Source organism: Nelusetta ayraudi, unplaced genomic scaffold (assembly GCF_046127955.1).
Source record: "Nelusetta ayraudi isolate G7.1 ecotype Tasmania unplaced genomic scaffold, CSIRO-AGI_Nayr_v1 ptg000026l, whole genome shotgun sequence".
Classification (NCBI taxonomy): Eukaryota; Metazoa; Chordata; class Actinopteri; order Tetraodontiformes; family Monacanthidae; genus Nelusetta; species Nelusetta ayraudi.
The window spans coordinates 9545315-9615568 of record NW_027466076.1 but is presented as its reverse complement, the minus strand read 5'-3'; the positions used below and the strand labels follow the sequence as shown (position 1 = coordinate 9615568).

The following is a 70254-nucleotide window of genomic DNA, read 5'->3' as shown; positions in this document are numbered from 1 at the left end:
CAGTATGAGCAATGTCAAGAGGTTAACAGGTGTAAACAGGTGAAGTGGAAGGATGGTTATTAAACTGTAACTGCTCTGAGTCTCTGTTAGTGGTGTGAGTTCATCAGAGCAGCAGCCCCGGGGGAAGAATCTGAGCCGGTGTCTTGCTGGTTCTGGCGTACGCGGTGCTCTGTAACGCCGACCACAGCACCGCACGCCAAAACCAGCAGACAAAACCGCAAAACGATCTAAAAAAAAGATTTGACTGGAACGCTTCATTTTTATCCACGTGCCGTGTTGCCACCATCCAGGGAACCGCATCCTGACGCTGGGGGAGGTGCCGAAGGACCAGGTGTACGGGGTGAAGCTGAAGGGCGTCAGCGTGTGCTTCGCCATGCTGAAGGCCGTGCTGAGCGGCAACTACGTCAACTTCGGCGTCTTCCGGCTGTACGGCGACGACGCCCTGGACAACGCCCTGCAGACCTTCATCAAGCTCCTGCTGTCCATCCCCCACAGTGACCTTCTAGTACGTACGGCCACGCACATTGGACGCACGGGGGTTCCTCACGCACGTGTGGCAAAGGATTGGAGTTAGATTTTTCGGATCATAAAGAGTACGGATGATGGGTGGGGGAAAAAATTGATTCATCGCGACTATGACATCGCCAATTAAGAATCTATTCTCAAATTGAAAAAAAAAAAATAATTTTAATGAGGCCGGAACTCATGTGCGACTGCATTGCAGCGTCGCACTGGACCGTTTAAGGTGACGCACACTAGACACATGAGCACGCAGATCCAAACCAACTCATGAGACGAGACACCGACACACGCGGTGTTAAAAGATGATTGAAAACCGAATTTGACCGGTTCCTCCGGGATTTAAAGCCAGCAGGTGGCAGCATTTTGGGTTTAATGAGGTTGAGGGTAAGAAACAACTCGACAAAAGTCACACTGTTTGTAAGTTGTGTCACGCTACAAACAAATACTGTGGGAACACGATGAACATGAGGAACCATATCGCCCTCTGGCACCCAGAGTTGGAAGAAAAGACAGAAAATCCTCCAGTTGCTCCAAAACAGACAAGCATCCCCAACACCACAACAAAGCTGCCAATACAGTCGCAAAGGGCGAGGCCAATTACAAAGTCCATTGGGACTTTGTCGTTCCGCGGTATGCTGCATGCTTTGGGGATATATATGTTCTCAATTAATCACGATTAATCGAGATTAATCGTAGCCCTCGGAATCGGAAGGTACCTAGCGATTCCCACCCCTATGTAAAATAGTGTAAAGGAAAATATTTTTTACAGACCTCCATCACCAGGGTAAAGCTCAGGCAAAAAAATAACTGAAAGTCGCTAGTTCAACTAGGAAAGGAGGAAGTAACAGAAAATCGGCAACAACGTTATTAGCAAAAGGTCAAAAGTTATGAACAAGAGACACTGTAAATACTAGAAAAACACCGCAACGAAACAAATGTGAACAAATCACCGGGAAATCTCACCTGGAGCAAAGTAAACGTAAAGATGGAAACAGTGGATTTTGGAATTTACGATCAGCCGAGGTTTTGATCGGATCGGAGAAACTTGCGTGTGTAAACCTCGGCTACTGAGAGCGTGAGGCTCCCCTGTCAGGCGACCGGCTCATTTAATCATCACCGCTGGGCTGCAAAATTCCAGCGCCCTCGATTTGTTCTCATCCGTCCCGTCCTCTCCGTGCAGGACTATCCCAAACTCAGCCAGTCGTTCTACTCGCTCCTGGAGGTGCTAACGCAGGACCACATGAACTTCATCGCCAGCCTGGAGCCGCACGTCGTCATGTACATCCTGTCTTCAATATCGGAAGGCTTGACTGCACTCGGTAAAGGCGAAAGGGAAAAAAAAACCTCGCAAGTTGTGGAAAGGCGGCTTCGCCCCTTTTAGCCGTCTAAAAAAAAAATATTTTTTTTTGCGTGTGCGCTCGCCCTTCCAGACACGATGGTGTGCACGGGCTGCTGCTCCAGTTTGGACCACATCGTCACCTACCTGTTCAAGCAGCTGTCGCGGTCCACGAAGAAGCGGCCCACGCCCATGGCGACGGACGACCGCTTCCTGCACATCATGCAGCAACACCCCGAGATGATCCAGCAGGTCAGAGGTCACACCAGTTTGGGTCGAGTTTAGCCTGCGACTGAGCCAAAGGCCCAAAGCGCTTGTTAATGCAGAGGTCTTGGACGGTGGTCGGGCCTTTGTCGGCGTCCACAGCGGCCGATGTCTCTGCTCGGCGGCAGCCGTCAGGTCAGAGTGATTCAGCTTAAAAAGAAGTTTTGGGGTTCCTCGAGATGGAAATCCCAAGACACACAAACGGCTCTGTCGAAGCTTAAAATGGTAAATTGTTCAGAAAGGCAGAGTCGAGCCCATCAGACGGAGGCGCGAACAGACTTGTTTCCCAATGAATGGGAAAACCAGAGAGCTGACCAAAGTTCTTCAGAAGTTGTAGACGTTTCTTTACCTTACCATGCATCAGTCTCTGCAGTCAGTCTAATATTGCACTTGGTGTGACGCTACACCCCCAGTCAGACTAGTCTGTGGCCATTGAAAAGAACCTTAAAGTCGTCTCGTCAACACATACCCAAGTTCTCCCGCGCTGGTTCTGTAGATGCTGTCCACGGTGCTGAACATCATCATCTTCGAAGACTGTAGGAACCAGTGGTCCATGTCGAGACCACTGTTGGGCCTCATCCTCCTCAATGAGAAGGTAAGCCCGTTTGTGCCTTGCCGTTCGTCTGTGTATGTGTTACTAGTTTTCTTTATTCATTCATTTCTTTTCAATGCGCTGCAGTATTTTGCTGACCTGAGGAACAGCATCGTGAACAGCCAGCCGCCAGAGAAGCAGCAGGCCATGCACTTATGTTTCGAGAACTTGATGGAGGGAATCGAGAGGAACCTGCTAACAAAGAACCGAGACAGGTAGGGTTTTAAAATTACGGAAGCGCATTACTGCCATCCTAGAGAAAAAAAAAAAAAACAGGGCTCAGTGTGTTTCTTGTTTTTCCGTGATCATTTTCACGTCGTAACGCTTAAAGAGCTTGACGTAGCTTAATGAGCGAAAACAATGATCAACTATCACCAAATTTCATGTGGGCAATACAGGAATTAAAAATTCCAGCTGGGCACAACTACAGATGTCCGCGTGAAATACGGTGATGATTGATCACTGTTTTCGGTCATCAAGCTACGTCGAACTCTTTAAGCGTTTTTGAATGTCCCCTCAGTATCACGTCATAATGTGAAAATGATCACGTAAAAATTAGGTTTTTACGTGATGACTTAAAAATGATCACGAAATAACGTGACAGTTTCAGGTTTTTTACGTGATAATTTTCATGTTCTAACATAAAATGATCACGAAATAACGTGATGGTTTCACATTTTTACGTGAAAATTGTCACGTAAAAACGTGATCGTTTCGCGTTGAGCCCAAACGTTCATTTCAAAAAGATATGACGCAGTTTTCCCAGCCTTGATTGGAGACTCACTCAGTTCAACCCCCCCCCTCTCCCGCAGGTTCACCCAGAACCTGTCGGTGTTCCGGCGGGAAGTCAACGACAGCATGAAGAACTCCACGTACGGCGTCAACAGCAACGACATGATGAGCTGACATTCCACACGCGGCAGTCTCGCCCCGCCGCGGACGGAGCTCCTCCCCCCTCCCCCTCCCCCTCCTCCTCCCCGCTCGGCGCCCCCTCCCCCGCGTCCCCCCACCGGGCCCGGATGCCCTGGGATCACTTCCACCTCCTCCCCCTCCCACCTCCTCCCACCTCCCGACACGGCGCATACGGGATCCCTGACGACGCTCAGCGATTTAGGCCCCTCCCTCGCACCCTTTTGATATAAACATATATAAATATACACAGATCTATTTTAAAGCGGCGGCGGCCTCGCTCGTCCGGAGCGGTCGGTCGGGAACGGGGGTTTGGGGGGGGTCACACGTCTCGGCGCTCCGAATCCTTCGTCCACAGGGAAGGGAAGAGCGCTCCGGTTCGGAAGAAGCAGTCGAGGCGGGGGGGGCGGAGGGGAGGGAGGGGGAGGGTGGGAAAGTGGAACCCGAACGCCGTACTAATCCGCTTCTTGCCTGCATTGTATAGAAAATGAAAATGAAAACGAGACGAAAAAAAAACCCACAAAAACAACCGACAAAAAAAAACAAACAAAAAAAAAACCACAGCGAAAAAAAATCAAAAGTGTACATTTCTTTTTCGTAACATTTTGAACAATGTTTATAACTGATTGAATTTAAAAAAATAAAATAAAAAAAAACCACAGAGGAAGAGTTGAAAAAAAAAACGACAGAAAAAAATACACGCAAAAAAAAAAAAAAGTACGGTGTGATTGAGCTTTTTACAGTGTAGTGAGTTAGTGCAACTGTCCGTCTGCGTGGTGTGGCGGGGTGGGGGCGGGGTTGAGTGCTGCAGGGGACAGGGGGGTCGGGGGGGAGGCGGAGCACGGGGAGGAGTGGTGCGCACACACTAAAGGATCGGGGTGGGTTGGGGGGGGGGGCGAGTCAGAGCATCCACGTTGTACATTTTACTCCAAGTCTCTGGTTGAAGTGATGTAAATAAACCTCGGCAGGACTTAAAGGGGCATTTCTGCTGTTTTTTTCTTCTGTTGTTGTTATTTTTTTTTTATTATTCTAATGTTTGTTTGTTTTTTTAATGTGTCTGCTCTGACACTGGGTCACGACGATCACCGTGACTTTGTTCCTACACTCTCTTCTCAAGCCGAAAGTCATCAAAACCCGCTCCCCTGCTTTGGCTGACTCTGACTGTGTGGCCAGCCAACGCGCTGCTACTGCCGATTCAAGTCGGGGGGGGGGGGAGCGAATTTGACCAACACGCGTTCTTCAACATGAAGTACACCACGAGTCTGAACCGTCAAAGTCTGGACTTGAAAATTTTTACAACACTTTGTTGAAATAAAATTCAAAAAAAACTCAATCCCTTAACCTTGTTGCCTAAATTACTTCAAGTATCTAACCGATTGACTGAGGATATGTGCAAGTCCTTGCTATGATTATTTTTAAACTAGTAATTATTTTACCGATAATTTCATCGCTACTAACTTTTCAAGATCTCATTGATTTTTTTGATTTTTTTTTTTTTTTTTTTTTTTTTTTGGCTGCCAGCTTGTTTGGTTTCCAAAAAAAAAAAATGTACACCAGTGGCATGAGACGGATCCAGATCGGAAAGACTCGCCAAAACACCGGTAAAAGACTCCCGACTGCCGGGGCAAAAAGCGGCTCGGCGGAGGGGAGGCAAACTGTTTCAGTCTCTCCGACCCAGCGCTAGAGCTGACACAACCATGGGTTGAACAGACTATTTCAAAGAAATGGCAGAATTTCCCCTTTACGCCATCCTGCGGGTCACGCGCGCATTCACACGGGATACTCGTGGACACGTAAACGAGACGCTCACGGCTACATTTTCCACTGTTTTGGTTTACACTCTCGGGATCCCACGGACCAGGTCTTCGGACCGCCCACCCCTCCCCCTTCCCCCCCCTCCACCCCTTTTATCGGATCCTGCAGCTGAGTCTTTTAGGTGCGGGTGTGTTTTGCGTGTAAGTGGATGGGTGTGCGTTTGCGCGTGTGTGTGTGTGTGTGTGTGTGTGTGTGTGTGTGTGTGTGTGTGTGTGTGTGTGTGTGTGTGTGTGTGTGTGTGTGTGTGTGTGTGTGTGTGTGTGTTTGCGCATTGAGCGGTTGGTTTGCCTGGTGCGTGTGTGGCGTCTCATGGTGCTGCAAAAACCCTGCGATGGAGCTCAAACAGCCCAGATCTGTGCCACCTGGATGTGATTGTGACTGAGTTGGAGTGTTGGGGCGGGCGGGCGGGGGGGGGCGAGTGAGAGAGAAACGAGATCTCATTATCTGGACATCTACTCATCGGCGCTTTGTGAAGGAACCCAAGTGTAGTTACGAGATATTGAAGAACATTGCTTCGACCCTCAGCAGGAGTCCGAACAGTGTAAAAACAAAACTATATATGAGAGAAGGCGGTGGAGGATGAGGAGGGTCGGGGGGGGCGGAGTCTATTAGCAACTTGTGTTACTCTCTACGATGTTGCTGCTAACTGTTTGTGACAACTAGCTCATTTCTAACCATGTCAGCACTCACGGGTGTTAACTGAGTTTCTCATGTTTTTTTTGTTTGTTTGTTATTTTGTTTTTTGTTTTTTGTTTTTTTTTGGTTTGTGTCCCTGATGTGAATGTGTTGGGTCCATAGAGTGAATAGCTGTTTGAGTTGTTTGGATGTTTGTTACATATAGTGTACGCTTTGTGACTGCAAATAAACCTCATTGATTTTTACAGTGGCCATTTTCTGTCTTTCATTTTGTGACGGGCGTTTGCCGCTTTCTCAGAAATGGTTGAAGCATCGCCGTCGAGGTGCCACGTTTTTTGTTTTTTTTTATATCATAAATAAAATATTAATGTATTATAGTTTAATATTTGTTTGAAGTCTTGTCTGTAAATTTCACAAAATGTGAAAAATCCGACCTCAGCCTATATGTGTGTGTGTGTATATGTCAATATGTATGTGTGGATGGGAAAGGTCCAACCAAAGTACTGTTGAGATGTCCTTGCTCCTCTTGGACTCCTGGAGCAGACGACTGAGGATGGAGGGGTTCCAGGCATCCAGAGAATGTATGTATACGTATTATATATGTATGCGTGCGCTACCGTTCAAAAGTTTGCATTGAAACTCTGCATTGAACTCCATTATTGACCAGTTTTATGAAATGCTATGCGACCATTACGAGTGCACGGAATCAATCAGTCAAGATTTGCTTGGAAAGTATGGGAACATTTTAGTGTTTAAGTTTTCTTTTCTTTTTTTAATTAAAAGTGGTTGAGAGAATTCCAAGATGCAAAAGTCTGTGTGAACACCCAAAACGTAGGCTGTTAAAAAAATTTAAAAAAAAAAAGCCTAAAATATAAACCAGAACACTTTGTGTACTCTTTTACGATTTAGTGCACACAAATAAGTGTGATTGTAATACAAAGCTTTGTTTTAGAAATGTTAACTTTTTTTTTTATAGCATTCAACTTTTGCAATGATGGCCGCATATTGCACCTGATATTCATTCTCTAAAATCACATTCAATTCAGAGTCTGAATTGAATGTGATTTTAGAGAACGGACAGGGGTCCCCAAACTACGGCCCGCGGGCCACATCCGGCCCGCTGCGTGTCTCTGTCCGGCCCGCGTGAAGGCGGTCATAATCCACCCACCCACCCCCCCGCCACGTAACTTTGCCGACACGTTAGCGTCGCGCGATAGCGCGCTCCCGCTCAACAAAGACGTTAGCGCTATTTCCAACCAGCACCACAAACTTTTCAACAGCAATGTTTATTCAGTCTTAAGAAGAAGAAGAAGATTCCGTCTCCGTTTTCTCATTTTCACTTGTGTGTAACTACTTGACGCTTTTGCGATATACCTCTATATCGATAAGTCTGGGGGAAAAAAAAAAAAAAATCTTTTAGCGATATTTGAGGGGGTTTTCGAAGTTTAAGTGTTTTTCCATTACCAGTTTTTTATTGCGATATGTTTAAAACCACTTTTAAAAAAAAAAAAACACCTTTTAGCGATATTTGAGAGGGTTTTCGAATTTTAGTTGTTTCCATTACCTTTTTATTATTATTATTATTATTATTATTATTATTATTATTATTATTATTATTGCGATATTTAGGTTTTGCCCAATTCTAGGAGTAATGGAAAGGGGGCTGTATATACGAAGTGGGAAAGATGGTGCGATGAATCAGACATACCACCAGGGGGAGGCACAGCGCAATTATACTTGTACCTGCGCTTTGCTTTGTCCTGACGGCCTTCAGCTGGTCTGGTATGGGAGTCCCAGACTCGATTCTTGGTCAGGGCAACTGAAATTTGCCCAGGATGTATCTCTGACATTGACTTGCTGTCTAAGTCGGCATTGCAAGTAATTGTAATTATTCAAGTAGTTGCAAACAATTGAAAATAAAGTGGGTTACAAAAACTAAGTAATTAATTAATTAGAAACCATTTGGAAAGCAGTGGTACTATAGTATGTTGTTTTTATCCGATTTTCAGACATGTTGACGTTTAGCTTGGAACAGCTCTGTCTTGTGACAAACTGCGATAGGATTGTGGTTTGAGTGGATTTTGGCCTGATTTAAGTATTTTTCTGTACTTGGAAAAAACGGCACACTATTTTTGTATGTCGTTTTTTTTTTTCACGATTTTCTGACATGTTGAGATTGCGCTTGGAGCAGCTCCGTCTCGTTCCAAGCTTTGCTGAATGTGAGGCTGATTTAACTACATACCACAGCATGTCGTTATTTACTGTGTTGGCTGTCTCAGAACAGCCATCCCTGCAAGTTTGGCCAGAATAGAGTCATTGCCTCCCTCAAAAAAAACAAACCAAAAAAAACACTCTTAATACAGTATGACATTTTTCTGGAGATTCTGCACCGCATCACCTTGCTACAGAATAGTCATTCCTGCTCTGGATAAAAGCCGAATCATTGCACTGGTCACCGAAGCCTGGTGACATTCTGCCTGTTGTTTACACATTGTGTCCTGTGCTGGCGCGGTGGAGGCCTTATTCACGGCCTTGCAAGAGGACGCCGAGCTTTGGAGAATGAGCTCCTCTGTAAATGTGCATCTCCCAGCGGAGATATGAACACAGACGGACTGTATTTATTTTTGGCAGACCGGGGTCATGTCCATAGATTGTTGGCTTGGTGGTCGGCGGATGAACAGCATGCCAAAATAAAGGGCGGAGGTTTCAGCAGTTTTTGAAGGAGCCTCTGTGAGCGCGCAGGCGCGCGGAGACAAAACAGCAAGTAAGCGTTTTTTTTTATTATTATTTTTTTTATTTTTTTTGCACCTCAGACACACATGGTTTTGGCTCTTCTATTAAGAAAAACACTTTCTCTAATAGCTCGTTTGCTTTTTGGTGGGGTTCGGCCGACGCGCACACAGCACATTCACCAATACGGCGCTGGTTTTAGAAGTCGTGAAGGACACCCTGAGAACTGGCCCCCAGCCCACATGCCTGCAGATTCCTGAGTGTGTGTGTGTGTGTGTGTGTGTGTGTGTGTGTGTGTGTGTGTGTGTGTGTGTGTGTGTGTGTTTACGTGCGAGCGTGCGCGCGCTATAAGAGTGTGCGAGCGGCGTGCGCGCTAGACTTCTGGAAGTGCACTCGTCGTCCGCTGCGTGTGTGCGCAGCACTTCCACCTCACCCCTCCCCCGCCCCCGCCCCGGCGGACACGTGACGTCAATGATATTGAGGATTTTTTTTTTTTTTTTTTTTTTAATTGGAGCAGAAGTCGGAGAAGGGCGCCGCACTTTAACGTCCAGCGCGAGATGCAATCAGGGGTTTTTCCTTCGGGATTCATAACAAACGTTCCATTTCTTTCCGCACGCTGAAACATTGTAAAGTTGAGTTTTCTTCATCTCTTTCTTTTACTTCTCTCCAGCTCACGTCGAGCGTCTCCCCGCTTGCTTCCCCCGGGTGGATCATGTCGTCATCATCGGTCTCTCTCATGCCAGCAGCTCAGTAATCCAAGACATGAAAACATCAACTTTGCTGTCAACGGCTCAAACAGAACGCGTGCTCTCGTGGCAGCCGGAGCCTCGGCTCTCTTCTCCGCCCTTCTCCGTCTCGATTGTCTCCTCTTATTTTATTTTTTTTTGTTGTTGCGCCCTTTGTCTCTGCCTGCGCGCACACTCTCCCCGCCGCGCGTCTCCATCCAGTTCAAACCAGTTTCTGTTTATCAGACACAGAGACGCAGCCCGAACGGCAGAAGCCAAAACATTTAAGTGTCTGACCTCCTCATCATTTGTCTGGGCAGCGGGTTCGCCACGTACACACACACACGGGGCGCAGAGGCACACGCGCACACACACAGAGACACACACACATGCGTGTTTGTGTGGCGTAACTGCGAGTCAAGGTAGAGCTCAGCAAATAAACAAAGGATTCTTGCTCACGCCGACGTCACATTATCCACGCCGAAAAAAGCGAGGAGGCCCCGACCCCGCAGCCAGCCACCGAGAGCCCAAGCGCAAGAATGTTGATTAGTCTCAAACTCCGCCTGCTGGGGAGATAATGACGATGAATAACGTGCATGAGTTGCGGTGGTGGATTGGAAGCTTTTGGATCTTCTACATCAGTTTAGGTGGCACAAATAGGCGGAAACTATGGGATTAATGTTGTGGAACAGTTTTTTTTTTTTTTTTTAATTTGTAAGCCTTTTCACCCAAGACGTCGGTTAGAGTGTCGCGACGTAAGGGTTTGTGAGTTCCAACTGCGCTTTTGTACAGCCGCACTGCTCGACGAGGGCGCGAGGAGACAATCGAACTTCCAATTTTACACAAACGCAGCAGCGCGAGCACACACACACACACACACACACACACACACACACACACACACACACACACACACACACACACACACGGGTGTATTCGTGCGGGCGTTGTTGGATGTGCAAACAAAGATGCCACCATGAGAAGAGCCGCCAGCAGGGTCACCGCTGTGACTTTTGGTCTCGCCCCATTTGCACTGTGGGACAATGCAGCACAAAACACATACCGACATAAAGAGTTTGTCCTTTACTTCTGACGCTCGCCGTCATGATGTTTAGTTTCATCCAAGGTGGCAAAAGTAGTCACATTCTGCACATACACTCTGGTAAAAGCTGAAATGTACTTAAGTAAAAAAAAAAAATTAAAATGTTTGTTTGTTTGTTTGTTTTGGCCATTAATAAAAATATTAATTTGTTTATAATTTTGCAAAAAATAAAAAGTCTGGATCATGACAGCTTTGGCACTATTTATGCTATAGTTTTTTTATTTTTATTATTTATTTTTTTTTCAACTGCAGCACTATCAACTTGTAATCAGTAATACTTGGACAGTCAGCAATTATTGGATGTTTACACTTTTAACAACAGTAACGTAATTATCTACATTTTAGTTTTTCTCTGTACTGAAAACGTACTGAACAGTGGGCACAACAGCAGACTTTAAATAGCTCAACTTGAAGCAACAGCTATAATAAATTATCGGTGAATTACTTTGAACAGCATTTGTGTCTTTTGAACACAAAAAGTAGCAAGCGTGGGTTTTTTTTTCCAACGTAAGTAGAAAGCACAAATATTTGTGTACAAATGTAGGGAGTAAAGGCTAAAAACCGACAACAGTACTTTACTCGAGTAAAGTACAGATACCTGAAAACGGTAACAAAGTATTTATACTTCCCTACCTCCCACCTGTGGGTTTCATAATGGCAAAGCCATCCGCAGGGGGCAAAGCCATCCGCAGGGGTGGAATCGGTCTCGTTTGAGCGTGGACGCGGCGGGACCGCAGGTTCACTCGCGCAGGTGTAGCGAAAGACGATCCGCCTGGCGCCGCAGGGCCCAGCGGAGCTTCTATACCGTGTGGTGACGAGCCGGTGACGAGCAGGTGAAGCCTCGCTGCAGAGGCCCAGCAGGTGTGGATCGATGTGTGAGACTGAGCCGGCCGCGAGCGGGGCGGGAGCTGCGATGGAGTTTCAGCAGAGAGCTGATATTTTCTGCAAGGGGGCTGCAAACAGAGGGCTAAATGGGAGTTTTACTGGAGATGCCTGTCTTGTCTCCAACGACCGAGCCCAAAGTCACTTTAATCTTCTTTCTTATCCATTCTGGTGCACCCACATGCCTGAAAGCATTGAGTTGGTGCCATCTGATTGGCTGATAAGCCCTTTATTCGCCTTTGATGCTTGAAGTAAAATAACTTAGGAATGAACCTGAACGTGTTCATTCCTCATCGAAGAATGAACACGTTCACGTTCAGACTGGTTTACACCCCGCTGTATCTGCCCACGCCTGTGTTCTAACTGAAGAACAGTAGCGGAAGATCAGTCCGACGCTGCTCAACGTAAAGTGACTCGACAAGATCGAGTCGCTTTACGTTCATGCAGGTACAAGGTGCAGGTACAAGGTGCAGGTACAAGGGACGAAACTTCAGTCGCGTTTCTCTCAGTTACTGAAGACGCCGACGGATGAAAACGCACACGCACAATGTCACAATTTTATAAAATAAAACTTTTATTTTATCAAAAGTTGATCATGACAGCAGTAAGATTATGACAATAATATATATATATTTATATATATATAATATATAATGCAAAGAAATGGAATAAAACAGCAACAGAGTATAGGAAAACTAGTGCAAAAAAATCACATACAAAAATATATTGCACTTTGGAGTATCAGGTGGAAGAAGTCATATGTTTGAACAACATTCTCATTGTTTTTTTGTTTTTTTTTTACATTATCATCTGTAAACATTTAAGTCTTTGCCATTCTTGGAGCATATGTCTTAACATCCACATGTAGGAAAAAGCAAGAGAAGCTCTAGTTCAGAAGCCAACAGGCGACTTGTGGTATTTGTTTTTTGTTTTTTTCTTGGTTGGTTGGACTTTTTGTGCTTTCTTTTTTTTTTTTCTTTTTTTTTGTTGCGGTTTTTGTTTCTTTCGAGAACCCTGTCCGGTGGGTTTTTACACCTGGTCTTTTAAACCAACACATTCATACACACATACACACATACACACATACACACACACACACTCACAGACTCACACACATGCATTCAGACACGATTAGAGCTTTGATTTAAGTGCTCGAGGTGTGTTAGAATCGTCAGACGCCGTCTGCGTTTTTTTTTTTTTTTTTTTTTTGTCTTTTCTTTCTTTTTCAAATCTCCGCCTCGTCTCGTTTGGCTGCCCTCGCGGGACGAGGCGGCGTCCACCTGAAGCCTGGCGTCGCGACGGCAAAACCCGAGGGCGAGAAATCCGCGCGCGGGGGTGTGGTGGTGGTGGTGGTGGTGGGGGGGGGGATCTGCCTCCAAAATGTGCCATCGGGATTGAAAGATCTTGCTTGTACGTGTGTGCGTGGAAGTGAGCGCACCACCGACCCCTGCAGAGTAAGAAAGGAACCCCCCCCCCCCGCCCCCGCTGCGAGGACAACAGTAACGGCGGTATGTGCAAAATGGAGTGTGAGGCGGGCGTCTCTCCTCGCGGGGGAGGGGGGGCGCTCTATGCCTCCAGGAGGGGGGTGGGGTGGTCTTACAGTGGCGTAGATCGACGAAAAGAAAAAAAAAAAACATGGTCCACCCACCAACGCCCCCCCCCCCCCTTTCCCATCCCCCACCCTGCCCCTCCCCTCCCCTCCCCTCCTCTCTCCCCTCCCCCCCCCCCTCAGCTGCCTCCCTCCCCCCCTCCGCTGTCAGATCGGAGGAGGGTCTGGCCATGTTTTTATAGCGATACACAATCTGGTGAGAAGCTGGTCGGTCGATGCGGGAGGGACCCCCCCCACTCCCCCTCTCCTCCCCCCGCTCCCAAGGAGCCGAGGGTCCGCTCCTTGTCTTTGCGTGCAGAGAAGCCTTCCGGGGTTTTTCAGCGGGACGGACACGTGTCGGGTCTCCTGATGTCGGCCGCCCGGGACATCTGCACCGAGTCGGGGTAGGGGTCCACCTGTTGGAGGGAGGAGGAGGGTGAGCGGAGGGTGAGCGGAGGGCGTCTGGGTGGCGCCGGAATTGTCGGAATGATTAGAGACCGTAGGAGTCTTGTGGGTGTGGTTTGGCAAAATTTGACCTTTTTTTTTCATTTTTTTTTTTTTACTATTTTATTTATTTTTATAACTTTTTTTGGTCTGTATCTGCATTAAAGTTTACAAAAAAAAATGGTAACTTTATTCTCATTAAAGGTCCAGTGTGTAAACCTTTTAAGGAAGCCATGTGTAGGAGCTTATTGTAATTTTTGTAACATTTGATTTAGTTTTGTTTGGCTTGATTAATATACCTTTAGTAGTTTGAGGTCATGTGAAAACCTCATTATTTTATTTTTAAGGTATTTCATAGCTGGGGCACACAAGGTGATCTGTCCATATATGGGTCTACCAAGCATGAGGGGCTGCACTGGGAAGGGTTTGCAGTTTGTTAAGATTTTACCAAGCCAAATTTTACACACTAAAACCTTTGAAGAAAACCAACGGGCAGCAACCCACCATCCTGCCCATCCATACTCAACAAAATACCCTTTTCTTTTTAAAATGACGAAATTCCTTAACGACCAACGTCACTGTTCGGCGAAAGCACAAAGCCGACACTGCGTGAAGACTGAATGTAGAGACTCTTTAACGAAATAGAGCAAAACTGATGTTGCTACAACAGGAAGCACGGCACATAATCGCGACTATCTCATAAATGTACTCGACTTTTAAAGGGGAGACAAAACAAAAAGACTGCCCCCTGCTGGTGGACCACAGTTATTAAAAAAAGAAATACTGGAAAAAATGCTGGAGTTGAAAAAATAGAATCACATGATTCACAGCTGAGGTAATTAAGGGAGGGTGAACATCACCCCTGTTGGTTGTGCCGACTTGAGATTGCTGTTTTTTTGTTGTTTTTTCTTTTTTTTCGGTCTTTGATCAGTTCACAAGAGTTTGACTGATTTGAAAGCGTCTTTGTTGGGAGTTTGTTTTGGGAAAAATACCCCTGGGCGCTGTTGTGTCCACAAAACCCTCCAAACAGCACCTTTTGAACCTCATTATCATGTTTGTTTGACCCATAAAGAGGACTAGAATTAATGGTAAAGTCACAATGTCATCATTCTATCCATCTGTTGAAAGAGCCAAACATAATTCTCCCAAGCCGCTCCTGCTCTTTGCTATTTATTTATGCGCCAGCGTCTCTACGCCGCCCTATCGGCCGGGGCTTATCTTGCTCACATAGTTCCTGTGAGGTCGTCAGAGGGCGCGCGCGCGTGTGTGCGTGCGTGAGTGCGTGCGTGCGTGCGGCTGGGGCGTGGGGAGTCAACTGTACCTCAGAGTAGAGTGGCGGTGGCAGATATCTGAACTCTGTGATGTATGTTTGGAGAGATCCCAGGTTGTCGTCGTCAGCGCACGAACTATCGCAGCCCTGCAGGCAGTCGCGCCTCTGGGACTCCGATATGGCCAGGTCGCTGTAGCTCGGCGGCGCTGCGGCGTGCAAAGGAGAGGGGAGCCGCGTCAGTCGCGTTTGGGACGACAGACGCAAACGCGACCGACCGGGAACTGAAATGAACGCCGCGGGATTAAGTTTACTGTACACACCTTCGGGTCTCTCCTGGAGGCCCAGCCAGCTCAGCGAGCTGCAGTTGCTGCTGATGCTGGAGGTGCGGGTGGCGCAGGCGTGCAGAGGGATGGTCCCGATCACCAGGGGCAGGGAGAGAGACAGGTTCAGGCCGCCGGGGACGTCCACGTACACCTGCGGGTACAAAAAAAAAAAAAACCCGTATGAGGAGGAGCGGTTCGTTCGAGGACGAAGGAATCCGTCTTTGCCGGCTGACCCCCGCGTGCCTCCGCGCAGTCAGAGTGACGCCTTTCTGTCACAGAGGTTGGCAAAGAGGTCGGAGGAGAATGTCACAGGAAGCTTTTCTTCACCGAGGCGTTCCCTCTATTCTCACGCGGCTTGAGAAAGCTCGGGCCCGACGAGCGCTTTTGAACATCCTGTTAAGAAGACGGAGGAAGCGAGATGGAACGAACGGCCCCCCCTTCCTTCCTCCTGACAACACCCGTGGCTACTCCATCTAAACCATCGCTGACGTTATTGACACTGGAGGTTTAACATTAAGAGTTACCCGACGGCCTGAAGAGAAATAAAGGCCACGTGACCGAGCTCCGAACAAAACACAAACACCTGCTTTGTCTACGTCCTCTCAGGAAAATGATGAGAAACTCAAAGACTTTGTCCTGCCGTGCTTCTATTTATCCATCCACGACATGCTAAAATTTCTAAATTAAAACTTCAAAACTTTAGAGGCCCACTGTGTATCATATAGAGGGATATATTGGCGTTGAATTCACCTGTTTGGTACGTTGTGGGTCATACCAAAGACTGTAAAAATGGTACCCAGTGCCTCCCTGCTGGGGTCAAATGCAGAGGACAAATTTCCCATCCTTCGCGATGTGACAATCGCTGGGACTTTATATTGCAACACCACCAGTGTTGTTGGGATTACTCCATAAAAGTAGTCCACCTACTAATTACTGATTACTCCTTTAAAAAGTAATCTAATTAATTCTTTTAACTACTTTTTTCAGAAGTAATCAATTACTAATTCCTTTGGTTTAAAAAAGGATAAAGCAACGGTTGAGAACGTCTCGTTTCCTGCACACAACGCACAACGAACCACGATATTCTTTCATTTAGACGACATGAACTCAAAACAATGTTTGTCGTCGCATATCAATGATCGCCAATCTGCGACATCGTTGTTTTTGGTTGTTTTTCTAAATTTCAGACATGTAGATAATGTTTAGCTTGCAAAATATACCAGAAAAGTAATGGTATCGTTACTTAATGAAGTAAATATGACATAATTACCGTCATACTATCCCACCATAAATCCCATTACATTACTCCGTTACTAAAAAAAAAGTAGTTCAATTACGGTAGTGGATTACTTAGTAATGGATTACTCGTCAACACTGAACACCACACACCTGCAGCAAATCTATAGCAGTGCGTGTGATATAATTAGATACATATCAGTATCTCAATAAGTCTGTGGGGTTTATGACTGATTAACATTGAGGTCAGCGGCGGCATGTAATGTTGCCGAATCCAAGAGCTGTTGGATAAAGCGTCGGATTTTGCACGCCACACAAACGTCCGCCTTTGATTGTTTGTGTGCGTCAAGGCCGACGTGACTCACCACGACCGCGTACTCCACTTTGATGATGGGACAGTCAAGGATGGACGGGGACACCGGGGGGATCTTGAGCATTTTGCCCTCCCAGCTCTGGCTCCTCCCCTGAGCCAGCGGGTCCCCCCTGAGATTGGACACCAGCTGCTGGATCTGCTTGCCCTTCCCCTTGGCGAAGAAGGTTTGGTTTTGGTAAAGGGCGGCTTTGGGCACCACCACCCGGGAGGAGCAGTTCTCCACCTCGGCGAAGATTTGTATGGACTCGCCTTGGAGAAAAGGGAAACGAGATCAGCCCATTCGACTGAGAGAGAAGGGGGATAAGTCAAAAGGGAAAAAAAGATGGAGAATAAGAGAGTAGAGGCACACGGGGAGGGTCGGCCTTACCTGGTGTGTAGCCCTTTCGTTCGATTTTGGCACTGAGGGAGATGGGGCCCGAGGCGCAGAACCAGCAGCACAGCGTTTTCTCCTTCGTGCCAGCCTGGGGAGCCTGTGAGGAGACAGTGGGACAATTCAGAAATAAAAGACGTGTGCGGAAGAGGACTGGGAACAGATTGACTGGCTCCCCGCAAAGGCAAGCGTTGCTTCGACTACAATGGAGGCAAAACTTTAAAATATAAATATAGGCCCCTTCCCAAGAAGAGTGAATCCACAGCTTGGCATGAGCGACGGTTAACTTGAAAACAAGCTCGGCCCTGGTTTGTCGAACCGGAGCCAAAAGAGCATCGCGTGCAAGTGTGCCTACCAGCAGCAGCGGCGTGTTGATGTCGATGTGCTCAAACACAATGAACTCTTTCTTCGCTCTGACGGGGAGCAGCCATGGACGGTGGAGTTCAGCTTTCACCCAGTACCTCACGCTGCCGTGCTTCCCTTCGAAGGAAGTGGCCAGAGCCCTGACAAGACGAGACAGAGAGGGCATGGAAGTGAGAGGAAGCGGGGGCGGGCCGGGCCTGGGCTTGCAAGAATTGTAAATACTCGTATGTATGACACACAGGAGGAGAAGGAGGAGGAGGAGGAGGAGGAGGAGGAGGAGGAGGAGAAGAAGAAGAAGAAGAAGAAGAAGAAGAAGCTCAGGCTCCATGAGTTATTTCACGTGGCATAATTAGATTGCTATTAGGCTCGAAACGAGTGACATGGGGAACACATAATTGGTGTGCTCCCCCCATTAGTTTGGGATACTTTACAAATGCCACGCTGACCTATCAACTGGTTTCCTCCTTAACCACAAAGAAATGATTGTTTACGTCCTCAAGGCAGTTGATACACTTCGTATATATAGATTTTATGGCTTCTTTCTTTGCTAATGTATGCTTAAAAGTGCACTAAAAGACATGCGCACTGTCTGTTTTTATTGAGCGTGTCATTATCAAATAAATATTTAGCGCACGGTTCCAAGGATGATACGCATCGTTCCCCCATTAATATGCTTCCTGCACTTTAAGGGTTTCTCTCCACTGATAGTTAAGAAATTTGGCCGCTTATCAGTAGAGCACAGCTGCTTTATTCTGCCGGGATCGTGGCTCTCACAGCATAGTTTCAGTACATTGAGTTTTTACTGGTGCTTTTGCTATGGACAAAAAAGCCATGTTGCTAACAAGGCTAGCAAAACAGAGACGTTACGCAGGGAAACTTTTTTAGCCTGAAGGGAAAACGGTGCATTTCTCAGGGGACAATGAGGTCAGGTGATCTAGAGAATTTGGAGGGGAAAAAAAACCACAGCAACGTCTGGAGAAATTAAACATAATTACAGACAGCCGAGTCAATGTACTCACATTTGAGGCAGGTTGAAACTGAAGGCAAACTCGTGTAATCCGGTGTGCAGAACTGTCACACTCTCGTCCGGACATTCCTCCTCTGTAAAAGACAGGAGAAGAAGAAATAAAGAGACGTTTCAGAATACACCTGCGGTCTGTTGACCCAGCACGTCACGTATTCTTAATGCACAAAAGACTTTTTCACTTCACCTCGGAGGGTTTAGTTCCAACTGTTAGAGGCATGTAAGAAGAGAATAAAGAGTACAGTAAGCACAGAAAGAACGTGAACAGGAAGGGGAGAGGTGTTGACAATGTCTGGGTTCGTTTACTCAAACTGGAAACTGTGCAACAGTGAACCTATGAGCACTATGTGTAGGATTTAATGTCAGAGCGAGTCAGAAGTGCATATTTATTGCCAATCCCCATTTGTGGCCGCCCCACTGGATCTTAAATTTTTTTCCGTTTTTTTTTTTTTTTTTTTTTAAGCTGTGCTGTCAGAGTGATAATACACAACGCTGAGCAGATCCACACTTGGGCCACTGTAGATATATTACGACACAATGAGGCCGTCTCCTTCCAAAGTCACCCACTCTTGATGTAAATATAAACACTTATTATCGGCAATTGAAAACACAACTGCTATGTACTTTTGGTTGACCTTATCTGACTTAAGTGCTTTGTACTTCGTTCCTTGCCAATGGATCCCTTCATGTGTTCCACACAGGACCTTTTGAAGGATTTGATTAAAACAAGAGTACAACGCGAGTGAATGGGATGTCTGAGACTGGACTTTATGGGAGGGGGATTAGACGAAGCAAGTCACCTTATTTCCGCCATGCTCTATTTCGAGCAGCCTCAGACGGTTCCGCTTCTCGCGGACTCTGAAGTTGCGTTCTCTCTAACTTGGCCGTGTTTGTTTCACATTTAATGGGGAATTTCCTCCGCCCAGCATTAATTTGTACGACCTTATTTCCCAGCCAAACAGGAAATGTGATGTTTGACTTGACCTATATTGCGAGGAGGGCTCAATACTGAAGGCATGTGCGCTATTATACGGCGTCAAAGTTTGGCGAAGGAGCCGCCGAGAGACACACGCCCCGCGGAGAAAAGAAAACGGCCTCTTATCACTTCCTCATTTCTTCTGTTATTGTTTGCATTTCAGATTCGACCCTGCTCAACTTCTGTTTCCTGCCACCTCAGCACTCGCTTCGCCCCAGCCAGCCAGCACAGCCCGCAGCGTCTCCGTCTCCTCTCTCTCTTTTTCCGCTCAGCGCGTGTGTGTTTGTGGTAGGGCCGAGCTGTCATAAACAGCTTGCGAGCCTAACGTGTGTGTGTGTGTGTGTGTGTGTGTGTGTGCGCGCGCGAGCGCGCGCGCCCGCCCACCGGCCCGCCTCCGCCGGTTAAGTCACCGGCGACGCAGAGCAGAAGCAGGAGTAGACCGGTATGAACCAGACTGAGCAGCTTCCTCCTCCGGCTGGAAACTCCAACGCACGCACTACAACTCGGCCGCCCATTGGCTGGCCGCATGACGCGGCGCTCGCACGCCGGCCCCCTGATTGGCTGGCCCGCGACAAGCCCCTGCCCACATTTGTACTGCCATGTGGTTAGACGGGTGGAGACGGATACGGCCGGGACGGGAGGGGACGGTGCTGGGGCTCCACTGTCACACTAACCGTGAACTTTTAGGTCGGGCTTGAGGAGGCGCACACGTGAAGCCGTGAATGGAATTTGAAATTGTGATTAAAAAAAACAAAACAAAAAAAAACGACCAAAAATGTAAACCCCAGACAAGTCCGGACATGCTGTTTATAACAAGAACATACAGCATTTAGCAACGAAAAACACGACAGCCTATCAACGCCGTTTTAGGACCTCAAGCAGTTGATGGCATGATGAATAGTAGATGAGTGGAAGGAGCTGCTCAGAGGCCTTAAGAGTCGTGTAGTATTCGTAAAAAGGCCTGGCTCGTCCTGTAGTCTTCACATGATTAAAGTCCCACAATTTAAGCACAGACATGTATGTTAAGACATTGCTTTCGTCTTTCTTTTTTTTTTCTTCAAAAGGCTAACAGCGGGTAAGGTTTGAAACAACCGTAGGCGAACCAGGCCATTTTTAAAAATCAATCTAAGAGAAAGGCTGTTGACATTTTAAGTAAACAAAGCAAGTCACAGTGAACTTTTCGCAAAGCCGTTTACCCAAATCAAAAGTCGATATTGGCCGGCACGTTGGCAAGTCCCTCACGTCCCCGACCTCTGAGACAACCTTTATTTAAATTCGCTATTTGCCCTGCGATGAGAGATGACTCAAAACACCACCAGTTACAACCTTCACAGTGGGTGGGGGGCTGGAGGGGGGGACAGTACCACCCAACACTGTCTGCTTTTATCTTGACCCTTGACCCCGACCAAACGTTTCAATCCTCGACTGAACAGGGTGTGGACAAACAAAGGAGCTTAATGTTTAAATACTAGAAGCCAGAGTCAAATGATAACATTTATTTTAGTGCAAGTCAACCAAATGAATCAGCATCTTCACATTCCAGAATTATGACAGATTCTAGCATAAAACTTCAGGCTGATGCATCGTTCACGCACGCACGCACGCACGCACGCACGCACGCATACACACACTGAGCGGGCCCTCCCTCCCTCCCTCCCTCCCTCCCTCCCTCTCTGGCAGTTTCTGAACAGGTTTGAACCGCTTCGAACAAAGGGAGTTGCCTGATCTAGCCTACTTCAGATGTCATCATTCAAACTGTTCCTTCTCCTGCACTTTGCCTCGATGTCAAAGCACACAAAAAAACCCAAAACGAAACAAAAAAAATCTCAATCTCAATCTTATCGGCTCTGATCGTTTGGTCGCAGGTCGTCTCGCGCGTGGACCGCAACTTTCCCACCCGCCTCGAACCATCATCATTCCTAAGGTAAAAAAAAAAAAAAAAGAAAAGAAAGAAAGAAAGAAAGAAGGAAGAAAAGAAAAAAGAAATGTATGGAAGGTTAGGGGACGCCGTGCTTGCGAGACATCAGGACTCAGAACTCATTGTGAACAGGAACGGCGGAACCGGTTTGATCTGGCAGCAGCGCGGATGTCAATGGACGCGGTTGCGATGTACCGCATCAGCTATCAGCTGTTGCATCAGCACCACTGCCGCTGATGGTCTGCGCGTCTTTCCCTCGGCAGGGGGAGAAGCGCGGCGGTGTAAATAAAATAGAATTGAATAAAACAAACAAAAAAAAAAATAAGAGAGAGATCGACCTCAACACGCCAACTCACGAATGCACCCGTGGCGCAACGAACGCGAGTGGTCGCTTGTTTTGGAAGTTTTGCAAGGCAGGCAGGGGCTGCCGCCGCATACACGCACTGCGACAACACACAACCAGGCGCAGAACCGCGGGGGGACTCGCTCACCTCTTTCCTCCCCGATCAAGGTGTCGTAGTGGTGCAGGTATTCCACCTCCTCGGTGTAGTTCTGGGTGTACGCCGTGTGGGCTCCGCCGTTCCTCGACTCGGTCCAGCGCACCTTGGCCACCCCTCTCGCCACTATGTCCAGGCTCTTGACGCGCACATCCCCGGCCACGTCCACCACCACCCGGCCGGACACCAGGTCTCCGCCGGAGAACACGGGCAGGTTGTTCTCGTTCAGGGTGTCAAAGTAGATCCCCAAGGCCCTCACTTTGCCCAGCACCATGTCGCCGCCCGAGCGAAAAACACACCAGGGGCGGCAATTGTGAAGGAGGAGAAGGAGAGACGGAGAGGGAGGGAAGCCCTAACGAGTCTGTTGGAAAGAGAAGTTGTGAGTTGAGCCGTGCACCGGCGCAAACACACACGCTTGCGCCGAGCTTCAGGTGCCCAGCACGGAGCCGGGTCTTCGGTGGTGCCCGCGACGGGTCATCTGGCTGAGGCACTCGGATGCCGACTTGGGTCTCGCGATCTCCGCTGCCGCTCGGCTCCGCTCGGCTCGGCTCGGCTCGGCTCTCCTCCCGCTGCGCTCGGCTCTCTCCGGTCCTGTCTGCTGCCGTCCGCCTCCAGCCGATGCGCTCTTAAAGCCTCTGCGCGCCGACGCGGCACCACTGAGCATGTGCGCGCCGGGCGCCGGGCGTTACGTCGAGATACGCGCGCATGGATGGCACCTCGCGGGAGATATCGTGAGGGGTGGGGGGGAGCCCGAACCAGGGGGGGAGGGCTCGGGGAGTTACATGTGAAACTCTTTGGAGATCTGACGCCTTTTTCCCCCTCAGGACTTCTTGGTTTAAAGACGGATTCCCCACTTTGGAATTCTGAGATTAAAGGCGCAAACTTCAGAGCAGGTTTTCTTGGGGGGGGGGGGGGGGGGGTTGGAGGTGGTGAGGTCACGTAGGGATTAGAGGGAGGCGACAGGAGAAGGGGGGAAATGAGGTGAACTGCCGGATAGTGTTGGTCGAGTGGATGGACGTGGAAGAAGGAATGGAAAAGGTGCTTGGAACTGGAGAGAAAACACAGACTGACAGTGTTTCAACACTTTGAAGCACACGTGCCGTGTTTGTTGACTTATTATTATTATTTTTTAAAATGCAATAATGTCAAAGGCTTAGAACCAAAATAGAACGTTTTTTCACAAAAGAACTCATCAGTTCCTTTTGTCTTATTTCCATCCCATGCAGGGGCAGAGGTGCGTGGTGGCCAGTGGTGGAGGGGTCATTTGATGCAAGGCCTTAGACTTCCACACTAGAACATCTCACACCATATTTTGTTAATGGATGTACAGTATCTTTTTTTTTTTTTTTTTTTTTTTTAAACTATCTATTAATATTTTATGCAATTAATATGTATAATAGTTCTGACTTGGTGACTGGCCTGGATTTTGTTCGTAGTGGAAACAACAGAAATTTCATCCAACACTAACCGGAATCCTAGGACAGTAGGGACAAGCTGATATTGGCTCATTATTGATATTAACGTTGGTGAAGAAACATAATAAATACATAAAAAAAAAATCAAACAATTAGAAGTAGTAGTCATTTCAGAAATCTACTTACTGCCTCCCCTAGAGTCATGATCTCACCCAGTGACCTGCAAGGATATATTTCTGACTGTGCCACTGCATGTGCTCGGTTAGCAGGTTGTCTTAACCACGATGGGCAGTACAAGTGGTGCAGAATCTGTTCTTTAATTCAGGAAGAAGAAGAAAAAAATCAAAACATCAGGTACTGGCCTGACCTAAATGGCAGGGAAGGCTATTACCAGCTTTGCTAAGTAGGCTAATACATGCAGTCTTTCGACTTGGTATGCTGGAAACAACAAATACAATTTAACAGCTTGGAAAATAGAAAATGTTGTGGAAAAAAAGGATTTCATAATGCCAGTTTTGCCTTGACTTGAACTGAACTGGGAGAAAAAAAATACACTTGACCTAAAAAGAAGAGAATTGTGACATAGAAGTGATGACTTCAATTAATTACATGACGTTCGCGAAAAACAAAGGCCCTTTAGTGATAAAGGTCACTTCCGTTTTGGCTGAGCTGCTCGCTCCCGCGAGAGGCACGCGTTTCTCACGAGATGCACGGAACTCAACGTAACACCGGCCCGGCTGGCTCCGCGTCCTCCGACAGGTACACGCAAGCTGCGACTCCTCTCACCCTCCGGGCAGGTTGGAGCCACTCAAGTGTTTGAGATGAAGTGATGCAGGGAGGGAGGTTGCAGGGACAGCCAGACGACGTCATGATCTTTGAGAGTGCAGCTGTAGCTACTGGACTTATATTTAATTGAAGGCATTTCTAAGTTTTCTTCAGCTCCGTTTGTTCCTTCAATTATTTTTTTTTTATTTCCTCTCCAAAGTGATTCCTGTGGGGGTTGGGCTCCCAGAACCAGCCATAGAACGGAGGTACCATTTTCCAATTAGAGGCAAAATGTCTTTAAATAACCGAGAACAAAGCTCTACAGCCTGACTCTCGAATATTAAATCAACAAATTAGCTCAGTCAAATGAGCAAACCAGCCAGAGCCGGCCTGCGGTTGATTACTTTGTGTTTGGGGGCCCCTGTTTGAAACCTCGCAAGCGTCTCACTCACAAACACAGCGGGGAGGAGTCTGCAGACCTTGAAGTGACCCAGTTTGACTGACAGGAGGGCGTTTGTTCGCAAAGAGTTACATGTTAGAGTTGCAACCCTCCTCCGTAACTCTCTGACCCTGGTTAACGCCGGCTCGAACCTGTCTGTCATCTGTATTGTTCTGATGCCAGGTTACGTAACGCATCGTCTCGTCGTCCTAAACGCTGGGTCTGCAGATGCGAGGCGATAAGATTGCATATCACGCTTCCAGGAACGTGGACTCAGACGTATTCGATTAAGGACCTCTGAGAAGAATCACCCCACTGGATGCTAACGAGACGTGCAGCTACGCTAAACAGGCCCCAGCCGCAGCCGTGTGATAAAGATCAACAGTGTTAAGCGCCGTAGCCAAGCAAGTTTTAACTGGTTCCAGGTCTGCTGTGGTCCAGTGGAGTTGTTTTTTTTCTCTCTTTCTGGCGTGGCCGACACGTGTGAGCGTGTGACTCCACATGGTTTAAAGAGTTCCTATCAGGCAGCAGAGGACGATGCAAACCATCCAGGGTGCCACATCAGCAGCGGTTTGAGTTTTCTTTATCAATGTCCTTCGGGCTTTTAAAGGTCAAGTGTGTAAAATTTGTGATCCTTATATTTGTAAAAGCTTAATATACTGCCTGTAAAAACATTAATGAAAGTGTATACTCACAGTAAAATAAAAGTAATTTGGTTTTCCTACCAGTAGGATGAATCTTATTTATATACACGGATATACAAGTCTTAGTCTCAGTTAGTTGCCATCTTACATTTCATATTTAGGGTGAACACTCATTTCCTCAAATAAACCAATGAAGAAGGTGAATGAGGTATCCAAGTTTGTGTCCGCAGGCCACCGTAGTTCACTGGCAAACCTTGGAGAGGGCGGCGGAGTGAGTAAGAGTGCACTTTCTTCTCAAAATCTCCAAAAAATTACACAATTAGCCTTCAACGCATCAAAATGTTTTCGAGTCTATTCAAAAGTGACTGTATGAGATCTGACTTCATCACCGAAAGCTGGAGGGGCCCAGCACTGGACTGACTTGCAACGCATACAAAGGATGGAACAACAAGACCGGAACTGTTTTGTGGACAGTTTCGAGTGACGACAACATCCAAACGAGAGGACGCCCCTCTCGCTATTCCGTCTACGTAAAGTACGTGATTGTCGTGCTTATTGTGGAAACATCGTGTTGAGCAGCATCATTATTATTCTTACTGTAATTTAAGGTTGACCGTAGTGCGACTGTCAGCTGTCACTTGATCATTATTTTGATCCCAGCATAAGAATAACAAAAAAAGCACCATGTGCATGAGGTGATTTATTTTAATATGACGGATGAATAATGATCTAGGTCCAAATGATTTGTTTTCCCATTTTCAAGTGTGCAAACACAGAATGTCCCTGGATTCAGCAGATGACTCGTGATGGCTCAAAGATGTGAGCTTGCGGATCGTCCAGACGTGGACACAGAGAGACCACGGAAATTGCTGGTGTTTGTGCTCACACTCAGAAGGCCAGCGCTCACCATCTGTTCTTGTGTCACTTTAAGTTATTTGATAAAAGAAAGTTTTGTGTTTTTAAGAAATGGAGCTAATTCCATTTATATCACTTCCTTCGGTGCCAGCGAAGTCCACCCATTGTCTTTTAAACTGCCTTTTTTTTTTCTCTCTCTCTGTCTCCCTCTCTCTCAATTTTCATCTTTTTGAAGTATTCACGGTTTTCTTGCAGCTGGCTGTAGGGGAAAACATGTTTAGATTAGTCGGATATAAAAGTTTTAATCGAACGAGGCTTCCCACAAGTCATTCCTCACGGGCCGCAGCTCTGGAACTAATTAGGATACACCTCCCCCTGCTGGACAAAATTGTACTGTGCAACTGGATCACTGGATGTCCTTTCTATTGCTTGGTCCTTTTTTCTTTTTTTCTTTCTTTTTTTTTTTTTTTTAAATATATAAACTTCGACAATGCAAATAATTTTCAGCAACCATACTCTGAAAACTCCAGGTTTCAGAACAAATTGCTAATTAGCGTCCCCCCCCCCCCCCCAAAAAAAGCAAACGAAGCTAAAGCTCCAACCATGTGAGATTTAATTAGAAAAGCAACCACAAAAAAAAAAAAAAAAAAAAAATGCTTTAACGCATGTTGGATTGGTGTAGAAATATATTTCCTCACACAAATGCTACAGAGCTGTATTTGCATTTGGAAGAATGGAAGCAACTATCCATGATGCAACAGGGAACAAATCACATTTGGTGTGCAAAATGCTGTAGCAACAGTTTGGGGATGATATATCGTAAACAGCGTGTCAGATCAGTAACAGAGCTCTTTGTTTTTTTTTTTTTTTTTTTTTTTTAACCTGGCGGTTCTGATTATCACACACAGGTGACCGACAAACGTCACATTCAGTATCTGTAAATGCACTTCCATATAATTCAGTCATGCAAAAACACACTGACGCACAGAGGGAAGACAGAAAGGCTCACAGAGACATGCAGTAAGTAACACCCGTCACGCCCATCCCCCTCCCCCCACCGCCACCAACACATACAGTCCACGTATGGAATACATCAGAGATGGAAATCCTCCAAACAGTAAACACAACGGTCACTGACTGTATGCACACAAAGAGTCAGAGACGCACACAAAGCAAATTAGAGAACGACAGGAAGAATTTGCCAAGAAGGCATGAAAAAAAAAATATATATATAAAAGAATTTTACAAAAAAAAAGGTGAAATGATGGACTTTTGAGTAAATTCAACCAGATCAACTTAATGTTTCTGGGGCCCTTTGTTCCCACAGACATGCTGAAAAAGTGCCAGTAAAAACACACCAAACGATAAATAAAAAATAAAGTGTTACATAATCCAAAATTTAAATGCGGAACCATTTCTTTTTTTTTTTTTTTGCTTTAAATGCTTGAATGAAAGAAAAGACCTACCAGCACTCAATATAAACAAGTGTTATAGAACCTATTGAAGAAGCACTGAGCTTGGGAATAAGATAACATAAAATAAAATAAAATAACATAAAATAAAATAAAATGAAATACTTCTTCTTTACAGCTTTGCAGTGCATTTGAATATTGTTGGAATATGTTGGAATGTATTTTAACATGCATTTTAATGTTTAAAATAGAGCACACACATAATGCATAGTTATGTGGTAGCTGGATTTATCATTGCTGTGAAGAATCAACTTCAACTGAGGGAAGAAGAGACTCATTCTAAGAATTATGAATGCCGCTTTCTTTGACGGTCTGACTCATTCGGAAAGCATTTTTAATTTTCCCCCAAGTCACTGGTGGGTATCTGGGAGATTACAATGACACACAGTCAACACACCACAGCCGGCCACTTCAGTGTGACTCAGAGCTGCGTCACATCCTTCACTAAGCAGTGGTACACTGTAAAATACTTCCTTTAAAAGACTAAAGTAAAAGGGTACTACTAGGGAAGACGTATGGAACACAAAAGAAGCTTTTTTTTTTCTTTTTTTTTGCATATTTGCTTCATTTCAATCTCAAAATTCTTATGAATCCTGATGAAGGAAGTGGAAATGGGTCTTTGGCTTTGAAACGACATTAAAGCAAATCGTGTGCGAGAAACCTGGCTACTACCTACGCTGTGCAGGAAAGATGCAAAATAAAAACAGACTCATAAAAACAATGTAGAAAAGGAACAAGTAAAATCAGTCAAGGTAATGTTTTCAAGGGGGGGGGGGAAGAACATTTGGCTGTTATTGAAAAGTCCCGTCTCATGCAAAATTCACTTTCAATGTTTTCTACAAGAAAATGTGTCTCAGCCTGCCGTTAAGCTCCCTCCAACTGGGAGGTCAGAGAGCGGTTGCCAAATCCCACTCGTACGCTTCAATTTCGTACACGGATCGTGGAGTGCAATAATCCAATTTCCTTCTTTTGTCATGTTTTATGCGCAGCACAAAAAAAAAAAGAAAACGGGAGGACATTTCGCAATACCCAAGCAATAAAAAACAATAAGAAACATTTAGTGCAAGATGCAGCTGTTGGGTAATCCCAACAGGGGGTAGTGTTTTCTCAAAATCGCACACTGCCCGTATGCACCTGGTGGATCCTTTTTTTTTTGTTTTTTTTTGTTTTGTTTTAAACCACCTCAACTACTTCTACCACGACCAGCTAGCAGAAACAAATCTGGCACGCCGACATTACCAAACGCAGACGGACGGACGGACGGACGGACGGCAGTTATCTGACAACAGTTTACACACACGCACACTTGTGCTTCATGCCAGAAAAAGGTACAGTATAAATCTGCACAGCACGCTGACATTGACAAATGGCAGGTTGACAGCGAGGAGCTTGTGAAGCAACTTTCACCGTCCCATTAAAAAAAAAAGTATTACAGATCCAGTTCTGGAGATCGACCCTTTGTGATGTCACAAAGGGCCCTTTGCGACCACCTCATGGCCACTTTGCTCCTGAGCTCTCTGAAATGCGTCAAAAGGTTCGATGGAAGGGCAGCTACATTTGATTGGTTCAAACTTTTTTTTCTTTTTTTTTTTTTGCAGGAGGCTGTAAACAGTGGGCTACATCACGCTGCTTTGAAGTATGCATTTGTGCAAAGGCTGCTCCAAGGAAGTCCTGGATGAGAACGCACACTTTTTACAAAATGGGGAACCAAAAAAAAACAAAAAAAAAACAAACTGAGAATGACCTGAAGGTGGCAGTAATGTAACGATTTAAATGCTGTTAAACTGCTGTTTGACCTCACAGAGGGAAGCAAAACTACATCAACTCAAAAAAAAATAAATAAAAAAAGGTCAGCGCTGCCACCCCACCCCCCGACATTGAACAGACACAGAGAAGACCGTAGAGTTAGCATGCTACAGCTAGGTTGCGCAGCTGGTCAGCGTTCCGAGCTCGCTGCGTTTGCAGCCGCACAAGTTGAACCAGTGTGAGCCAGCGAACTATTAGCTTAAGCTCATTAATTAGCAAAGCAGGATAACGACGATGAAGAAACGGCCCCGGGAGTGACACGTTCTGAACTGAAACTGAGTTCGCCTCGGGACGGAGATCAGCGCCCGTGACGGTGGCAGCAGCAGCAGCAGCAAACGTGCAACTCCGTTCGTGTTTGTCAAGCACAATAAAAGAAAACGGCATTAATGCAACGAGCCCATGCCACAGTGACGCGCAGTCGTACATGCACACAAGCAACACACGTTTGCGTTCACGACACTAATACCAGTTTGGTTTAAAACCGCACGTGTGCGTTTCGTGAAATCCTAGGGATTGAAAAATAATAATAATAATAATAAAATAAAACAATCCTGAAGAATTTTCTTTACAAGATTTAGAAAATAAATCTTTTGACAGTAACAAAAGGGAAAAAACAGCAATAACTCAACAGGTAAAACTTCTGTTAATATTTAAAATGTACAGGTAATATATATATAGAGATATATAAATCATGTAGTTTACAGAGTTTTACAGCAGTGTGTTTACAAGGGGATTGGACTCAGCTGCTAACTGGGGTTTGTCCTCCTGCGTTTGTTGGGGCTTTGCCCGGGGTCGGTCTTCAGCTCACGGTACTGCATCTGCACACACACACACACACACACACACACACACACATAACAGACCGTTTATATGTAACCTTTTATGTGAAGCGTACATGTTTTGGCTTTCGACCATTCACTCTCGATGCAAATTTAACCGAATCAATAATTTCAAAAACCTCATGAAAGAGAAAAATTCATCAAAAATTAGAATTTCACGTTTGCAACAAAGCATTTTGTCTCCCACTTCTGGACTTTCACAGACAAAAAGAGCTCCAACTAGCAGCTACTCTGTGAGAACCTGCTGCTACTCATGTTCTCACACGTAGGAAGGATTTCAAAAAAACAACAACAACGTTTTGGTGGCTTTTAAGCTGACTTTCAATACCTACGAGAGCTTCATATCTCTCAGCCGGGGATATTAAAACTCCACAATGGTCATGTGGATTTGAACGGCTTCCCAATTTTTGGGGAGAACTATCCCTTCAATGAACAGAATCTCAATTCATTCCGGGTCTCCTCGCTCACCACTTGAACATCGGACGGCACCCTGGAGAGGAAGTCCAGCAGCTCGTTGTTGTCGATCATGTACGGGTCGCGCAGCTTCTTCGTGAACTTATTCACACCTGCGAGCAACAACAACAAAAAAAAACAAAAAACGCTTAAAGCAGTCGTGGGCAAACTACGGCCTGGGGGCCATACGTGGCCCGTTAAGCTTGAACTTGAAGCAAATTTGAAGAAATTATATTAAAAGTGTGTAAGTAAGTCATGAAATAGCTGTATTTCATCCATTTTTTCAGTGTCATTTCAATAAAGAGCCCAATACCGTGGGGCTTAAAAGACATATTTTGTTGGAACACTTTTGTTTATTTCTAATAAACATTAAAGCAAGTTTTCTACATTCCCCAAGATATATTTCTATTCTCCTATGAGGTGGGTCACCAAAACACTACATCCGTCTGTCATGTAATAGGGGAAGAAATAAACAAACAACGACAAAAAAACTAAACCCAGGCCTCACCCCACGCCAGCACGAGGTACCGCAGAGGTATGAGGTAGAGCAGGAGCGTGGCCAAACATAAGGCAGTGATGGCCAGCCAGCTCAGGAAAGGCACCGTCCAGTTAAAAGTGCTGCAGAGGAAGAGAAGAGTGGAAACGCGTGATGGCCTCCGTCTTCACGGGTCAGGAGTCCCGAATGTCTCCCCACCGAATTGAGCCAACGCTGTTCACGGCCTTTAGAAAACAATTAGTCAGGAGACGCAAGCCCGACTGTCTCGCCACCGCGTGTAAACAAAGAAATTCACTCCCCCGGGGCGACGCCCTTTTAATGGAGGGCTCATTAACAAGCTGCATTTTTTTGGGGGGGCTTTTCTGCACGACTTCATATCTAAAGCCTAACCCTAGCCCAGAGATGAAGCAGGGACTGGGCGGGTTTATAAAAGGTATAAACGGTGCCAAAAGAAAAAGAAGAATACAACCACTGGTGTCAGTGAATAGTTTGGGAACGAAGAAATTACCACTGCATTTCTTCTACTTTTATCGTATATCATCGTACCATGAGCTGTTTGCATTTGCCATAAATTTTCACAGACTTAGACAAAGCTTTTTTTTGGCTCCTTTTAATTTATTGTCGAAGCAATTGAATAATTTTAGTTTGTCCACACCAGGCTTCCTTAGAAATACGGCTAACCTTGCTCTATGTATATTCTTGTATACATATAAGAGCTCTTCTAAGGGTAGAAAAACCAAATTACTTTTATTGTAGTGCGAGTATACACTTTTATTAATGTATTTATGGGCAGTATATTAAGCTTTTACCAAAATAAAAGTCATAAATCAGGTCAAATTCTATACACTGGACCTTCAAAGACAAAAAACTAAGCAAAACCACGTATGGGCTGACAAAAACATTTTTTTTTTGTTTTTTTTTGCAGAATGCCGCTCCACGGTGTGATACGTACTTCTTTATCCTCTCGCCGTAGGACGCCACGTCATCCAGAGCGCTCTGCACGCTGATGAACACATCCTGGATGGCGTAGAGTTTATCCATGAAGCCCCTGGGCTCCGAGTCCTGCCAGGCAGAGACGAGGGAGAAGTTTTGTGGCTTCGCAGAGATAATTAAGGCTGAAGTGTCTGGCTGTGTTTAAGGCGACGCTACCTTGTCCTCTTTATCCTCATCGTCGTCTTCCCACTCAAACATGGCCTCCATGGACTGCGGCAAGAGCAAGGGGGGCCAGTGAATTTTTTCATTTCAAGGACACAGAGATGTTTTCCCACTTTCCTTACCGTTTCATTAGTTTCTCTGCCAGAGGAAAACATAAAGTTCCAGACGAGCAGCAGCAGCAGAGCCAGCGGCAGCATGTAGAGCTCAAAGTTCCAGACGACCACTACAAACAGCTGGCGACGAGAAGAAAACAAAAAAAACTCAAACCTCTCCTTGTGTGGGAAGATTTTTTTTCAATGCGAGTCATTTTTACTCCCAACTTTCATTAAAGACTTGGGTTTTGAGGAACACATTGAGGGTTCTGGTTAGGGTTGGTTAGGTTAATGCTTAGCAATAGTTTGGGTTTGCCTCTGCAAAAGAATGGGAAATGACCCCAAAAAAAGGTAGCAATACCAGTGTGTGTGTTTGTGTGCGTGCACACGCACGTTGGTTTCATACCAGAAAGGAAACGAGGCTCCTCTTTTTGGATTCCCACTCGAAGCAGCTGTTGATGTACGTGCCGTAGCTTATCAGGACCATGATGCACCTCTTCACTCGGTTAAAGTTCTGCTGCAGTAGCTGAAAGACACGCATCAGAATCACCCAGACAATGTATCTGAATTAAAGCGAAAAAGGACTCAAATGAGGACTGACGCGTCGTTAACAAGTTAGAAAATCACCATTTAAAGTCTTAGAAAAACACCATTATGAGCAATTCTACACCAGATTTTATTATAAATTGAGTTCTTCTTAAAATCAAGAGCAGTAAATAGGTACAAGCACACCTGCTTGGAGACTTTTGGCTCTTCCTCTATGTATTTCTGCTCCGCAGGGACGACAGTCCTGAGAGCAGCTTTGACCTGAAGAGGAAAAACAGGATGAATTCATCCAATGGAGGAATCTACGAATCTAAGAGGATTACGGCCACAAGAAGAGAAAAAAACATTACAGGAAGGACAATTTTATTCAAGTTTTGATTTCGAGTTTTAACTTGAAATTTCGAGAATAAAGTCAAAATGTTGTGAAAAAGGTTAACGTAAAAAAGATGAAATTTTGTGAATAACGTTGACGTTAAAAAAGATGAAATTTCGTGAATAAAGTAGAAATTTCATGAGTAAAGTCGATGCAAATAAAGTGGAAATTTTGTGAATAAAGTGGAAAATTCTAGCTCAATGATATACAAGTAAAGTGCCGAAAACATGTGTATCCCACAAGGTTGACCCACAGTAATCAGGAAACTGGCCAAAACTGAAGTACTCCACCAGGCTTGTGCGCAGATCATTTCCACATTTTGATTTACTTCACGATGACATTAATTGAAAAATTTCGGCTTTTCTTTTTTTTTTTACGTCAACTTTATTCAACACATTTCGACTTTAATCTTGATATTTATTTTCGAATTGGGTACACATTGGGTACACATTTTTTTCCCTCTTCTTTTGGCCCTAATCCTCTTCCATAGAAATCAGACCCTTGACCCTTAAGCTGCATCAAACTGCCTCTGTCTCCCTCTAGTGGTAGTCCATGAGTACTGTCAACCTGACATGTTTCTATCAGCATGGACTGACGTTATTTACTCACATGACTCAGAATTATTCAGCAAACTCTTGAAAAAAAAAATCTTGAACTGGCCCTTTCAACTCGACCTCAGTGACACTCACAGTGTTGTAGATGACGTCGATCTCCAGGTAGATGACTCCTTTGGTCGGGCCGGTCAGCTCCTTATTTTTCAACAAGTAGCTCTTCTGCTCTCCATTTCGGATCTGACAAGTCAGACAGAAGTCGGATCGACACCATTAGAGGTTTAAACTTTAACTTCAGACGATTAAAAAAAAAAAAAATCCTTTCCACTGGGTGTATGTCCCTTCAAACCAACCCCCAGAAAGTGCTCGTAGCTTACATGTAACAAGGGGATGGCCACCTTCCCCAGGTAGTCTGCGCTCCGGTCTCTGTCCTCGTCAAACACCGTCACCTCCAGCACAGAGTGGATGTCTTTCACATTACTGTGAGTAAAGACACAGACACACGAGAATGTAAGAGCAAAAAAAAAAACAAAAAAACAATTGGACTGAATCAAGAGATCAGTCATAATGATTTAAAGGTAACAGGAACAAAAATGTGGGAACTAAAAAGTATCGTTTTGAGGACATTAATTCCATTTTGTCAAATGAAAGTATAATATGTGATATCACAGTATAATGCAATGCAAATAATATAGATATGGTGCAATGAAACTGTTAAGGGTGTCTATTCACACAGGGGTCGCTTGACAACCATGAAGGGTGCCTTGACGATAATCACACTTTGGCCTTTTTACTTTGTTTAATAAATGAATGAATAATTGAGTGCAGGATTTGACATGAAACAAAAAATTGCGGCAAACATTTCGATCCAGACGAAGTGAAGGAGAAGAACGTAGACTCACAAGGTGAAGACCTTGTTCCACTCGGGGTTGAGGTTCTTGTACACGGTGTGCGTCTGCAGCCGGTCGTTGTTCAGCTCCAGCACGCAGAACGGATCGCTCTTGCCTAGACGGAGACGCCGCGTTAACACACACACACACACACACACACATGCACACGCACACGAGCAGCCACTGGGCGGCACCGTTGAGCTCACCGTTCACGTCTGCAGCCATGAGTCCCTCGGCTCTCATCACCTTCACCTGCACGATGCCCACGTCCTTCAGGTTGGAGAGGGAGCGCAGTAGACGCTGGGGAGGAGGTGACGCGTTTCATTCATTTTCATTGCCAGAAAGAGGACATTTTTCCCACTCCAACTCCCTGGCTGCTGGGCCAGAAAAGATAAACTAACTCTCGACCACAGGTGGCAAAAGTATTCACATTGTGTACTTAAGTAAAAGTACGGATACACTGGTAAAACTAAAAGTACTGATTTAACTCTGTTACTCGAGTTAATTAAGCACTCGCTCAAAAATGTACTTAAGTAAAAAGTAAAAAAATTTTTTTTCCCACAAATGAAACAACATTTGTTGGTAATTTTGCAGATTTGCTATTCTCAACACTATAGTTTTGTTCTTTTTCAACTGCAGCACGACCAAACTGTAAACAGTAATAGTTACGACCAGTGGAGCCATTATTGGATGTTGACTTTTCATGTTTATTTTACTCTGTGCTGAAAACATACTGGTTAAGTGAACCCAGGGCCGAGTTACTATAAACAAATCTTCTTCTAAAATGTGATCCACGTTTAAATTTAACCGCACAACAGCAGAGTTCAAATAGCTCCACTTCAAGCAACAACAAAAAAAGGGAATTACTTTGAACCAAATTTCGTGTGTTTTTAAGACTTAAACACGGCGGCAAAAAAACAGCATGTTTTCCCAATGTGAGGAGTAGAAAGTACAGACATTTGTGTACAAATGTAGGGAGTGGAACTGAAAAGATGTTAGAAAATGAAATACTCAAAGTCTATTCAAGTGCAGTAAGAAAGTATTTGTACTTTGTTACTTCCCATCTCTGGAGTCATTTTTACGATACATCATCTAAATCTAAAGCCCTGCAGCAGAACAAAGACGGCATCAGGATATTCCGAGCTTGAAATTCCGAAACTCTTTGAAAAAAAAAACCCCCAAAAACAGTTGCTCACGTATCGCTTGAGGATCTCGCAGCGCTCCTGCGGGTCGTCCAGCGGCGTGACGGACAGGTCGGCGATGGAGACGTGAGCCGAGGCGGTCAGCGTGACCAGCAGCACCACGTAGCCCCGGGACTCCTCCAGCGGCAGCTCCAGGTGATGCGTGTGCTCCTTGGCCAGCGTGGAGAGGTCCAGCTGGCAGCTGCGCCACGATTGGACAGGTGTTATAAAGAGGAATGCAACGATTTCTTTGCAGAATAAGTGGAGTGTGAGTGAGTGTGAGTACTTGTATTTCAGTACTCAGCGATACCGATACTGAGTACTTAATAAAGCCATTATACAATGTAGAATTACTTTGGTTTTTCTTTTTCTCCCTCAGATGTTCTGTTACGTGACATTCCTCCGCATGTTTTTCTAGAACACTGAGTGACTGTCACGAGTTTCACTGCAATACAAACACAGACTTAACACAAATCTGTTGTGGTATCGGCACATATTCTCGGAGTACCAGTAGAGTACTCAACCACGGTACCGATACCGATACCCAACGATACCGATACCCAACACGAGTATCGGCATCATTGCATCCCTGGTTATATATATATATATATATATTTTTTTTTTCACTATTGAGACAAGGTTTTATAAAGTCATGAAAGCTAGTAGAAGGATCTACTCAGGGCTTCTGGAGGAATGTTTGTGGCTACTGGTAATGCCCCGGAGGTCCTTCGCAGAGCCACCGAGGAATTCTGCTGACTTCACAACAACAATCGAGGGTTTCATGGGTCCGAAACCAAAAGAAAAATACAAAAAAAAAAAAAAAAATCTCTGATTTCACTTCAACTGCTTCCACCGGTCTCACGAGGCCAGACTGTTTGTTGATGATTAAACCGTGCCAATAGAAATTCACAGTTCCCCCTTCGAGCTTCTTCCAAATACTGAACTCGTGAACTTCCCATACTGGTGATGCTGACGACACAACAACGCCACTGACCGTCCGATGAAGTCGTCCCTCCTGCCTGTGTCTCGGTCCCACACGGTGATCTCCAGCACTCCTCCGCTCTCCTCGTACAGGTGAAGGTCAAACTGCTCCCTCCACTGTGGACTCAGGGTCTTAGGCACCGTCTGCGGAAACGTTGCAACGCACGCGCGCGCACACACACACACACACAGAGGTTACGAGCCGAGGTCTCAGCGTCCGCGGGAATGAGGTGAACGCGAGCGAGTGCGAGCGACACCTTGCTGCGGTACTTCTGCTGGCCCAGTCGGAACTTGGCGTACGGGTCGCTCAGCCCGTTGGCGTCCATGGGGATCAGGTTGCGGCCCTCGATCAGCGCGATGCTGACGATGCCGCGCCACAGCTGGGATTTCCGGTGGAGGTCGGCGAGCCGCGCCGACTGCTGCTGCTGGATGGCGGAAAAGACACGGTCGCAAAAACAAGGCTTGACGTGCGGCGGGCGAGGGGGGAGGTGTGCGGCGTGCAGGTGGAGTAGAGGGGGGGGGGGGGCCGTGTTCCTCATCGGTTCAACCCGTATGATGCAAAATTCACTTTATCAACATCTCCGCCAGGAGTGGTGTTTGTCGCATCATTTTGCGATGCGACAAACCAAAGCTTTTCGCACATTTTCGCACAATTTTCGCGGGCACACCGCTTTGCGGCGCTTCCGCATCTGCTGTGAACCCAGCGTAAGACCCATAGTCAGGTGATCCTAGCTGCTTTCTGGTAAGAAATGTATTACACTGTGGGGTTAAAACTGCCTTGAAATGCACATGCAATTCAAACCGCGATTAATCGCAGTTAACTACGAAGATTCTACCATTAATCGTGATTTTAAAAAAAAATAGTTTTTAATATATATACATACATATATATGTAATTATTTTTTATTAGTAGTTTTTTCCCCATGACATCTGAATTTTTTTGTAGATCTGTATGAAGATTTTTTTTTTTTTGGGATAGTTGTTGTGCGAGGCTGCTTTGCGTTGGACTGGGATGGAAAAAAAAAAAAGAATCTCTGAATTGAATCTAATACAGGTCCTTTGAAGCAACCCAACAGCAAGTAAAGATTTGTGTTTGGAGAGGTTGCACGGGGAGACGAACAGGGCCCTGCTCACAAGCCACTGGACACTGGGTGACATTTGATGACATTTGAACATGTTCGTCGATGTTGGAAGACGTTCAAACATGTAAAAAAAACAAACAAAACAATCCCTGAATCTAAAGTGGGCAGGCAGGATGACGAAGGCACTGACGGGAAGGAGGCTGACTGGGGAGGGGGGCGGGGGGGCTTCGATGATGGCGATGATGATTATGGGGATAATGAAGATGATGGGAGCAGCGGTGGCAAGTTACCTTAGTGGAACGTTTCCAGGACCTCCTGAGCAGCATAGTCTGAATATACATTGAAAGATGTCAATATAACTGACTGCGGTGAGAAGACGAGGGGAAACTACTGGGCGGCCTAGACACTGCACGGACTAATTACCTTGGAACTGCTAATTAACTACTGATTACAACTCATTTGGGAGAAGCGAAGCCTTTTTTTTGATGCCACTAGAGGGGGCCGCGTGACGGATTCCAACTCTAGGAAGCTAAAGCGCCCCCCCCATCCATCCGCATCTCTGTCCGTCCCCCACTGGAGCCGCCGCCCTCGGGCTCAGGCGATAATTAATTCATACGCTGCATAAAACATGGGCGAGACGAGCTGCGGGATGGATTCTGGAAGGAGGGATATATTTGGCGGAAGGAAAAACTCTTACACCTTTGAAAGTATGAGCATAAACTAAGCGCGGTGCATCAGAATGATATTTTTTAAAAACTCAATGAGCGCAAAAAAAACAAAAACAAAAACAAAAAACCCTACTGCACGATACATGATAGCTTGTCTGCATACATACAACTGAGTTCTGTAATGTATTAACGCCTCCATTAGATTCTTTTCTGCCCTCTGCCTGACGAGGAGAAAAAAAGAAAGAAAAAAAAAAAAAGCCTCCCGCCGGACCAGCGGCTAAAGTAGGGAGGGGACTCTCGCAGGGGTGAGATAACAGGAAGTCACTAAAAGCTTAATCACGGCTCCACTCACTTTATTCACATATGGCTTCCAGCGATACGTCCTAACCTCCCCCTGCCGCGGGAGACACAGACGCAGCACAGACACGCCGTCACTAAAAGTGAACCTGTGTGACAGGCGGGGTGAGGGGAGGACTCTGTGGAGCTGGTCTACTTTTTTTTTTTTACAACGAGCAATCAGGAGGATATTCGTGGGTTAAATGGTTCGTTCAATGGACATTGGAAAATTCACTTTGAGTCCAAGTCCAGTTTCTGCAGCCGTCCTCTTTTCTGGGAGTCCTTACCCTCAATGCAGTGTTGTTGGGATTACTCCATATAAAAGTAATCCAACTACTGATTACTAATTACTCCTTAAAAAAAAAAAAAATCTGGTTACTTCTTTACTACTTTGTTTCATATGTAATCAATCACTAATGACTTTAGTTCAAAAAGAGTAAACAGTTGAGGACGTCTTGTTTCCTGCACATAACGTACAACGGACCACGATATTTTTTCATTCAGACGAGATGAACTCAAAACAATGTTTGTATTTCCAGCTATCAAACGCAGCCGCTGTTTTTTCTTTTGCCGTCGCCATGCTTGTTTTGCCTCGTTGTCGCACATCCATATCAATGACGGTGCACGCACGGCTGCGTCATCACTCTGCCACATCATTGTTTTCGGTCGTTTTAAAAGATTTCCGACATTTTGTGGATAATAAAGTAACGGAATCGCTACTTGATAGAGTAGTTATGATATAATTACCAGTTTTGCCAGAGTAATCCCGTTACATTACTGTGTTACTAAAAAAAAAGTAGTTTAATTACAGCAGTGGATTACTTCATAATAGATTACTCGCCAACACTGCCTCAATGCACAAAAAAGATTGCAAGGATAAAAAAAAAAAAAAAAAAACACCTTACAAAATGCATCAGCTTACTGAGCCAGGCAAAAAAATTAAAAAAAATATTTAAAATTGTGTGAATTAAAGTCATCAGAAAAGCCATTGAGAAAAAAATTTGCTGAAATTAGATCTGCGATAGTTTAAAGCAGCACATCTAAACGTGAAGCCGCTTTCGTACCGTTGAGTCTCGTCGCTCCTCCATGGGACTGTCTTTAGGGGTCAGGGTGACTGCCAGCTCCAGGGAGCCCAGGTCCTGTTCGGGGCACCGGGGGTCCTTCAGCACCAGCGTCACAGGTATCGTCCTGCAAGACAAGTCCCAGGAGACACAGGCACAACCAAAGTTAGCAAACTGCTTCTGCACCTCAACTGGACGCGGCAAAAAGGATTTTTCTTTTAAAAGAATGATTGTGGTTGAACTAACACTCTGCACATCACATTCAGAGCAGGCCAATCAGATCATTTATTTTTCCGGACAGCTCAGCTGTAGCTGATAGTTTCCCAACAGCTGGAGGCTTGAGCTGCTCTCTGGTTTTATGCATTTGGCAGATTTGCTTTGGCCTGGCATTTCCTCATTGCAGGATGGAATTATTACACAATTAATATTTCTCAAAGTACCTACTTCCTGTTTTTGCTACGTTCTTGAGTGTCCCTCTGCTGTAGAATCACAAATGTGTGATATCCTGTGTGTGATATACATACCTAGGTATGAACTACAGTGCAGCCTAGTGCGTAATAAATAATGTAGAGAGCTGCTGTATTTTACAGCATAGTATAATACAGTAAATTACAATTCACCTCCGTGGGCAATTCTGCACTAGGCTGTGCAATACATTGTGCAACAACAAATGCAACACGCTTCATAATATCCTAGCGCAGGATAGCATAGGGTAGCATAACATAACATAGCATTGCTATAGCAAAGCACAGTATGGTACTGTACTGCAGTACAACATAGTATGGCAATGTTCAGCAAAGCTTAGAATAGTGTTGCATTACAAAGCAAGTATGGTGCTGTGCTATACAGATCATAGTCCTGTACACTGTGCTTTGCTTTGTTATGCAATGCTATACTGTACTATGCTATGCTATGCTGTGTTGTACTATGCATGCATGGCAATATATAGTTGTTTTTTTTGTTAGTTTTTTACATAAAATGAAAGTGCGGTGGTGTATTGGGAAGATGACTGCCCCTTATATTTACTTGTGCAGAAGGTGCAACACAAACGCTGTCCAACTGACTGATTGATAAATGATCTTACCTCTGCTGCTCCAGAGACTCCAGGTAGAGGTAAGCGGAACCCATGAAGTCATCTTGAAGGCCAAAGTCGTAGTCAAACACCTGTGGAAAAGCCACAAAAAAGACTTGAGCACTAACTTGTGTGCCGTGCGACCGATGGCGAAGCCCAGCCCGTGCGCCGAGGGAGGTGCGACCTCACCTTGACGTACAGCGGCTCGCTCAGACTGTCCAGCACCACCGTCGTCCTCTCATCCCACACTGGGTTCAGGTTGCGGTGGATGGTTTTACTCCTGAACACCTCCTTCCCGGCCAGCTTGAACTTGACATAGGGATCACTGCTGCCTATATATATATATATATATATATATATATATATATATATATATATACATATATGTAAAAAAAAAAAAAAAAAATAGGTATCAGTATCTTTATTTAAAAATGAATGCAACAATCTCTTCCAGACAGGAATAAGCCCACCTCCTCTGTCCCGCACGGCCAGGTTGTGTCCCCTCTTCAGCTCGATCTCCAGCTTGTACATCCCTGAGCTGTGGACCGACCGCTCCGGAGGAACCGTCGACGAGCAAGAAACGCCCACGGCCTGTCAGCGGCACAAAAAAAAACAAAACCCAAAAGCAAGGTTTGATGCCGAACAGCAAGAAAGAGGAAGTCAGTTACCCCATCGCCGCAGGGGCCAGTCTTGTAAAGAAAAAAATCAGCGACACTTCCCCATGAAATAAAAAGGGGCAGGAGCGACTGCTTCAGCTTCTCCGCTCCGAGCGCGGCAGAGAAAACCGGGCCGGGGCTGACTGAGGCATCCAGTCCAACACGGCAACTTGTCCCATGGGTGACTGCTTACAGGAAATTACTCGAGGGTGGTTTCCTCCCATCTTACTAGCGATGTGGAGCTGATATATTTTTTTTTTTCCATTTTTGTACAAGCCATTTTCCTCCCCGCAGCAGCAGCATCACCTCGGGTGTGGCGGAGCAGCACTTATGTACAAGAGCGCGGAAACTTCTCTTCTTTTCGAAACCATCTTCATCTTCTCTATCGCGTTCGTGTCTTTCCAGCGCAGACGTGCCCTTTCGAATAACAAATGTCTGAGCAGCAGCAGCTGCGATCCGAAGGTAAAGACGTGAAATCTGACAGAGAACACAACAACGTGAGGTCATTGGATGGCCAAAACGCCAAAAAAGACACAGCCAGTGTACATACACTCACTGGCCACTTTTTACAATACAATGTTCAACTGCTTTTTAAATAAAACATTGCAACCATCTATTTTGGTTGGCAGATATTGGTGCCGACCAAAATAAATGTGTCCTGTGAACGGCTGTCGTGAGAAGGAAAATTGCCTTGTTGATGTCAGGGGTCAGAGGTCAGACTGGGCCGACTGACTGGAGACCACAGGAAGGCAACGGGATTTGCCTTCACCGCCTCAATTCCAACCTCGAGGCAGTGTAAATATAGATATACGCACGCACGCACGCGCACACACACACACACACACTGACCACTGACCAGGTTCTAATAAAATGGCAGTTCAGAGTACAATTACGGTGGCTGACAAGGCCCAAACACAATACAATTGCCCAATGCGCCTTTAGCCGTTAGTGAAAACAGCTGCAGGTATGGAAACGATGCAAATTCACAAACACAAGTCTTTTTTTTTTTTTTTTTTCGTTTGCACCACGATCCTTTTTCAGGACCTTGTCTAGACTTGTGTTTGTGTTTGTGAATTTGCATCGTTTTCGTACCTGCAGCTGTTTTTGCCAACTAAGGCGCATTAGGCAGTCGTATTGTGTTTGGCCCTCGTCGGCCATCGTATACAACAGAAACAGGATGCAACAAAAAGGGCAGCTGAACAGAACCTCAAAAGTGAAGTACGCGCAAATAACAAACATAACATCACGTGACACTGTGATAATGGAAAAAAAAAAACAACAACCAAGAAGTTCCCCATCAAAAAAAACCTCTCCGGGGCGTAAATGGCAGAGAGACTGAGATTCTAAGACACAAAAATGAGAAAAGAAATGTTTGCATGAAAAAGAGGTGAATGCTCAGAAATGTTGGTGCCGTCGTGTGTTCTACGGCAGTGCTACAAGTGATGTCGCTATACGTCCTTATATTGATGTTTGCGCTCCAGTGCGTGAATACGACACTCGCTCATAAAATGTGAGTAGTGAAAAACACGCCCCGCCACGGCGCCCTGGCGTTAATCAAACATGCATCGTTTAAAAGCCAGAGAGTTATTGGGCTGGGGCTCCGTATCCTGTCAATAAAAGCACACACACACACACACACACACACACACACACACACACACACACACACACACTTGCACCAGCTCCCCGATCAATAAGTGCTTTGAGACACTAGCGCTGCAGGGATACAGCTGTGTGAGATGAAAAGAGGCCTGAGCCTTCAGCGGATCAGGTGACCGTCACGCAGTTAAAACACAGAGAGGAACGTGGACCTGGATCGACGCTGCTGAATGAGAACCGAGTTCCAACCAGATCCATCAACACCTTACCCCCCCCCCCCCTCCCCCCAGCTGCAGCCCCTGCAGCGCTCAAGGCTGATTGGCCTGGACCCTCTGGTATGCACGCTGTTTGCGTGTTTAACGCCTTGGCATTTTGCAGCCGCCCGCTGGAACTTTTACTGGGCAGCCACTTCCAAGTGAAACCATGTGTTTCTGCAGGAAAACGCGGTTGAGGTGCAGCGGCTGCTGGAACCGGGGTTAAAATGACAGAACGTCGGGTCTATCGGGGGACTGAGGAAAATCGAGGGAGCGTTTTGCAAAATCGGGAGCAAATCCAAATCTGCTCGACGAGAAACATGACGGGAAGCCGTAGCGAGCAACAGCTGAGTCCGGCTGGTGACATTCAGAACCACATGTTGCCGACGGCTGCAGCTGGACCACAGAAGGTCTCGCTGAAAATTAGAAGGAAATGCCGCAGTCCGGACGCGGTGCAAACGCAGCTATTTGGTTTGCACCTTGTGTGTTTCGTAATTTGTTTTTTTGTTTTTTTTTGTTTTTTAGCTCACAACATTTTTATGAATCTGTTTCACTTACAGACTTAAAGGCCTCGCCGCCATCTTTGCCCTGCTCTATCCTGCGAATGTTCTTGCTTTTTTCCCCCCCGCGGGGGTCCGTAAAGTTATTGATCGTCTCCGTCCTTCCTGCCTCAGCCTGTCCCTCAGCACCGAACCCCTGCTTCTTCTTCCTGTGTAAAGACTCTTTTACTTAATATTTAATGGACCGAGGATTCCGCTGGTGGCTGACTGTGTCTAAGGCAGCTGCGGAGTTCAAGCTCCAAGCTCTGGGGGGAAAAAAAAGCATAATTCTATTTACCTGGCAGTGATTTGCGTGCACGTATGTGTATGTTTCCTTTTTTTTTTTTTGTTCACCTAAGTACTGAAATACGATGCACGTGAATCAAGATTAAAGACAAGTAGAATTCTGGTTAGATCTTGGAAATGCTATTAACAAAAACGTCTCTCGGACAGCGGAGGTTTGACGAAGTGGCTGCTCTTTTTCATCCAATTTCAAGACAATATTTTTAAATCGTCTTTCAGGTTCTGTGTTATGTAAAAATCGGTAATGTGTGCCTGTCAATGACCTTCAAGGAAAATATAAATCCACCGTCTTTTGCTTTCTCCACTTTTCAGCAAGAGTCATATTAGCCCTTCCTGACATCACAAAGGGCATTGATATCCATATAAGATACTGACACCCCCGCCTTGTTTTGAATGAATGAATGAGTTCTTTATTTCGATCATGTAATGATAACTTAAAAAACAGCTTAAAAGAAAAATTATTATAAAACAGTTAACAAAAAAAAAAAAAAAAAATCGAAAACAAACAAAAACCATAAGCTGCATTTGCGACTACATGAGCGAAAAAAGGAGTAGGAAGAAGTAAGAATGAACTGTTTTTGTCCCTTCTGAAGAAGATCCAACAGCGTCTCAGATTTCGTAGGAAACCACCAGGCTGCCTTTTTTTTTTTTTTTTTTCTTCTACATTAGGCTGTTGAGAGAGGGCTCAACATCCTGTTTTCTGTAGATCTAAACACTTTTGGCTCAATTAACTGCGGTCAAAATGGGTATAACACAGGTTCTAATGACACTGTTGCTCGGTCTGCTCGGCTCCCATTCACGGCGAGGTAATGCAAGGGAGGCTGACTCAGAGACGTAACGCGGCAGGAGAGTCTCAGCAAAACTGCAAACAAGCCGCTTAAGAGCAGATTATCTGGCGGCAAAGTCAGGAAGCACCCAGGTAAGAATAGCGCGGGGACGTGCACAATCCCATCAGCTATTCTGATGCTCTCTAATTTTAGCTCAGTGTGTGTTTGTGTTGACAAAAACAAAAAAAAAAAAACATCTGTAAAGTGGGGTGGAGTCAACGGAGTCCTTCTTATGTGACTGGTTTATCTGCTGCTGATCTGATTGTAAGATGTCCTGTGAGATCTGCGTGTGGAATGCACTGTATCTGAGTGACTGTGAAATAGTGTTGGGCGATTTTGGACAAAAATAAAATTCTGATTTCTGTCTCTGAAAACTCGATTGTCTATTTTCTTCCTGGTTTTAACATCTGCTGTAGCAAGGACAACTACTCATGCAAGTAAACAAAGGTAGCCAGTTAACAGCTTCTCGAGGGGGGAGGAGGACTACGGTAGCCTAAAGGCGCCGACCCAGAAGCATTTTTTTTAGTCATGACGATGGGATTCCCAGAGGGTGGTGGGAAACAGGGAGAGTTTCTAGAGCGGCGGCTGCGATTGGGCAAATTGCCCCTTGTTTTGATCTTGTGCAGTCAAAAGTGAGACACACAAGGCCTCGGGAGGGGGGGGGCATTGTTTTTGATGTGTTGCATTTTGCAAGCTCGTAAATGTGTGCGCTTGCAGCCTCAGTGAAAATGAGATTTTAATCTCAGCTTCCTGTGAAAATACAGCAGGGCCCTTCACAGTAACTCTCTTTAGTTTTAGTGTAGAAGGGTTCAATTGCAACGTAATTTAAATTCACACCAACTAGAAAATACATTTGCGAGTTGCCTCAAGTAAACCCTTCTACACTAAGAGAGACTTAGATGACCTGGACCCTCACAGACTCTTTGTTTTAGGGTTTTTATCATCTGTTTTACTTTTGATCAAATTAAATGTTCCTTTTTCTAGATAAAGTGTCAAATATATTTCCAGCAAAAAGGTGTCTGTCTGCTTTTATTCTTTTCTAAAATGCACAAAATCTATTTCCCACGGCTGACTGAAGCAGCAAGGATCCGCGTTGCGATTTCCACAAAAAGAGCATCTCTGTCTGCTTCGGTTTTTCCCCACAGTGACGTGGGTCTGACATGCATGACATGGCAGAAAGTGAAACCCTGGCGCTTAGACAAGACCGTCAGACGTGCCATCCGTCTTTCGCGTGGTCTGTACATACATCTTCCTGTCAGCGGAGGAGCCGCACACAACACGGCGCTTGGACCTCAGCGCCCCACTTCCGTTAATGCTGCTGCCGATTGCGTGCCACCACAATCAATACCGCAAATGAAAGATGCTGGAGCCGCGGCAGTAAACATAGTCCTAGCGTGATTTATGGATCCCCCCACCCCCCATAGTGTTGCCCTGTTGACCTAATTTGTACAGAGCAATAACATTTTGGCATTTTGGCCATGTATTTGTGGAAGAAGAAGAAGAAGAAGAAGAAGAAGAAGAAGAAGAAGAAGAAGAAGAAGAAGACATTTATTCCATCATTAGTTATTAAAGTCAACATTAATAAGAAAGGTGTGTCTGTCACTGTAGTCTTGGAGCTTGAGTGAAGGCAACCGGACCAGTTCAGTTGCCTTCACTCAACCTTCGAGACTAATAAAGGTGAGAGGGTTTTTGACTAGAAAAACACGTTGGTGCCCCTCCAATCAATCAGCCTCCTGCTCCTCCCGTCAGTCTGTGTTGACACCGCAGGAACGAAAAAGCAATTTGTTTACAAAACTAGTTGAAGGCACCTGGAGCAGCTGCAGCGCAGCCCACATCACTGCATCACCTTGTCAGACAGAAATAACTGAGCCCCGGGGACACTTTGGAGCAGACTTTTACAATTCAGTCAATTTTACAGCTAATTCTGCATCAACATTCATTTGACGTATTCTATTGCATACATATAGGCATACATATCTGACGTCTGTAGTATGCAAATATTCACTTTTCAACGTGGACTCCTGTCGAACAACTTTTTATGACTCACTGAAAAAAAGTATTTCAAAAAAATATACGTTAAATGTCCAAAAAGACTGCATATTTAGCCCTCTGTTTACAGCGCTGATGCGTTTTTGGTTCACATTTTTTGGATATGGGACAAAGACAAGATTGCTGCCAAGGGGATTTCAGGGGGTGGGTTGACCAGTTTGCTGGGGGTCCTGTCACCAACCTGAGAGAGGTATATTGAGATGTCGGTGACGTCACAAAGGGACGTGTTCTTTTTTAAGAAAATAAATAAATAAATAAATAAATAAATAAAAAAAGGGGCAAGGAAAAGAAGTAAAGCATGAATTTCACCACCAAGCAAGCTTGGGTAACGTAGGATTTTCTAAATTAAAAAAGTGAGGCGCTACTTCCCTGTTGCTTAACATACCGTGAATTCAGTTCTGTGATCTGTATTCTATTAACATCAGGGATGATGCCAAAGCTGCTTTTTACATGTCCACTTAGCAAAACGCTCAAAATGCTCAATGCTTAAAAAAAAAAATGCTCGAAATTGCTAAGAAATGTAGGGTCGCAGCTGCGCAACATCCTCTTAGACAGTTTATGCGCCGATAGTGTGTTTAAATATGCTCATGTTAAATCACCAGCCCAGTCGTTTGACTAATCCCAGAGCTGCCTGCGCTGAACCCCCCCCCCCCACACACACACACACCTACCTACACATAAACAGTTTGCCAGGCCGCTGCAGAAGATCAATAGATCTCATGCAGGTCAGGAGGATCCCAAGCAGGACAACACAGCCGGTCTGAGCAATGACCCAATAATGCCATGCTGAGTCGTGACCTGCGGCGGGATCCGGAGGAACGAGCCCGTAAACAACAATCAGGTCATGCGGTGCGGCTGCCTATAACCGGTTATATACAGCCTTTATCTCTCCCGTGCGGACGGCTGAGATTAAAACCGTCGCATTTGCATTTCTGACACACTTTGCTGCTGAGCTGTGCTGAGCCCGGCTAATGTACATGTAGTACCAGGGTACAAAAATACCCTGTCAAGTGTCTGCGTTTGTGTTTGAAGGCCCAGAGCGAAAATATTTCACAGGAATCGCTTAAAGTGGAACAGAATACACTGTAACTACAGGATGTATTCAGTTGCGCAATGTAGCTACCCATGAATAACTGGTTTGCATTAGCCGATGATAAACATTTATACAGCATTAGCAAGGGTGGGTCCATTTGAAGAAACAAAAAATGTACGTCAGAGTGAATATTTACTGGTGGAATTTGCTGATGAGAGCAAACAAAGAAAAACTGCTGAGTCACTCATAAATCTTCTCTCTGCAGAGCAGGCCATTGAGTATGCCAGTTAAATGTAAATAACGCAATTTGCTTTCTCACCACTAGATGCCACTAAATCTCACAAACTGGGCCTTTAAAAATATAACTAATTGCCATTGAATAATAAATGCTGCTGTATTGATGTCTGGCTGAGTCATGCTGAATTCATGTTAATTTATTGTGAGTTATTGACCTGCTCCATCTTTTGAATTGAAGAGCTTAAAGTGATACGCTATTAAAATATTGATTACCTGTGACAGATGTTCAACAATTCCCTCTAAAGTTGTGCCAGTATGGACTATGAATGAGCTGGTACACTACAAACTTAAACGATTTCAGGGAAAATTCTGCCCACGTGTGTCTTCGGAGCACCGTGGACATTTTCTAGACAGGGATCAACTACCACTACTCTGCTTACCGACAGCAACCGTCCACAGGTCGTGACAAAGGAGGCCGAGGAGTCATCGCAAGAGGAGCAGCGAAGTAACTCTCGAATTGCAAGACGGGTCTCTGCCACATGGGCCTCCCGCGTGAAAAGATCCAGGATTCACGGAGGAAGCAGGGGGAGGACCCAGCCAGAAGTGAGGTGAAGTGCTGGCAGATCGGAGCAGGGGCAATATGTAAAATACAACAGCTACGTGGGAGACGTGAAGGAGACGGAGGCCAAACTGGAATACTTCAGTAGTCCGTCCAGGCTGACGTCTCCGGGGCCGAACTGCATCTCCAGAGAGCGGAGTTGTGGCAGTGAGCTCGGCAGAGTGGCTGAAGAGTGGGATGAATGAAAGAAAGGAGCAAAGGGTGAGGGGGAGGGGGAGGGAGGACGAGCAGGTACCGTGCTGGTTGGCTTTTGCCATAATCCTTCTCCTGCAGAGTAAGCCTGAGCGACAGGACGGACCGGTGGGTGGAGAAGACGGGAGGCCCGTAAGGTCACAGACAGATTTAAGGCCAGTCAAGAGTCAGAAATATATCCCCCAGGTTTGCTTTGTGTTGCAGACGCTTGGTTACCAAGGATACAATTCAAACAGTCACTTCAAATCATATCATGAAAATAATCAGACACTACAAATATATGCATTTTATTTTGTTGTGGCACCCAAACGGTGGCATACTTTGTTTTCCAGCTAGAAAAATTGGCACTATATTGCTTGGTCCCCTGCGAAAAATTTAAGATTTAAATGGATTCATGAGATGGAACAATGGATGTATAAAGTTGCTGGAAACGAATCAAGTGCAGTGATGAATTTACCCTGAAGTCATAGTTGGTATAACAAAGTTCCCGTGAGACCTCAGAAATCCTATCTGAACAATAACAGTGTTTCCGTTACGCTCCCTCGCCACTAGAAGCCTTATGCAGGATGCCTTTAAGAATAAAAACCTTTTCGCAATGGTTCAGTTCAGTTCGTTATTGTTTCTACCGAGCTATTTTATCTTTTATCACAATACACTTAAACTAATGGATCCCTAGCATGGCTCCCCAACAAAAAGCAAAAACAACAAAAACCTGACAAAGATCTGGAGTATAAAGCCCAGGAGCCTTAATCTTCATGGATAACATTGGGTATACCTAAAAAAAAAAATAATCACAACACACTGTAGGTAGGACTTGCTTGGGCTGAAATTAAATTTGATTGGTTTTGTAGGTCAAAGAACATCAGATGAATACGGCAAAGCAGGATTTTCATCAGGAAGACTATTTTCAAGCAATAATCCAGCTGTAACCTCAAACTAACAGACAATACTGTATTCCTGCTTTCATTTGCCAAATTCAATAGGATCTCCCTTGACCCACACCTCAACCTTCCAACTAGTTCTGTAGAAAAAATGTTTTTTGAATTTTAACAGTGACACCCAACACTGGGAACCAGGTAAAGACATGACTCTCTTCCTCTGGGTGGATTTCTTCTAAAATAGGACCAGCTGCTTAAACTCAACAGAGCAAACAGGATTAATAGCTTCAGGATAAATCCATGAACAAGCAACTGTGGCAAAGAGCAGCAGGTTTCAAGTCATTTAAATAAAGTACAGACAATATTGATAGGCTTTCAGAGGTACCTGTGGGAGGAAAACAACGTAGGCTCCAATAAAAACAACTACTAACTTCCATGAGTTTACAATATACGATACAGACTAGATCATTTTGGTGGAAAGTTTGAAGATGATGAAAACTTAAATTTCCCTATCCCTGTGCACCAACAGGTCAGGTTGATGGCACACAGAAGCAGGCAGGGAAAGACAAACAATACAGATCAAGTCCCACAGCTATTTGTAAAACACACATACCCAATTAGAATCAAGTAGCGCGAGCCAAGTGTTTTGGGCTCCTTCTTAAGCGCAACGCACGGTGCCGACTGAACAACTGGCACAGTCCTCCATTACACCGCGACGTCTCCATCAATACAGGTCTGACAGCAAGTCCCGGTGTGTACTAAGCTCCCCTCAAAGTGCAAAGTGCTGCCCTGTAACTCATGCTCGCTCTCAACCCGACGAGCTAGCTGGAACAGTTCCCGCGTCGTCTTTGGAATTTATCTCACGTACCCATGTGGCAAAGAGCCCATGTAGATTGCTGGGAAAGTGGATGTAAAACTTGGCGGGTGATGGGCGAGCACCATATCCAATCACGTTCAACCCAGCTGACAACTTGAGAATACAAGACAGGAATAGGCCTCGAAAACGCTGTTTTTGATAGTTTACAGGAATTTCATTCTCTTTCTTTTATTTTACTATAGAAAATCTGCGTTGCAAGGAGTTTCTCTCGTTTTTCGCACAGGCCTTCAACGGCAAGCAGACTTGAAACTAGGGCTGCAACTTGCGAGTATTTTTGTTGTCGATTAATCTATCGATTATTTTTCCGATTGGTCGATTAGTCACAATTATCTTCTTTATTTTCGCCACCTATTTTGGACTTATGTTTAACCTAACTTCACAGCTATAATATAATATAATATACAGCGACTCCAGTGTGTCCGCATTTAAGGTGTTTGCATATCGTCCTAGTGCTACCATGGTGAGCTAGGTGAGCTTCACAGAGTTTGCACCTAGCGTGTTTTGCTGCTTCGTTTTCTATGAAATATTCCTAAACTTCAGAAACTTTGGGTGGGAGTTTTCGAGCGTTTTCAGAGAAGAAGACGCTCTTCTGTTTTTTGCAGGGTGTAAACAGAGAGCGACACCGCCAACCTCAGCGCTCAGTACTGCACGATTAATCGATTAATCGATTAATCGTTGCAGCCCTACTTGAAACTGCATGAAAAACAGGATATTGCAATCCAGGTTTTGTTTTATTTTTTTGGTTGACATCTTTTTCGCCACTTCAGCAAAAGTGCTTGTGTTTCAAGAGAGGTGGGAGTGTTTCAATATGACGTCCAAGTCATCCCCCGCAATGATGACCCCGCAGGAATGTTGTGGCAAAAGTCCAATACCTAAGTGGGTGAAATTTTTTCTCCGCATCGGACCTATCCCCTGTGATGGAAGGTGATCTTACCAACCAACTCCAAACCTTGATGCTGAGTTGCCTTAGTTGTCTTAGGCCCTGTTTGCACTTGGTCACTTGTAACTGTTTTGGGGGATTGGATCACGAGAACGGATCTCGAAGCATCTGTTCGCACTTAGCATTAACATGCGTCTTGAGCATGCCATTTGTGATCGCATTACACCCCCCCCCCCTCCCCCCCCTGCCGAACCTATGCAAATGCAACATGCGTCATTTCCGTTTTTAACGACTGCGGGCAGTAAAGCGCAAAACCACGGCGAGTTTTACATGACAGCGAATAAGAATCAACTTCCTGTTTGCGGACTATATCAAGTCACTCGTTTTAATTCTACTGCAGCTCGTGCGTATGGATCCGAACGAGGAGTAACGACTGGTGGGACAGAGTGGTGACAACTTTATTTTCGGATCAACAGTGGCTGGCAAATTTTCAGATGCAACGTCGCACATTTAATCTTTTTACATTTAACCGCTGCTCCACTGACAAAATCAGCTAATGCGTAATGAAATTTATTAGCATCCTAATAAAAGAGTCTAACAAAAATTATTTGTTTTGGCTTCTTGTTTGTAACTTTATAATGACGACGCCTGGAGGTGGGGTGCCGACCAGGTATGTACACGGGAGAGGTGAGTGGAGTAGGCGGTCCTTAATGTGGACTGAGCTCGCATTCTGTTCGCACGTCCGTGACGAATGCGATTTTATGCGATGCGACTACCAGTCGGATGACAAAACGGATTTGGACTGTTTGCACTTGGTTACTTTGTGTGTTTTTTGCCGATCGGAATACGAAAAACGCTTGAAATGACCAAGTGCAAACAGGGCCTTAGCGCGTCACAGAACTAGATAAACACCCTCCTTTCACCTGTCGGAATCATTCTTTCAGATCATAACATGCAATTCCACAACTCCGTCTGCAGTTACTTGATGGGAGAAAAGGTTCCTTGCCTTGGACATCATTAGCAGCGTGCCATATCCTGCGCTGTCTAAACTCTTGCTTATTATGCAGCAGCCACTGTTTACAGCTTTTCTTAGTTCCTTTTTTCTTCCTGTGTGGTTTTTCAGGGCAGCTTGAAGCCGTCGCTCCTCAATGTGGTGGCCCCTCCGCCTCCTCCGGATCCATTAAAAAAGGATGTCCAGTTGAGCACGCCGCTGCACCACAGGAGGTCGTTGGCAAGAAAAGGCAACGCACTGTCACAGGCGACTGTACCCCGATTCCGCTGACGTGCGAGGGTGGCTCCCTGCGCTCCTACCGCTTCCTTTTGTCAACGTGGGCGTTGACAAACAGAGGAATCGGCGCGCATGAGTCACGCCGAAAAATGCATCCCCAAGCCAAATGCTTTGGCCGTTCTCTCCGTAAAGGGCTGAAACGTGACCCGTGCAGGTCACTGCAGAGAGACACACCCTGTCTCTGATGTCAAAACAAAGGTGTCCCCACGCAAGGATTGTTTTATTTAGCCTATGCAGAGTTAGCTAAAGGTAGCTCCACCACAGCAAACGCTGTGTCTAGCCTTTGGCTCAGGATTCTGTTTACTATCTGTCGATCTCATCCCATCGCAAATTCAATTTACACACGACGGCTCTCAGTAGGAAAAGGTTAAACCTCGTCTGCGCCGCCGTTCCTTATCTCACAGCTATCAGGCTCTTTATCAAATTCAGCCTCCCTAATGCGATTCTTCTATGACTCGCAGGCCATCCCTCGCTTCCTGGAGAGTCCATCCCAGCCAGTCGATGTTTTTCCAATAATCACCTCGAAGGAAAGGCCCGGTGATTTGCAGCGGTTGCCTAAAACTCCTGTGTGCTGAAAGCGGGTGCGCTAGTATGACAGGGAGGGTCACTGTTTAAGCACTGCTTACTACGATGTCAACAGAGGCGCGTACGGCGATGGAGGCGATGACAGCGGCGGCGGCGGCAGCAACAACAACAGAGGATCACCGAAGTCGAAGGGAGCAAACACAGCTGGGAGAGAAGGCAAAATCCGAGAAGCAGGGAGGATGAATGACCAGTTTATGATCTCATCGTTCAGAGACGCACACATCCAACTTTAATCTGCCAAGTGTCTGGGGGCCCATCCAGCTTAATTTAGGATGAAAAGAGGCAGAACCTAAGCGCAGCGAAGTTTATATTACTCCGGTGTAATTTATCGGCCCACAACACAAAGGCTTCTGTTTTACCCAATTACCTGCAAAATGACTTCACTCCAGGTATTCTAAGATGATGGAGGCGCTCATCGGCTTTCAGAATTTCTTTTTCTGTTGTTTTAAATCCTAAAAAAAATAAACGCATCATCGCAGTACCTAACATACATGTGGCTGAAAAACACTGCAGACATCAGAGTTAAAAAAAAACAAAAAAAACAAAACTTATCGGCAATACAGTGCATAAAGATATTAGACTGGCTATTAAAATTCAGTTCTGTCACAGCAAAACAATTTGTTGGCGGTCTGGAGCTCCTGACTGACTTTCAAACAGAAATCAGGCAGGTGCTTCTCTTTAGCAGGCGGTGAGCAGAACCCTGCGGTATTCTAGCTCAACCACTGTGGGTCTGATGGGTCCGTTTAAATCTTGCCAACTCTTCCATCTCCTCTATCAGGCTTGACTTCAGCTGCAATGCTTCTGCATGCAGTATTTAAAGTATTACCATTCAACGAACCATGCATTGGTTTCCCTACATATGAGACTCCATGGCAATGAGTCCCCCGGCCGAGACGCGCGCAAGCATCGCTGTTCTGATTGAATGTCAGTTAGTTATTATATACAATAAATTAATAGTACTCAACTGCTGCTATGAAACACACCGTGTAAATTGAGTGATGCAGTTACAGGTTGATGAAGAGGGAAATTATGTCAGATGAATTTAATGCCGATATAAGGTGGCTAACAAGAACATTAACAAGCTATCAGCTGGCTTTATGAAAGGAATGCACGTTATCCTGCTCCTTGCAGAAGTGAAAATGTAGACAGGTCCCGCACTCTTCCATTCATTTTGATCAAAAGGCAAAGACATGGCATGTATATTTATAGCCTGTCCAGTGAAAACGCCACCCCATCACAAAATAAGTCTGGGAAACTCAGCAGGCCCACCCACTTTCATCTTTGCCCAACCACAATATGCAGACGCCAGTGCAGACAAAAAGTTGTCGCCTGTGCAGGATGTACCACAGAGGCCACGTGTGAACGAGTGGAGGGAAAAAAATGATGCCGTTTTTAACACGGTTTCATCACTTGGGCGTCAAAAGTGTTGTGAACTCAGCAGTATGACCAGAATGCGCAGAAAGTTTCTGACATTACCAAATGAGGGATGAAACAAAAGGTCCGACAAGAGATCCGGGCCTGCCAGTCGTCTCCGGGGGGGGCCAAGTCACGAGTCCAGATGGAATCATGGGAGGTCATGAATATTCTCTGAGCTTGCACTCTATCACTGGTGTGCAGAGGACTGTCTCGAACACCAATTCACAGCAAAACAGCTTCTTATCCCCTCAGCTCAGCTCTTTCCTGATGTGTTGCAACAGCGAAAATCCATAAAGTCAACAAGTGAAGTGAATAGAACAGTTGATTGAATACATTCTGTCATCTTGCGAGCAATCTGGCCATTACGAAACAGAATCGGTGGGGATGAAACTCGGCTCCCTCAGGCTGCCGTTAGCTAGTTTTAGATCTATTTCCTTCGACATCAGCGGGCTCTTGCTTCATCCAACCCATGCGCACGTGTAATTTCTTCCAGATGAACCCTATCGCTGGAGTCGTTCATTACATAACGACTCCCCTCATCATCGTCTAAGGCCCGTGTCAAGACACATGCAAATAAAAATCTGCGTGCGGCGGTTCCAGTGTGCCCCCCCCCCGGGATCGGCCTCTCACTATCTGGCATGTCGAGCCGTCAGTGAATTTCTGTTTTTTTAGACTTTCAGGGATAGACAGGAGTTTTGTGCGTGTGTGTGTGTGTGTGTGTGTGTGTGTGTGTGTGTGTGTGTGTGTGTATTTGGCAAACTTGCTTAAGTTTGCTACATGAGCAGTCATCTATGAACACTCTGCAGTGATCAGCCAGTGTATGTATACACTTATACATGTATTTAATGTATATTTAAAAAATAACAGATTTTTTTTATCCTTGAGGGCAAAGTCAGGGGTGATATCTGTATACATATATATATATTTTTTTTTTTTCTTTTTTTACATAACAGTATGCAAATCTTGAAATAATCAGCAGTTTCTCTGAAAGCTGCATCGTTATTGCATATTTTATTATTTGCATCCATCCTCCGTCAGGGGGTCTTTTTCATCCAAAACTTCAATCCAACCTCTATCTCAACGTTTCCTATCCATCACCTTGTGCCCCCGCGAAACAAACATCACCTCGGACAGGTAGCTGGACGACTCACCGGCTGCTCGTCGCTGGTGTCCAGCGGTGCTGCAGCAGCCGGTGCGGCAGCTGTTCCCGCTTCGGCGCCCGGAGCCTCGGCCAGCCTGTCCAGACACGCCGAGCCGAGCGAGGAGCTCTTGTGGTGGTGGTGGGACTGCACCAGCTGGGCCAGGGTGGGCTTATCGGGGCTGGCAGACTGCTGCTTCGGGGAGGAGGACGGCGGCGGCGGCGGCGCCAGTTTCCCACCGGCAGCTTTGACGCAGAGTCGCGCCTCCTTGGCTTCCAGGTCCGCCTGAGAGAAGAGCAGGTCGGGCTGCGAGGAGGAGATGATCCGGTCCAGGACGACGTGCTCTTTCCGCCGCATCTTCTTGAACACCCAGCCGCCTCGCTCCTTCTTGTCCTCGGGCTCTCTGGAGCCCAGCTTGGGGCTGAGCAGCGGCTTGGCTCGGGCTTGGAGCTGCTTCCATATCGTGTTGTGCTGGTGCTGGGGCGAGCTGCCGTCCGACTCGTGCCCCCCGTCCCCACCGCCACCGCCGCCGCCGCGCTCCATTCTTGCCGCTCTGGAGCTCCGCTCCGGACGGACGGACGCCCCTGCTGTCACGGCTGCGACAAATTTACGCAACCCAGCCGCTGACCCAGTTCAGCTGCCGTACGTAGAGAGGGAAAAAACACTCGAAAGCGCGACGAAGAAGCTCCGTGAACATACTCCAGCAACAGCGCCGTGAGTCTCGCTCTCGTCCTGCCTCCGTCCACACGGAAGCGTCCCCACAACAGCAGCAGCAGCAGCTGCAGCAGCAGGGCCGGACTCAGCGCTGAGAGACCCAGGGCACAGCCCACGTCCCACCCCTACCTTGAACAGATGCCAAACCACAAAGCATTCACTCTCAAAAACTATTTTTTAAACACTCGAGGGCGGGCGAAGCCGTTGTGAAAGACTGACTGGTTGAGACATAAACAACAGAAACGTTTTCCTTGTATTTGCGTCCAGTATGCAGGATTTGGCAAGGTACCACATCCCTAGAAAACAAAAACTATGCTCCTAAAAAAAAAGAGATAGTAAAACTAGCGTACGAAAAGGTCAGAATTTTTATTTATTTATTTTATTTTATTTTTACTATTCAGAGTAACTACCAGTCTCTCTAAATAGAACCGATTTCGTCAGATTTTCATTGGTGTGGGTTAACATAATTATGTCTCATGGCACATTTACTTGGCTTTTGATTTTACTTGGCTTTTGATTTGTTTACTCACTTAAAAGTTTATTTGAATAATTCTCTGAAATGTATAAGTAAGCACTGAAATATGTATGTAAATACAGCTCGTAGAGGGAATTCTATTGAAAAATCCCTCAAGCAAAATAGGAGCATGGAGCACTCCAGGGAAACTGGGTCGATAAAATCCAAAACAACTGTGAAACAGGGATTGAAAACTATAAACATTCCTTGTTGTTTTGCAAAAGTCTGAGGATGTGAAATGCTTGCCATGAAATCTGTCACCTCAAACTATCGTGAGATTTTATAGATCCAACGCGGTCGGAGACACTTTAAATATTGTTGTCGGCACATTTGCATGAAAGCAGACACTTGTAAGATAAAAGTGGATTCCATTTCATTTATTAAACCTTACAGTAAGTCATAACGTAACACTGTTCCTGGAAAAAATATAAAAAGGAAATGCATTGTTACTGTAAGGATAATTCATTGCAGGACAACACTTGAACCTCACTCAGACAGTTCCTTTGCAAAGGATGTGATCCAGGAGAGAGAGAGGGGGGGCATATGTTCCAGCAGGCTTGACATGTTCACTGACAACACCACTGTAACACAAGGGTATAGGAAACACTGACATTGTTCTGCGCTGAACATTGAATTTATTTGTCGTTCTGCGCATTATTACTTCATCTTAACATGGCTTTACAATGAGAGTTGTGGAAGCTAACAGCAAACCTTGGCTCCAGCCTTCTTTAGCTCCAACAGATCTCGAAATAACATTTTGTTTTACTTCACGAAAAAAAAATTATTGTGTGTGTGTGTGTGTGTGTGTGTGTGTAACAACAATTGCTTAAGAAAAGTGTTCCAAGGTATTTGAAACTCTGTCATCTCTCATATTTACAGCTTGCTTTATTGTATGGTAACAAAAAATGGCTTCTTCCAATAAAACAAAGATTGTGGAACTGTGCCTTCAGCGATCGGGTCTCACTTGTCAACGTTATTCTCGACATTGAATTACTGGAGAGTCCAATTTCCCCTTTTAAAGGTTGCGCTGACTTCATTTATTGTTTTGTTGAGTCATTTGGTGACATTTGTCAAACTGGGTGACAAATGCTAGTTGCATGCTTCCAAGGCTCCTTATTCAGCTAAATAAAGAAAACACTTCCTCACTTTCTCGGTAGCAGTAAACACCTACAAAACAAAGAAACTATTTTCCGACAGGGGGAAAGTTTGGCACGCTTTCCTTCGGATCTTGTCTGCGTATGCATCACACTGCAAGATCCTGATAAATGAGACAGAGGCAGGAAGGGGAACAACCGAAGCTTTACAATGACAGATTCAACTGCTTTATGATAGACCAAACACAAAGTCCCGCACTTATTTTGATGGAGTTGAACAGACTGGAAGATAGAAGATTCTCCAAATGCCCAAGATCTGGATCTGTCCCAATGGTACCATTCTGCAGTGGCGTCATATGAAAAGAAAAATATGTTTAATGGTTTGCCTGACATCTTGCATGTTAATCGCTTCTATTTGAGCACAATTTGCTTGCGCTTTGTTTGGTTTTTGTTTGGTTTTTTTTTGCAACACTTATAGTTTGCATTGGAAATCACAACACACAGGGAAACCAAGCAGCACGCAATGCTTTCAAACCACCGGCCAAACCATTTACATCCTGGTGTCGCTTCGAACATCGCATGGAAATAGCAGCGAGGGAGTCGGTGCCTTTGTGCCACTCACTGATTCAAGTATAAAACTGAACTGAACCGAACGCTAACCTAACCGTGACCTACGAGTCGCAAAGTGCCGTCTACTGTCTATTGCCTAAATGCATCCGCTTGGCCAAAGACTGCATCCATAAAGTGTATGAAAAAGTAATGGCAAACATAACCCTAACATTTACACGCACAGGGTCCAAACATGTTCCAGCATGCTGTGATTCGTCATGTGCTCACCGGAGTTTTCTAAAAACCAGGACATTTTCTAAAGGTTCCCAAGTCACGCTGGGTGGAACAAATACCTAAATAAATAAAAGCTCGACCGTGGGCCGTGTCGTGTGCCGTCTGGACCGCGGGCTCAAAGAGCTCAGAGGTCCTGCTCGTGCATCTGCTGCTGCATCTTCTGGAGCATCTGCTGCATCCTCCTCAGCTGTGGAGGCGAGGGGGGGGGGTCGGGGGGGGAGAGAGATGGAGGGGATAAGAAGCAGCTTACGTAACGACATTGTTTCCCATCCAGCATCTCCGTTACGTAAGGGCCCACTGCGCTGCATTTTTCAGCATTTGGAGCGCCGTCGAGGCAGATCATTATTATTCTGTGTTTTGTTTTTTTTGCCCCCACACGTTCTTACCTCCTCGTCTTTCTTTTTGATGAGAGTCTCCGTCTCCACATCCGGCGAGTTCAGCGGCAGCAGAGGGATGGGGCTCTCCACGCGCTTCTCAGCGTTCATCTTGCTGCGAGACGTGAGGGGGATAAACAAGGAGAGTGGCAGAGCGGGGAGGGAAAATGTTGTAACAGGGGCTGTCGGCGTTAACGCATTAATCGCGATTAGTTAAATGCAATCCATGGCGCGTTGATTTTTTTAAATTTTTTTATCGCATTTCAAACGTGAGGCCGGGTTCACGCCGGAAGCGGAAGCCCGCTTCCTTTCAGTGCCCTTGTTAAACAGATGCTGTCTGTCAGACCAGACGCGAAGGACAGGAAGGACAGGAAGCCACTCAAAGAAGCACAAGAAAAGCGGATACATTTTCAAAATAAAATACCGTGATTGACAAATGCGATCATATTTCTGTATGTTACATTTGTCAGTATCTAAACAGAGTGCAAGAGAAATCCCTGTTCGACTTTCCATGCGTTGGAAAGAGGAGAAAAAAAACGAGCGCTGGATGCGAGCAGGTGGCATAGGGCAAAGGAAATTCCCACCAGAGGGCGCTGTCACTAGCCTGGAAGAGGGGGTTGTTGGTGCCCTTTGTGACCTCCCAAAAGGCAGACATTCAGACGTGTGATGCAGAAGGGGTCACACTCTCTAAAAAAAAAAAGTGGAGCAGGCAGAAGTGGATGGATGGTTCAACATATTGTTAGAAAACACAGCAGTAGATTTTACATGGCATGGCACCTTTAAAACTAAATTTTATTTTATTTATTTATTTTTAATTTTAAAAAGAAAAAGGCTTTTTACTTTGCTGATGTTTCTGATTGCACCACTAGAGGGAGCGCTGGTCAATGAATATTTTTGAATGTTTATTGTAATAACTTAATGTCGTTTCCTTGTATATCTTTACCGACTCTTACCTGCAGCTGTGCTTCAGGGCTTTGCAGTAGCTGTACTACTACTACTACAGGTCGAAGGTTGACTGACTAATTGATTAGCAATAGGATTTTACTCTTTAGCTCCTCTAAAGTCTTCAACCGCTCTCAGTCTGCGGCGGTTGGTTCGCTTCCTTTTACGTAGGATTAGAGAGGATTCCACATACCTTGGCATGTTTCGACGGGAACCTCCGTTCTTCCTCTGATGTGTCAGTGTGATATGTGCTGCTGAGTCTAAATGTCGTGGATGCGTTTTTTTTTCTTTTTCTTTAACCTTTTCCACACGAAAATACATTTTGGTTCATTGCAACCAGAGACACAAAAAATCTTGAGACGTGTCCAGAGAGCTAAATACCTTTCAAAACAAAATATGGTCAAGAGATGTATAGATAAAAGTAATTTTTAAGATCCAAAAATTGTGACGTGCACACACACACACACACACACACACACATGCACACACACCTGGTCATGTTCTGGATGCACTGGGCTCGGTAGTTCTCATAGTGGGAGTCGTTGGTGATGTCCTTCAGGTCGTGCATGTGGGTCCGGATCAGCATGGTCCTCAGCTTCACAAAGTCGCAGTGTGACGGGTTTTCCACTGGCAAGGACGATTCATGCACGGTTAGCGTTGTCACGGTAACCCAGCTTCACTTCAACCAGCGGCAGAGCGCTCCTCACCCTCCACGATGCCCCACGGGTACAGCCTCCCTCTCACCCTCTGACCCCGGGCTTCCACCACCGTGTTGCTGCCAATCACTGCGAACGGAGTGCTGTCCTGCGTGACGGAGCAGTGGCACAGAGGGTCAGTGGCTGTTATCTGGGAACCATCTAAAGGCAGCAGATCTGGTGAACAAAAGCCCATTGTGCAGTTCCCAATGGCCAGTTATGATTATTTGAAGTTCCTATATTATGCTAAAAATGAATTTACTATTGTGTTTCTCTATTCTGGCAGTGGCCCTAAAAACACACACAATTCCTAAAACCAACCCTTTGTGATGTCACAGCATCACAAAGGGTTGGCCACATTTCAGCCACCTTATTTTTTTACATGTTCCAAATAAATGGAGGGTAAATTCCAAGAACTGGACAGTGTCTTCATCAGATCTGTGGAAGAATATGTTGCTTTGACAATAAATGAGTGCTCCGCTATTTGCACAATATACCCAGCGGGTTGTCAAATTACAAAGCGCTGCATCCCAATGATGGCATTCTTGTCTCATCTCATTTTGCGAAGAGAACAGGTGAGTACAGATGCATACACATGAATAAATAGCCTGTATTTAAAAACCTTTAAACCGTTTGACTTGCGTGACGTGCGTTCATCGGACAGCGACACAGCAAACCTTCAGGTCTTTGTCTTGACGCTTCAGCTCCTCATCCTCGTCAGAGTCGTTGTCAGGGTACTGGTAAATCTTGATGCCGTACTTATCTATTTCTTCTCTCAGCTAAGAGGGCAACACACGTGCGCACGCGCGCACGCACACACGCACACACACACACACACACACAGCAGAGAGACAGAGGTTCAGAGACACAGGCACGGACAGGCCTCGCAACTTTGGATCCGATAAAATCTCAGAGAAGGGATCAGCAATTCATCAAGCGCCCTCTTTTTTTCCCCCCCTGCCACTCCAAGCTAAGCTAACATTAACCTTAATCTGTGTCACACACCCCATACTTTTGACATGGAGCTGATTACGTGTCTACGGACTCATCCTTTAACGCAGATGCGCACCCTGCCCTACGTGGTTGTGCGGGAGGATAAAGTTCAAAATAAAATCTTGGTTGAAGGAGCAGGCACTTCATGAAGCAAAGAGTCACTTCTATGGCATAATGGAGATTCAGACACAGGAAGCATTTATATTCATGCAACAATATATATGGCAGAGAGAAAGGTCAGTGCGTGTTGCACTTCCCGCTCTCAAGGCCAAAGGCCTTGAAGCGAGTTGCCATAATTTTTCACACGTCCTCAGATCATCTGCTGAATCTGCGATCAGCATTTCCTGTTTGGCCGTTTTGCCCCTTACCCGCTCCTTGAGCTTCTTGATCTCGGCGGGCGTGAGGCAGTCGGCCTTGGCGATCAGCGGGACGACGTTCACCTTGTCCTGCAGGGCTCTCATGAACTCGATGTCGACCGGACGCAGCCTGCGGGAGGTGGAGGGGTCAGGCGTGAACTTCTGTCAATGGCGTTTAAAGGTTAAGTGTGAAGAATGTGGAGATTTTCAGAAGAAACGGTGGCATCAAGTGGTTACGTTTTAGATTGCAGCGCTGTTACATTCCCCCTCCCTCTCCCGAGCTTGCCAGTGAACTGCGGTGGCCTGTGCACACAAACTTGGGTACCTCGTTCACCTCCTTCTTTATTGGTTTATTTGAGGAGCTGGATTGTGCACACTTGGTGCCTAAGAAATATGGCGGTGCAAGATGGTAGCTAACTGGGAACAAGGCTCCATGTATATTCTTAGATATATAAATAAGAAGCATTCTTTGGGTAAGAAAACCAAGTAAATTTTTTTGCACTGAGAGCATGCATTTTTATTACTGTATTTATGGGCAGTTTATTAAGCTTTCACCAATATACAAATACTAAATCAGTCCAAATAGTACACACTGGACCTTACGGAAAAACAAAAGCCAAAAAACCCCCCAAAAAATAAACGTGTTACCCATGTCCAAACGGCGGTATGAAGTAGAGGCAGCAGTGCACCCTGTTGTCCTGGATGTTCTTCCTGTTGAGGCCGCTCTCGTCCCTGAAGTACTGCTCAAACTGCTGGTTGATGTAGTCTGTGACTGCCCTCCAGCTGCCAACCGCGCAGAGGAGGGTGTTTATTCATTTCTGCTGGGGCCTGCGTGGATGTTTTACGGGTTTCAAGTCATCGCCAACTCACCATTCGGTGTTGTTGACGGCGTCCCCGAAACCCGGAGTGTCCAGGATGGTCAGCTTCAGCTTCACGCCCTTCTCCTCAATGTCCACCGTGTGCTTGGTGATGTCCACCGTCTGACTGATTCGCTCTTAAAGTTTTTTTTTTGTTTCGTTTTTTTAATCACACCAAAAAGACAGGAGCAGTTATTCATCAGGATTCCTCTCGCAGCGGCGTTGGAACTGCAATTGCGATGACTCACCCTCCGCATTGAGCAATTTCCTGTCTTTATGCAAATCAGTGAGGAACAGGCTGTTCACCAGGGTGGATTTACCAAGGCCAGACTCACCTGGAACACACACACACACACACACACACACACACACACACAGGCTGTTTTATTCACAGTGAACATAGCAAAAAGGAAGATCAGGTTCTTATTCGTGATGCGATGGCTGAAGGACTTACATTCACATCCTTAACTACAAAAAGAATGTAAAAGTAAAGAAAACACTGTTACAGGTCATATATCAGGAACTCGTGTTAGCAAAACAAATAACAGATTATCAGCTTTTTTTGCCTGAGTCAGTTCAGGATATTTGTCTTTGGGATGTTGGAACGTTCAGAATGCAGATAAGAGGCATTCCTCGCTCTGCAGACAGACTCGGGATCGTTCCGATTGAACCCTGAGAGAGATATTGATGAGACTACACCATCCTTCCATACATCTAAATATCCACCGGAGTTGCAGACAGTCTCGCAGACGTTGTTTTGCACTCCCCAGTGCTGATGACTAAATCACGCTGCCGAATTGAACCTAGCGGACGGCTCGCTCGCTCAGGGCATCGACTCTATCTTCTAGACTGCGGGAATTAGAGGGATAATGTTTCAGTCACTTCACACAGAAGATTTAAAAAGCCTCCAGACTTTCTCAGGGGCTGGATTCAACTTGTGATTAGAGATAGAGAGAGAGAGACAGAGAGAGAGAGAGAGACTTTCGGTGACTCATCCTCCAGATTGACGTTCCGATTCGAGCCGAGCCAAAACGTTTTTCACAGGACCTGGGAAACTTGTGAAGAGGGAGCCGGTGCGGAGGTGTGGTGGCGCTGCTGCCTCCGCCACGCTAAACATCCCAGCAGCAGCAGCAGCAGCGGGAGAGCGGAGTGAGCTAGAGCACCGCCGTTCTGGTGAGTCCAGCACCAACCCCACAGGCGAGGAGATCTTTTTCACCCGTTTAAAAAAAATAATAAATAAATGCTCAACTTCGTACCTGCCACCATCAGGGTGAAGTCGAATCCTTTTTTCACTGACTTCCTGTGCACCTGGTTGGGCAGCGTTGCGAAACCGACGTAATCTTTTTCCTGAAAACACACAAACAACAAACAAGACACAAAAATGAGGTGGTTTTCGCCCAAGAAAGGAAAGTAACACAAAAGTATCCCTGTATCACCCTTGTATCGTAACACTTGTATAGAAAAATACTGCAGTTGGTGTGCGCGTTGCTTGCATTTAGCCATTTTTAGATTATTCACATTTTATTAGCAGATAATACTTTCACCATTTCACCATTTAAGGAGCCTCACAGGGTTCGTGATCTAAAAACCTCCTACCAGATCGATGGCATATTTAGCCTTCTGTTCACAGCCTGCAGCAAATACACTCAACTAGCTTTCCGCTAAAACTGATGTTGTTGCAACAATCATTCGGAGGGAGACAAAAAACAAAGCAATCTTAGAGGGTGTGACAAACCGCTAGCCGGGGGAATGCTGTCACTGAGAAGTGCCCCTTATGACATCACAATGGGATGATTTCTGAACAGAGACAAATACTGTTCAGAGAGAAAGAAGGATGAGTGATATTTGCATAACATGGGACCTCTAAAGTCTTAACTTGTATTAGGTCTCTTTTAATGCAGAATGTAAAACAATTATGATAAACGTGGAGGTGATTTACTCTAATTATTATTAATTGGCCCGGCAGTCCCAACCAAATACGAAATCACAAGTGTGGACCCTGAATCCCAGGAGTTAGCCTTGGCCGGATCTGGGTCAAAGCAACCCTCCCAGCTCGGCAAGAGGGGGGGTGGTTGCTGCGTTAGTAGGACATTTCCCATGATTCTTTGCATGTTTTATTGAAGTGGTGAGGGTGTGTGGGGGGGGGGGGGGGGGGGGGTGGCAAAGAGACTGTGAGAGAACCCTGAGGTCTCCCCAAGTATTCATAATACAGTGTGGCAGCCAGCCAGTGGCACGGTGCAGAGGAATTCATGTGACACGGTGGAGAGTAAAGCTCTCAAACAATGCAACGGGACAAAACAGAGGCCTGGAGAAGGCAGATGGCATGTGATGGCGATGATGATGATGATGATGATGATGATGATGATGCAGTAAATTTGCCTTGTTTTTTAGTAAAAATCCAGAGTGCTTTTCTTTCAATTTCCACAATTAGCCGTTTTAACGTTTTAATGTCTGAGGATGTGTTTGCAGGTCACGCCCACGCTCTCCTCACAACACACACACACACACACACACACACACACACACACACACACACACACACACACACACACACACACACGTCCAGACTGCCGGGTTGCACTTGGCTGAGTCTCTGTCCGCGGCTCTCTGAGTCAGCCTTGACGCTGCTGCTGCCGCCCGCCCGCCCGCTCCAGACGACGTGAAAAGGCAGAGCTGTGAGGCGGGATGCAGGTACATTACGAAACCGCCTGTCGATTTTTCAGGATGCATATCTTATAAATAACCGCGTGGAGGCGGAGAGGAGATGCTCCGTGTAACAGACACCGGGGTATCTGCTTCCTGTCCTGTCCTGTCTGCACCATCTACTCCCTGCCTCCTTGCTTCGTGGCCCAAGTGTTCACAAAATGGTCCTCTTGATGGATGCAGATTTGTGCCGTACATGCTATACACTCTGTACTGATCTCGTCTCCGCATCTTAAATGTTGCACGGAAAATATTTATCTGCCTGCCAAATTGATTTTGGGTGTGACATTCTCCATTTATAGTGGCTGACTGTGCTACCCATAAATGACTTGTATGCAGCCCAATCTCAAACTATTTTGCAGGTTAGTTTATCAGGATATGTGAACAGTAAATTCAGCAAGCAGTTGCCTTCATGCGGCGTGTTGGCACACTTGTACGCAGGACGGCTGAAAATCAAAGCGTTCGTCAAAGGGAGTTGCGGGGAAATTCTTTTTAAGGCTTCAGGGTGAAAAGTCACGCTGTTGTTTACATTTGCTTTAAAAGCAGCCTGGGTGAAGATTAAAGGGCAAAGCATTGTCGCGCAGGGCTGCGGGGTCGATGACGATGATGCTGATGCTGATGATTGACGTTGATGACGCTGCGATCTGGGTTCACGCAGGAGCACCGCCACGCACACCTTTGTCCTCTCTCTTACCTCCGCATCATCTGTGGCGTGAAGCCGAATTCCGGCAGGCGTCGGTTAGATGCGCGCATCCATCCATCCATCCATCCAATCCATGAATCCACCCATCCGGTTGGAAAAGAGAAAATGATGAAAACATCACATGCATTTTCTGCAGATTCGTCCGTCGAAAATTGAAATCAGGCTTTGAAATCGGTGATCGATTAGCTTACCTGACCGGGGAGCGCGGCTCCTGAACCTGCTGTTAGCGGTCATCCCTGGTACAGGTGGTGGTGGGAGGGGGGGTTGTAAGGCTGTCCGGGGGAGGAGGAGGGGTCGCTTTTAGATTCAGGCTGAACGCTGCAGAAACACACTTCCGCCAACGAGCCGCACGTGTCCGAGAATCAGTGTGTCTAACCGGAACTGGCCATCGTAGCTCTCAGTCCTCGATGCCGTCCGTTTTCACTGGCGCCGATCTCGGTGCACGCATCGCCTTGCCCACAATACTCATTATGTAGGGAGAAAAAAAAAAAAGAAAGAGATCTGCAGTACAGTCCTACCACCAGCGGGTGGCAGTGTTGTTCCGAGTCAATACCGGTCACAGCGTGTTTGGAGTAATTTTGCTGAATCGTCTGTGATGCGGGTTTGACTCTAGATAGATAGATAGATAGATAGATAGATGCATTAAAATCTAATCTAATTGAAAACTGCTTACAGTGTAAGTGAGGTCCACAAAAATAGAATTGTTTTATTTTTGTCTCACTAAATTAAAAACTATCATAAATATTCCAAATGTTTAATCAACAGACCAAAAACAGGTTGCTTTGAGTTGTTAAAAAAAAAGAGACAACCTCAGCATGACTTTCTGTAAAAACAAACCTTTTTTTTTTTCCCGCCCTGATGATGTTCTCCTAAACTGACAATTCAGGGGATTCTATTTAATAACAGCCACTTTGACACATTCTTCACTACTACATCTCCCTTTTACTGTTTAAATGGTCCAAATAATATTGTTTTTTTTTTTTTTTTTGTTCATTTGTCTGAGTTGGAGAAGCTGATAAGGACAGTGAAAAGACATTTCCTTGTTACCCCCTGGGGTGAAGATTAAAGCCTATTCAAACAATATCAGACACACACACACACACACACACACACACACACACACACACACACACACACACAGAGTCACACACACATCTGTCCCTTCACACATGTGAGTGTGGACATCCTGGTGGGAACTGCTGGTGTTTTAAGGGTAAATACCCAACAACAATGTGGTATTGTCCGACTCTGTGTGTGATGCCACTGATGCAGTTACGCACGTGCCAGGGTATATATGCAAGCGCCTGGACTTTCAAAGCTTTTTTTCTCAGTGACAAATTTAACACGTAGTTGCTATAATTTTCTTCTTTTTTCTTTTTTTTTTTTTTTTAAATGAGCCTACAGTAGCCACTCGGTGCTGCATGCCAATCACTTCCTCTATACTTCCTGTCAAACAAAGGGTAATTAATGGCAGACAGGCCCGGGCACGCCTCAGTGCTCGGAGACAGTGGGGCGATTCAGGTGCTGCATCGGGACAAAGCGAGCCTGGAGGGACGGTGAGATTTTGCGTGGTCATGGCAGTGGCAGTGGCAGTGGCGGCTGCTGACAGCTACCTGAGGGACGAGAGGTCCGCCGGCCAAACAATAACACGAGCGTGGGACTGGAGGCGGGAGCAGGGTGCCATAGCCGACCGTTTCCTGTGCGAGCACGAGGGCCACATGGGTGGTTGGGGTTGCAGGGTTGTGACAATGAGTGACCTTCCCTCCCCACATCAGCAAAACAGATCTCAGCGATCTCGGCGGGGGGGGGCCTTGCAGGACCACAGTGACCTTTGTAAACACTCACACACACACAAAAATAAGTCTGTATCTGCCCAATGTCACCCACGTGCTGAGTTATGGTGTCGCGCAGCATGAGGCAGTGACTCTTCAAATGCAGTAAACCGGAATTAGATTACATCTGTTATCTAGCGATCCTATGAGCTGCAGTCTCAAGTTTGGTGGATGCAGTCAGACATTGGGGTATTTTTGCAGTGCAGTTGCACGGTACTTGTCAACAGGAAGTATTTCAGCAACTTGAGATTAGAATCAGGTCAGTCCGCAGTGAGGAGAAACAGCATTCATGACCTGTGAGGCACCAGTGGAGAAAAGCGGGATCCATCCATCCCCTTGTCCTCAGGTCTGAATATATTGGTGGAATCCGTAAACCACCAGTTTCCTTTGTGGATTAATAGAGGACAGGTTAGAAGTGAGTGGCCACTCCGAGCTGCCCAGAAAGACCACAGAGGAAAACCGGGAAACGACTAGGAGTTGTAAACAATGGCAGCTGCTAAAGGGATCGACCCATTTCAAGTGTACTCCATTTATGACCTCAAATGTCTTGTGCTGTCATCTGTTGGAAAGAAAAATGAGGCTGATAAACACATAGGAGGGATTGTGATTTTTTTTTTTCTTGTGCTAGATTTTTCTTCTCTAAAGTAAAAGTGAAAAAGAAAGGAAAAAAAGAGGTGGATCAACTGAGGACAATGAATGAATGATGTGAGCAGTTTGTCCTTAAGGAAGACATATATAAGACGGACCTTTCAGATTATGCACAAGTGAAAATATGGAGTTGTTTTATACATTTCATATTATTTTTTAACTTTATGTGTGGTTTATTTCTTTAAGAATAATAACCAAACTGTATATTTCTACTATTTCCTACGGACGAAAGCCGGGAGACTCCTTAACATTTCCTCATGGTCGCATGACAAAAAAACACTGCAGTACCCTTCAAAAGGCCCGCAAAGCAGATTCCATTATCAAACGGATCATTTGAACTGAAACAAAAAGCTCATGTTAATCAGAAAGCAGTTGTACAGGTGAGACTGTCGAACACACGGAGCACCGTCACTCTCCACCACTCGCTGAAGAAAATAGCACAACGCAAGTTTCGCCGAAGCAGTAGCAGCAGCAGCAGCAAATAGTCCAGTTGGGCTTGATGTGTGTGAGCTCATGTGAGAGGGTATATGAGCATTTCCTCCCCACAG

At 45.6% G+C, this 70254-nt stretch overlaps 4 protein-coding genes across 13 annotated transcripts in view; 1 reads left to right on the top strand and 3 right to left on the bottom strand.

The window, feature by feature from the left end:
- Window positions 1–6319, top strand: part of xpo7 (exportin 7) — a 21681-nt gene extending 15362 nt beyond the window's left edge. For all 4 annotated transcript variants that reach the window (XM_076029762.1, XM_076029761.1, XM_076029760.1 and 1 more), the window contains exons 23-28: window positions 291–505; window positions 1703–1841; window positions 1953–2110; window positions 2619–2717; window positions 2802–2929; window positions 3527–6319. In XM_076029762.1, coding sequence (XP_075885877.1) covers window positions 291–505; window positions 1703–1841; window positions 1953–2110; window positions 2619–2717; window positions 2802–2929; window positions 3527–3620 — 833 coding nt within the window. In that variant the 3' untranslated portion in view covers window positions 3621–6319. The remainder of the gene's footprint in view (window positions 1–290; window positions 506–1702; window positions 1842–1952; window positions 2111–2618; window positions 2718–2801; window positions 2930–3526) is intronic.
- A 6922-nt stretch (window positions 6320–13241) lies between these two features.
- Window positions 13242–22622, bottom strand: LOC142890573 (arrestin domain-containing protein 3-like). The gene is made up of 8 exons (XM_076029758.1): window positions 21890–22622; window positions 18500–18581; window positions 17473–17620; window positions 17115–17217; window positions 16740–16996; window positions 15136–15289; window positions 14867–15021; window positions 13242–13517 (listed from the first exon to the last, which is right to left on the bottom strand). The coding sequence occupies exons 1-8, from the start codon at window positions 22167–22169 to the stop codon at window positions 13440–13442; spliced, it is 1257 nt and encodes a 418-aa protein (XP_075885873.1). The 5' UTR covers window positions 22170–22622; the 3' UTR covers window positions 13242–13439.
- Window positions 22623–26681: 4059 nt separating this feature from the next.
- On the bottom strand, window positions 26682–57313 carry mctp1b (multiple C2 domains, transmembrane 1b). Of its 7 annotated transcripts, none has more exons than XM_076029748.1 (22): window positions 56451–57313; window positions 41538–41658; window positions 41257–41399; window positions 41080–41159; window positions 39999–40122; window positions 38951–38992; window positions 38221–38259; window positions 37106–37273; window positions 36862–36992; window positions 35883–36069; window positions 34893–34986; window positions 34699–34801; window positions 34174–34276; window positions 33935–34036; window positions 33059–33133; window positions 32733–32852; window positions 32357–32467; window positions 32229–32282; window positions 32032–32141; window positions 31092–31201; window positions 30599–30696; window positions 26682–30109 (listed from the first exon to the last, which is right to left on the bottom strand). In XM_076029748.1, the coding sequence occupies exons 1-22, from the start codon at window positions 56979–56981 to the stop codon at window positions 30038–30040; spliced, it is 2718 nt and encodes a 905-aa protein (XP_075885863.1). In that variant the 5' UTR covers window positions 56982–57313; the 3' UTR covers window positions 26682–30037. The 7 variants fall into 7 exon arrangements, with proteins under 7 accessions (XP_075885863.1, XP_075885864.1, XP_075885870.1 ...); XM_076029749.1 differs by having other exon boundaries at window positions 37106–37270; XM_076029755.1 differs by lacking the exon at window positions 56451–57313 and adding an exon at window positions 49005–49023.
- A 715-nt stretch (window positions 57314–58028) lies between these two features.
- Window positions 58029–67359, bottom strand: septin5b (septin 5b). The gene is made up of 11 exons (XM_076029746.1): window positions 67218–67359; window positions 65077–65167; window positions 64069–64155; window positions 63834–63957; window positions 63612–63746; window positions 62976–63093; window positions 62292–62393; window positions 61627–61723; window positions 61411–61546; window positions 59990–60092; window positions 58029–59790 (listed from the first exon to the last, which is right to left on the bottom strand). The coding sequence occupies exons 2-11, from the start codon at window positions 65084–65086 to the stop codon at window positions 59728–59730; spliced, it is 975 nt and encodes a 324-aa protein (XP_075885861.1). The 5' UTR covers window positions 65087–65167; window positions 67218–67359; the 3' UTR covers window positions 58029–59727.
- Between the last annotated feature and the right edge of the window lie 2895 nt (window positions 67360–70254).

Bases quoted from the DNA above. Each gene is read 5' to 3' on its own strand.
- LOC142890573 (XM_076029758.1), bottom strand. From the start codon at position 22,169: ATGGTGCTGGGCAAAGTGAGGGCCTTGGGGATCTACTTTGACACCCTG. The intron at 17,218-17,472 runs GTAGGCACACTT...GTCTCCTCACAG, and splicing joins TCAACACGCCGCTGCTGCTG to GCTCCCCAGGCTGGCACGAA. The intron at 15,290-16,739 runs GTGAGTCACGTC...TTGTACCCGCAG, and splicing joins AAGTGGAGTACGCGGTCGTG to GTGTACGTGGACGTCCCCGG.
- mctp1b (XM_076029748.1), bottom strand. From the start codon at position 56,981: ATGGAGCGCGGCGGCGGCGGTGGCGGTGGGGACGGGGGGCACGAGTCG. The intron at 41,160-41,256 runs GTGAGGTCGCAC...GCTTTTCCACAG, and splicing joins GCGAGCCGCTGTACGTCAAG to GTGTTTGACTACGACTTTGG. The intron at 32,853-33,058 runs GTGTGCTTGTAC...CGTGTCTTTCAG, and splicing joins AGCCAAAAGTCTCCAAGCAG to CTACTGCAGCAGAACTTTAA.
- septin5b (XM_076029746.1), bottom strand. The intron at 63,094-63,611 runs GTAACACGTTTA...CACCTCCCGCAG, and splicing joins ATACCGCCGTTTGGACATGG to GCTGCGTCCGGTCGACATCG. The intron at 61,547-61,626 runs GTGAGGAGCGCT...CGTCCTTGCCAG, and splicing joins CCCGTGGGGCATCGTGGAGG to TGGAAAACCCGTCACACTGC.